This window comes from Panthera leo, chromosome D2 (assembly GCF_018350215.1).
Source record: "Panthera leo isolate Ple1 chromosome D2, P.leo_Ple1_pat1.1, whole genome shotgun sequence".
NCBI lineage: Eukaryota > Metazoa > Chordata > Mammalia > Carnivora > Felidae > Panthera > Panthera leo.
This window is the reverse complement of record NC_056689.1, coordinates 87,282,807-87,350,982: the sequence shown is the minus strand read 5'-3', so window position 1 is coordinate 87,350,982 and position 68,176 is coordinate 87,282,807. Positions and strand designations below refer to the sequence as shown.

General features: G+C 43.6%; 3 protein-coding genes and 1 long non-coding RNA gene across 7 annotated transcripts in view; 1 reads left to right on the top strand and 3 right to left on the bottom strand.

Annotated features, from left to right (window-relative positions):
• Positions 1-7,458: 7,458 nt before the first annotated feature.
• Positions 7,459-24,837, bottom strand: LOC122202368. Its single transcript, XR_006194616.1, has 3 exons — positions 24,738-24,837; positions 8,188-8,341; positions 7,459-7,494 (listed from the first exon to the last, which is right to left on the bottom strand). It is a non-coding gene; the product is annotated as an uncharacterized LOC122202368 (long non-coding RNA).
• Positions 24,838-28,940: 4,103 nt separating this feature from the next.
• SYCE1 (synaptonemal complex central element protein 1) lies at positions 28,941-37,748 on the top strand. Of its 2 annotated transcripts, none has more exons than XM_042908698.1 (13): positions 28,941-29,078; positions 32,589-32,651; positions 33,280-33,339; positions 33,688-33,762; positions 34,395-34,442; positions 34,700-34,754; positions 35,439-35,528; positions 35,795-35,858; positions 36,646-36,733; positions 36,806-36,929; positions 37,005-37,115; positions 37,271-37,358; positions 37,602-37,748. In XM_042908698.1, the coding sequence occupies exons 1-13, from the start codon at positions 29,009-29,011 to the stop codon at positions 37,680-37,682; spliced, it is 1,017 nt and encodes a 338-aa protein (XP_042764632.1). In that variant the 5' UTR covers positions 28,941-29,008; the 3' UTR covers positions 37,683-37,748. The 2 variants fall into 2 exon arrangements, with proteins under 2 accessions (XP_042764632.1, XP_042764633.1); XM_042908699.1 differs by having other exon boundaries at positions 28,944-29,078; positions 36,667-36,733.
• A 2,852-nt stretch (positions 37,749-40,600) lies between these two features.
• Positions 40,601-53,160, bottom strand: LOC122202292 (zinc finger protein 883-like). Of its 3 annotated transcripts, none has more exons than XM_042908614.1 (5): positions 53,071-53,160; positions 51,715-51,871; positions 45,118-45,244; positions 44,791-44,883; positions 40,601-42,929 (listed from the first exon to the last, which is right to left on the bottom strand). In XM_042908614.1, the coding sequence occupies exons 2-5, from the start codon at positions 51,805-51,807 to the stop codon at positions 41,131-41,133; spliced, it is 2,112 nt and encodes a 703-aa protein (XP_042764548.1). In that variant the 5' UTR covers positions 51,808-51,871; positions 53,071-53,160; the 3' UTR covers positions 40,601-41,130. The 3 variants fall into 3 exon arrangements, with proteins under 3 accessions (XP_042764548.1, XP_042764549.1, XP_042764547.1); XM_042908615.1 differs by lacking the exon at positions 53,071-53,160 and adding an exon at positions 52,669-52,814; XM_042908613.1 differs by lacking the exon at positions 53,071-53,160 and adding an exon at positions 50,484-51,451 and having other exon boundaries at positions 51,715-51,803.
• A 9,417-nt stretch (positions 53,161-62,577) lies between these two features.
• LOC122201851 (cytochrome P450 2C44-like) overlaps positions 62,578-68,176 on the bottom strand; it is a 10,868-nt gene continuing 5,269 nt past the window's right edge. Inside the window, 4 exon segments of the mRNA XM_042907814.1 lie at positions 62,578-62,619; positions 66,059-66,201; positions 66,204-66,233; positions 68,006-68,145. Of these exon segments, the coding sequence (XP_042763748.1) occupies positions 62,578-62,619; positions 66,059-66,201; positions 66,204-66,233; positions 68,006-68,145 (355 nt within the window).

Here is a 68,176-nt window from a genome sequence, read left to right as displayed (position 1 = left end):
CACCTATCAGAATGGCTAAAATTAACATCTCCGGAAACGACAGATGTTGGCAAGGATGCAGGGAAAGGGAACCCTTTTGCAATGCTGGTGGGAATGCAGAGTGGTGTAGCCACTCTGGGAAATAGTATGGAGATTCGTCACAAAAACTAAAAATAGAACTATACTAGGACCCAGCAATTGCACTACTAGGTATTTATCCAAAGGATACACTAACGCTGACTCGAAGTGGCACATGCACTCCAATGTTTAAAGCAGCATTATCAACAATAGCTAACTTATGCAAAGAGCCCAAATGACCATTGACAGATGAATGGATAAAGAAGATGTGGTATATTCATACAATGGAATATTACTCGGTGGTCAAAAAGAATTAAATCTCGCTATTTGCAACAATGTGGATGGAACCGGACTTTATTATGCTAAGCAAAATATGTCAGAGAAAGACACACATCCTATGATTTCTCTCATCTGTGGAATTTAATAAAACTGATGAACATAGTGAAAGGAACGCAAAAATAAAATACAAACAGAGAATCAAACGATAAGAGACTCTTAAATACAGAGAAGACACTCGGGGTTCCAGGAGGGTTACTGAATAGGGGTATGGGCTAAATGGGTGATGGGCATTAGGGGCAGCACTTGGGATGAGTATTGGGTATATTTTGTACTTGATGGAGCACTAAATTCTACTGCTGAAACTGTATTCCACTATAAGGTAACTAACTTGGGCTTAAATTTTAAAAAGAAGAAATATTAAAAATAAGTAAAGAAATGTACTACCAGTCAAAAGAAAAGAATATTTAAATCGGGCTCTTTGAGTGGAAATGAAAGACTAAAAGTGTTACAGACAAGAATGGATCAGAGAAAACATCAAGAAACAATGCCAAAACAACTAGTAGAATGGGACTAAATATATACCTATCAATAATCACTCTGAATGTAAATGGACTAAATGCTCCAATCAAAAGACCTTGGATAGGGTGTCAGAATGGACAAAACAAACAAACAAACAAACAAACAAACAAACACAAGACTTATCTAGATGCTGCCTACAAAGACTTATATAGACATAAGTCACCTGCAGATTTAAAGTGAGGGAATGAAGAAGCATTTATCATGCCAATAATGTCAAAAGAAAGCCAGTAACAATACTTATATCAGGCAAAATAAACTTTAAAACTGAGACTTTATTTTGGTACGCGTTGGGTAAATACCTAATAGTGACATTGCATGCACCCAATATTTATAGCAGCATTATCAACAGTAGCCAAACTATGGAGAAAGCCCAAGTATCCATCAACTGATGAAGGTATAAAGAAGTTGTGGTGTGTGTGTGTGTGTGTGTGTGTGTGTGTGTGTGTGTATTCGTGTGTGTGTGTATACGTATGTATACGCATATGTACATATGTGTATGTTCATATATACATACATATGTATATACAATGAAATATAACTCAGCTTCAAGAAGAATGAAATCTTGCCATTTCAATGATGTGGATGGAGCTAGAATGTATTATGCTAAGTGAAATATGTCAATCAGAGAAAGACAAATATATGATTTCACTCATGTGGAATTTAAGAAACAAAACAGATGAAAACATGGGAAGGGGGCAGGAAAAGAGAAGAGTGTTAACAAACCACATGAGTCTCTTAATGTTAGAGAAAAAAACTGAAGGTTGATGGAGGAAGATGGGTCAGCGCTGGGCTAGATGGGGAATGAGTATCACGGAGAGCACTTGTGATGAGCACTGGGTGTTGTATGTAAGGGATGAATCACTGAATTCTACTTCCGAATCCAAGAATGCACTGTATTTCAACTAAGACTTAAATTAAAAAAAAATAATAAAGCTATAACAAGAGAAGACGGACACTATTTCACACTAAAGGGGTCAGCCAAACAACAATATCCAATGATTGTAAATTTTGATGCACCCAACATACGATCACCAAGTATATAAAACATTTAACAACAACCATAAAGAAACTCATTTATAATAATATAACGATAGTAGAGGACTTTAACACATCACTCACATCAATGGACAGAACCTGTAAACAGAAAATCAACAAGGAAACAATGGCTTTGAATGACACACTGGACCAGATGGGTTTAACAGATATATTCAGAACACTCCATACTAAAATGGCAGAGTACACATTCTTTTCAAGCGCACATGGGGCATTCTCCAAAACTGATCACATTCTAGGTCACAAATCAGGCCTCAAGAGGTACCCAAAGAGAGAGATCAGACCAAGTATCTTTTCTGACCACAAAGCTAGGAAACTTGAAGTCAACCACAAAAAAAGGGGGGGCCACAAATAAACGGAGGTTAAATAACATGCTACTAAATGAATGGGTCAAACAGGAAATCAATGAGAAAATACACTGAAACAAATGAAAATGAAAATACACTGGTAAAAACCTTTGGAATGCGGCAAAAGCAGTCTACGATGGAAGTATATAGCATTACAAACCTACCTTAAAGAGCAAGAAAAATCTCAAACAATCCTAACTTACAACTAAAGGAATGAGAAAAAGAACAGCAGAAGGAAAGAAATAATAGAGATTAAGGCAGAAACAAGGAATATAGAAACCGAAAAGACACTAGACCAAATCAATGAAACCAGGGGCTGGTTCTTTGAAAGCAGTAATAAACTTGAAAACCTCCTAGGCAGACTTTTCACAAAGAAGAGAGAAAGGACTCAAATAAATAAAATCACAAATAAGAAAGGAGAAATTACAGTCAACACCACAAAAATACAATTAGAAGATAATATTATGAAAAACTATATGCAACAAATTGGACACTCTGAGAAAAATGGACAAATTCCTAGAAACACACAAACTACCAAAACTGAAACAGGAAGATACATAAATTCTGAAAACAGAAAGAAATCAAATCAGTAATTTAAAAAATCTCCCGCCAACAAAAGAGTTCAGGGCCAAATGGCTTCACTGATGAATTCTACCATACATTTAAGGAAGAGGTAATATGTATTCTCCTTGAATTATTACAAAAAATGAAAAAGAAGGAAAACTTACAAATTCATCTTACGAGGCCATCATTACCCTGATACCAAAACCAGATAAAGCCTCCACTAAACCCGAAAACTGCAGCGGTGCCTGTGTGGCTCGGTCGGTTTACTGTCCAACTCTTAATTTCACATTAGGACATTATCTGCGGTGCATGGGTTCGAGTCCCACGTTGGACCCTGCCATGACAGTGTGGGGCATGGCCAGGATTCCCTCTCTCCCTGTCTCTCTGCCCCTCCCTTGCTTTTATGTACTCTATCTAAGGAAAGAAAGAAACATTTAAAAAAATGTTTAAAAATTTTTAAATAAAACTGCAGACCAATAGCCTGATAACTATGTATACCGAAATTCTCATTAAAATACCTTCAAATTAAAGTCAACAATACATTAATAGAATCATTTACCATAATCAAGTGGGATATATTCCTGGGCTGCAAGGGTGGTTCCACATTCACAGATCAATCATCATGATGCACCACAGTAATAGAAGAAAGGATAAGAACAATATGATGCTTTCAACAAATGCAGGAAAACCATTTGACAAAATGTCACATCCATTCATGATAAAAACCCTCAGCAAAGTACATTGAGACTCAACCTACCTGCACATAATAAAGGTCATCTAGGGAAAACCCACAGCTAATCTCATCCTCAATGGGGAAAAATTGAAAGTTTTTCCTCCAAGGTCAGGGACAAGACAGGGATGACCCCTCTCACCACTATTATTCCACATAGTACAGGAAGCCCTAGCCACAGCACTCAGACAACAAAAAGAAATAAGAGGCATCCAAATCGGCAAGGAAGAAGTAGAGCTTTCACTATTTGGAACTGACATGATGCTCTCTATAAAAAACATGAAAGACTCCCATAAAAATTGCTAGAATTGATATATGAATTCGACAAATCACAATATACAGAAATCAATGTACATAAATGTATTGCATTTCTATAGACGAATAATGAATTAACAGAAAGAGGAAGTAAGGGATCAATCCCATTGACAGCTTCACAAATACCACAAGATACCAGGAATAAACCTAACCAAAGAGGTGAAAGACCTGTACTCTAAAGGCTATGAAACACTGATGAAAGAAATGAAAGAGGACACAAAGAAATGGACATACATTTCATGTTCATGGATGGGAAGCACAAAATACTGTTAAAATGTCTACACTCCTCAAAACAGTCTACACATGTAATGAAATCCCTATCACACTAACAAAAACATTTGTCACAGAAATAGAACAAATAATCTCAAAATTTGTATGGAATGACAAAAGTCCCCAAACAGCCAAAACAAACTTGAAGAAGAGAAGCAAAGCTGGAGACATCACAATTCCAGAATTTAGGTTATATTACAAAGCTGTACTGATCAGAACAGTATGGTACTGGCAAAACAACAACAACAACAACAACAACAACAACAACACACAAAGGCATAGATGAATAGAATGGAAACCCAGAAATGAACTCACACCTATATGGTCAATTGATTCTCAACAAAGCAGGAAAGAATATCCAATGGAAAAAAAAAAGATAGTCTTGGGACACATGGGTGGCTCAGTCACCAAAGCGTGTGATTGTGGATTCAGCTCAGGTCATGATCTCAGGGCAGTGCAGAGCATGCGTGGGATTCTCTCTCTCCATTTCTCTCTGCCCCTCTTTTGCATGCTCTCTTGCTCTCTCTCTCAAAAATACATATATAAACTTAAAAAAAAGTCTCCTCAACATATAGTTTTGTAAAAACTGGACAGCAACCTGCCAAACAAAACAAGACCAACAACGGACCACTGTCTTACAACATACACAAAAATAAATCCAACAGGGATAAAGACCTATGTGTGAAACCTGAAACCATAAAAATCCCAGAGGGTAATTAACACAGGCAGTATCTCTTTGACATTGGCTGTACAAACGTCTTTGTAGATATATCTCCTGAGGCAAGGGAAACACAAGCAAAAATAATGGGACTTCATAAAAATAAAAAGCTTCCGTCACCAAGGAAATAATCAACAAAACTAAAACACCTACAGAATGATATTTGCAAATGACATCTGGTAAAGGGTTAGTGTCCAAAATATATACAGTTATACAGCACCCAAAACAGGAGAAATCCGATTAAAAATGGGCAGAAGACACAAATAGACATTTTCCCAAGGAAGACATACACATGGCCAAGAGACACATGAAAAGATGCTCAACGATACTGATCTTCAGGGAAATACAATTCAAAAGTACAATGAGATAACACATCACATCTGCAGAATGACTAAAATCAATGAATGATGAAACAGTAGGTGTTGCCAAGGATGTGGGGAAAGAAGAACCCTCTTGCACTGTGGTAGGAATGCAAACTGGTGCAGCCACTCTGGAAAACATCATGGAGATTTGTCACACACACAAAAAAAAACTGGAAATAGAACTACCTTACGATCCAGCAATTTCACTACGAGGTATTTACACAAATAATACAAAAATAATTCTTCAAAGGGATACATGCACTGTGATGTTTACAGCAGCATTTTCTACAACAGCCAAATTACGGAAACTGCCCAAGCATCCATCAACTGATGAATAAACTGAGATGTAGTATATGGAGTGTAATATTATTTACCCATAAAAACATGAAATCTTGTCATTTGCCAGGAGGCGCATGGAGAGAGAGAATGTTATGCTGGGTGAAATAAGCCTGTCAGAGAAAGACAAATACCGGATGATTTCACTAACACTTGGAAATGAAACAAAACAAAGGGGGGCGGGGGAGGAGACAGTGACAAACAGACTCTTAACTAGGAAACAAACTGAGGGTTCCACAGCGAGGTGAGGGAATGGGTGAAACAGCTGCTGGGGATTAACAAGTGCACCTGGGATGAGCACCGGGTGACGTGTGGAAGGGTTGCTCTATATGAGACACCTGAAGGTAATATTACACTGTGTCTTCACTCACTGGAATTTAAATTAAAAGATAACATAAAGTTAATGAGACTTACCTACCAGGTTTTCTGTAGTTTTCAATCACTTCACTAGGTTGGAAAAATAACCATGAAAATTTTTTAAAAAGCATGTATGATGTGGGGGACAGTTTGTGCCCTTACCTCGGTCTCTGGTTCCAGCAGGACTCAGAAAGTGGGTCCCAGCTCATTCTTCTAGAAGGTCCTGAGATGAGCATTTCATGTATTCATGTCCTAACTGAATGCAGCTCCCGTTCTTCTGAATTTCTGTCAGGGTTTCTTCCCGGAAACAAGCCTGAATCTGGAACAAACCATCAACTGCATCTATGAGGTGATGTCGTGGGACCCCGCAATCCACGAGTCCTTTAGTAACATGCGTCGTGTTCAAATACTGTCCGGGAGAGGGAGGAATGAAACACGGGAAAAGCCCAGAAAATGCAAGGGCCTGTGCTGCTCAGCAACCAGCTTGCCCAGGGAAGCCACCCAGCGCCCCCTCCTCAGCACTCAGTACAACAAGGCAGCTTCTCTCTGGCGACTCAGCAGATGCCAAGTTGCTGCAAATCTCCCAAGGTCTCCCCTGGGTCGGGCAGCAGAACCCGCTGGAAAAGCAGTTCTGCTCTCTGTCCTGAGGCAGCAGCGGCAGAGGCCCTGCGTCCTCTGGGAGCAACAGAAGCCCTTCCTGCTCTCAGGTGTCCTGGGTCAGAAAAGCCGATGGTGCGCCCTCTGCTGGCCATCACTGCCCGGCAGAGGAACCCGCCCCTCCGGGTCTGTGGTGCTCGAGCTCTCTCTGCTGGCCACCATGGGAATTCCTTCAATGTTGAAGGTCCTGGTTGCTCAGCTGAGAGACCGAAGGTGCTCTGGGCAACTAAGCCTGTTCTCCACATTGGGAAGGGTTTTAGTGACAGGGCCTGGGACACAAAGAAATCTTTTCCTTCTCCCTTCTTGTGAGTGAAGAATGAAACCGGATTTATTAACGTAATGACATAATTTGTAATGTTTTAAGCAATGTTCACAGAAAAATAGACTGCCAATTTACACATGCTGAACAAGAGGTAATTGTGTTTACCACCAAAATACTTAGGTTAAAGAATGGACACCTTTGAGAGAGAGATACCGGCGTCCAGCTATGGAATGAATGGGTCCTAGGGATACAAGGGACAGCCAATGGAATGGAGTCAATCCTGTAGTAATACTGTTGCATGCTTTCACATGATAGCTACACTTGTGCTGAAGTACAACATAATTTATAGACATATGGAATGACTGCAATGCATGCCTAAAACTAATACAACAAATGTGTGAACAATATTTCAATTAAAAATAGACATCCTTGGGGCGCCTAGGTGGCTCAGTCGGTTGAGCGTCCGACTTCAGCTCAGGTCACGATCTCATGGTCCGTGAGTTCAAGCCCCGCGTTGGGCTCTGGACTGATGGCTCAGAGCCTGGAGCCTGCTTCCGATTCTGTCTCCCTCTCTCTCTGCCCCTCCTCTGTTCATGCTCTGTCACTCTCTGTCTCAAAAATAAATAAATGTTAAAAAAAATTTTTTTTAATTAGACATCCTTTACACTATCTTTAATTTCTCCTTCTTTGCCAATAAACTATCATTCCTGGGGCGTGTGGGTGGCTTAGTCGGTTAAGCGTTCGACTTCGACTCAAGTCATGATCTTGCAGTCCATGAGTTTGAGCCCCATGTCAGGCTGTCCTGAGAGCTCAGAGCCTGGAGCCTGCCTCAGATTCGGTGTCTCCCACTCTCTCCCCCCTCCCCAGCTCGGGCTCTCTCAAAAAAAGAAAAAAAGAAACATTAAAAATGAAAAATCATTCCTCATTTAGAATCTGTGAAATTCCATTTATACCAGATTCTCTAACATGACCATCTTGATGTGGAGAGCTTATCTGAAAAGTCACTAATAATATCTTTGATGGCACATATGTGACAAGGTCAGAATGCAACTTACAGGGAGCTACACATCTGTTGTGAATTTACAGTGTGTATCCTTGGCTAATATTTCCAACGAAATGTGCTTTAGGGATAAGGATGGGTGAAATAATGTCCATCAATCATATAGGTCAATTTCCTATAGGACCATTATGGCTTCAATTACTAATTACCATCTCTTCAGAATTAAAAGAAAGCTGCGACAAGAAAATGTCTTTGAATTTGATGTAAGAGAAGACTATGGTGTTTTAAAGGGTTCACCTACCTTCTGGAATCCTCAGATTGGTTGTGGACAGGAGGATGACAACCCACAATTTGGATGCACACCGCTAGTCCCAGAGGGAGGATATGGACCTTATTGTCAAATATTTTTTTATCAATATCAGCAGTCCACCTCTGCCAGGTCCAGACTGCAGCACCTGGGGGCAACACAATGCCTGATGCCTGGGTTCAGAACATGAGGAAGGCCAGCTGGTGGGGGGAGGGGGGGAAATCCAACAGGGCCTGGGGCAGTGAGGAAGATGGCCCCAGGACACCTCCCCACAGGGTAGGCTCTGGAGTTTACCTGCCAAAGAGGAGCACACTCTCCCTCAAGACATCCCTCCCCATGACAGAACATGAGGCTGAGCCTCACAATTCCAGAAGAAATGAGGGATACCCATCTTTTCAATTGCAATGGCCTCTGCAGAGCTTGGAGCCAGGGATGTTGGAGTCTTGGGGTCATGGAACTCTGTTGCCCATGATACAAGCCCTTTCTGCCCCAGCACTCAGAGCCACCTCATACATCCCCTCTCCCCTGGTGCATCTAACCCCATCCACATACCTGGACCAGGTCTCTACTTTCCTCCTTGTACTTCCTCTTTGTCTCTGTTTCTCTCTAACCACATCTCTTTTCTTCCTTTCACTCTCTAGGGAGTGGTGTAACATACAGTGCTAAGCTTGATTCTTATACATGTGAATATCCAATTTTCCCAGCACCAGTTATTCAAGAGACTACTCTTCTCCACTGTGTATTCTCGACTCCCTTGTCAAATACGAGGTGACTGTGCATGCATGGGTTTAGTTTGGGCTCTCAATTTCTGTTCCATTGTCTTATGTGTGTGCTTATGCCAGTGACATAACTGATTTCTTTGTGTTAGAATGAAGCCTGAAATCAAGAAGTGTGATGCCTCCTGTTTTGTTCTTTCTTGCGTTGGCTACTTGGGATCTTTTTGTGGTTCCAAATACATTTTAGGATATGATTTTCTAATTGCATAAAAATTGCATCGGAGTCTTGATAGAGATTGCACTGAATCTCTAGATGGCTTTGGATAATATGGACATTGTATCTATATTAATTCCTCCAAAAGTTGGACATGGGATGGCTTTTCACTGACTTGTGTGTTCTCCTGTTTCTTTCACCCAAATTGAATTTCTTCCATTCCTGCACACAGGTTTTATAATATTCTGTAGAGAGATCTTTCACTTCCTTGGCTAAATTTATTCCTATAAATTTTATTGTTTTTGATGCTATTGTAAATGGGATTGTTTTCTTTACTTCTTCTCAGATAATTGGGTTAGTATATAGGAATGCTACAGAATTTGATATGGTGACTTTCTATTTCAGAACTTTACTGCATTTCTTGATTAGATATTAACAGGTTCTATTACATTAAACTTTTTATTTCAGTCCTTTACATTATTTTTAAAAAACATGGTATTTGGGAATAGCTGACATACTATGTTACATTAGTTTCAGATGAACAACAGAGTGATTGGACAAATGTATACATTCTGCTATGCTAACACAGGTGTAGCTATCATCTGTCACCATGCATCACTACTCCAGTACCATTCTCTATGTCCCCTATGCTATATCTTCTATCTGTGATTTATTCATTTCATAACCAGAAGCCTGCATCACCCAATCCCCTTCACATATCTAGGGCATCCTTGTCTTGTGCCCGATTTTAGTGGAAAATCTTTCACAATTTCACTATTGAGTATGATATTAGCTGTGGGCTTCACATACATGGCCTTTCTTATGTTGAGATGCTCCTGCTACACTGAATTTTAAAGAGTTTTTTAGCACAAATGGATACCGAATTTTCTCAGAACTTTTTTTCTGTGTCTATTGACATCATCACACGAGTTTACCTTTTATTTTTTTAAATGTTATTTATTTATTTTAGTTTAAATTTATTTATGTATTTCTTTAGTGTTTATTTTTTCAAGTTTTTATTTAAATTCCAGTTGGTTAACATACAGTGTAATGTTAGTTTCAGGTATAGAATGTAGTCATCCATCACTTACATACAACACTCAGTGATCCTCACTACTAGCGCCCTCCTTAGCCCATCATCCATTTAACCCATCCCCCTGCCCACCTCCCTTCTAGTAACCCTCCGTTTGCTATTTATAGTTAAGAGTCTTGTTTCTGGTTGATTTTTCTTTCATTCAATCATGTGAGGGGTCACATTTATTAATTTGCATTTCTGAAACATCGTTCCTTTACAGGGAAAAAACCCTTCATCACGGTCAGTGATCCCTTTAATGAGCTGCTGAATTTGGTTTGCCTGTACATTATTGGGAATTATTCATCTAATTCCACCACGGAGATACTGGCCTATAGATTTCTGTTCAGGTAGTATCCTTTTCTGGCTTCCTACCAGGGTAATTCCAGTCTGATGAAATGAGTTTGGTGGTGTTCATTCCTTTTGAATCAGTGAGATGACTGCTATTAGTTCTTCTACAAACGTTTGGTCAACTTCACCAGTGAATCCACCTGTCCTGGGCTTTTCTTCCCTGGGAGAACTTCGATTACTGATTCAATTTACTTGCATTGGTTATCTTCTTGTATTGATACAGTCTTCCTTTAATGGGTCTGTGCAAACCTTCTATTTCTTCCTGGTACAGTCTTGGTAGGTTGTGTGTTTCTAAGAACCTATCCATTTCTTCTAGGCAGGCAGTTTGCTGGCATCTAATTTGGCCATAGTCGCCTCTTTGTCTCCTTTATGTTTCTTTGGTATAAGGCGTAATGTCTTCTCTTTTATTTATAATTCTTTTGAATTGGGTCTTCTCTTTGTCTTATCATAGTTTATGTATAGTCTTGACAATTTGGTTTCACTCTTCTGAAAACCCACTGTTGGTCTTCTTCATATTTTCTAGTGACTTCATGGTCTCAGTTTCATTGGTTTGCACTCTCATATGGATTACTTTCTCCCTTTTGAGAACATTGGACATAGATTGTTGTTTTTTTCTAGTTCTTTGAAGTCAAAGGTAGGTTGTTCATTTGAGTCCCAAATCTATCCTCCACGCATGCAAATCCAGTGGCTCATCAGAGAGCCTTCAATAGTTCTTTTCTGTCCTACTTCTCATTCTCAGAACTCTGAGAAATAGAACCAGAAAATTTATTTGAAGACACAATAGATGAAAACTTCCCTAATGCGGGGAAGGAAACAGATCCACAAGCAGGAAGCACAAAGAACCCCCAATATATTCAACAGAAGCAGATCCACACCAAGCCATATAGTAATTAAAACACAAAATGTCATGATAAAGAAAAATTTTCACAGCAGGAAAACAAAAGATGACATTTACCTACAAGGGAAACCCCATAAGGTTATCACTGGATGTTTTTCAGAAGAAACTTTGAAACCGTAAGTGACCAGCATGGTATGGTAAAGGTGCTGAATGGAAAACATCTGCAGCCAAAGACAGTCTATCCAGCAAACTTCATTCAAATGGGAGGAGAGATCAAGAGGTTCCCAAATAAATACTAAGAGAGTTCACAACCAACAAACCACCCCTGCAAGAAATGTTAAAGGGGACTCTTTAAGTGGAAAAGAAACACCTAAAGTGACAATATTAAAGTGAGAAACGCAAAAGCCATAAAAATGAGTATATCTGTAAAACATCAGTCAAGGTATTCACGATATGAAAGGTTTTGAAATAGGAACACTACATAGTACAACACGGGGAGGAGAGGAGTAAAGAACTGGTTCAAACTTAAACAACTATAAACTTAATATAGACTTCTATATGCAGAAGTGGTTAGGTACAAACCTAATAATAACCGCAACCAAACACTATTAATACATATGCAGAGTATAAAGACAAGCAATTTCAACTGTGAAATTGTGAAGAAACCCAGCAAACCAAAAAAAGAGAGAGAAGAAAGGATCAGAAAGATTCAGAAACAACCAACATCAAGTAATAATAGGACAAATACATGTCTATCAATTACTTTGAATGGTAACAGAATAAATGCTCAAATCAAGGCACTGGGTGACAGATAGGGGTAACTGGATGGCTCAATCGCTTGAGATTTCGACTTGATTTCAGCTCAGGCTATGATCCCAGGATCATGCGATTGAGCCCCAATTGGGCTCTTCACTGAGCATGGAACTTGGTGAGGATTCATTCTCATTTTCATTCTCTCTCTCCCTCTCTCTCTCTTTGTCTCTCTCTTCCCCCATTCCCCCCACCCCGCCCTACCATGCCTGTGCTCTCTCTCTTCATAATAAAAAGCACTGGGTGATAGAATGAATACAATATAGGACCCATCTATTTTCTACCTACAAAAGACTAGGAACACTACATAGCTACAACACGGAGAGGAGAGGAGTAAAGAACTATCAACTTAATATAGACTTCTATATGCAGAAGTGGTTAGGTACAAACCTAATAATAACCGATGCCAATATGGATATCGTCTACAAGGATATGGTCACGAAGATGCAGCAGGAGATCACTGTTCAGCAAATAATGTCTCAGATTGCTAATGTGAAAAAAAGATATGGTTATTTTGGAGAAGAGTGAATTTTCAGCCCTCAGAGCAGAAAATGAGAAAATAAACCTCGAACTACATCGGTTAAAACAACAAGTAATGGATGAAATGGTCAAAGTCCGGACAGATACCAAACTAGAGTTCAATCTAGAAAAGAGCAGAGTGAAGGAACTGTATTCGTTGAATGAAAGGAGGCTGCTGGAAATGAGGACAGAAATGGTGGCATTGCATGCCCAGCAAGATCAGTTATAGACTAGTTATAGAACTAAAGTATCAAAAAGAAAACTGCAGTAGCCATACCTATATCAGAAAAAATAGATTTAAAAATAAAACTGTAACAAGAGACAAAGAAGGACACTATACTAATAAAAGGCACAATCCAACAAAAAGATAGAACAATTATAAACACATATGCGTTCAACCTGAGAGCATCCAAAGACACAAAACAGTCCAAAACTAAAGTAAAGAATTGATAGTCATACAATCATAGTAGGACACTTTAACACCCCAATGACATCAATGGAGAGATCATTCCATCAGAAAATCAACAAGAAAGTAGTGACTTTGAATGATAGAGTAGACCAGATGGGCTTAACCGATATATTTTAGACATCCCATCCTAAAACAGCATAATACACATTATTTTCACGTGCACATGGAACATTCCCCACACTCGATAAAATATTAGGTCAGAAAACAAGCCAAAACAAAATCAAACTGATCAACGTCATACCGTGTGTCTTTTCAGACCACAATGCTATGAAAGTAGAAGACTACAACATGAAAAGAAAAATCTGGAAAAGGCACAAAAACATGGAAGTTAAATAACATGCTACCAAACAATCAATGGCTCAACCAAGAAATCAAAGAAAAAATCCAACATAACATGGAAACAAATGAAAATAACAACACAACAATACAAATTTCTGTAAAGCAGGAAAACTGGTTCTAACAGGGAAGTTTACAGCAATACCGGTCTGCCTCAAGAAAAAAAAAAAAAACCTGAAGTAAACCCCAATCCATAACCTTATAACTATAAAAGCCAGACAAAAGACAACAAACAAAACCCTTAAACAGCAGAATGAAGAAAATAATTAAAATCAGAGGAGAAATAAATGATATAAAGATTAAAACTATGCACGCCTTGGACCAAAAACGGATGAGGCAGTATGTAAAATCCTACCATACCGAGAGAGGGCAGGGTGAAGGTATGAAACACTCCAGAGCCAGCTGTAATGGGGCCAGGCAAGAAGAACCTCCAGTGCAGAGACACAGGGGCAATAAAATAAAGGCAATCCCTCCCACACAGATGGAGAGTGGTGTCCACGCATGAACATCCTCCCGCTCCAAGTGGGAGTGCAACATAACCTACTTCTTGCCCTAGCCCTAACCTTAACATTAACCCAAATCCCAAAAACTAAACCTAACAGCTAACTCTAACCATTCCCTAGTACTAAACCCTGCAACTATCCATACGTCTAAACCCAACCCTAACCCTACCGAACCATAAAAGTAAACGTAACAGGAACTAACCTTGACCCTAACCCTCTAACCCTCTAACCCTAACCCTATAACTCTAACCCTAAAACTCTAACCCTAATGTTCTAACTCTACACGCTAAACCTAAAATAATAAAACCTAAAACTAACCCTAACCCTAACAATAAAACTCTAACACTAACCCTAACACTAACCCCTAATCCAATCCCCTAACCCGTAATGCTAACCAAAGTCCTAGACCTAGACCTCACCTAATCACTAACCCTAACGCAAACCCTAACACTAATGCTAACACCTAACCCTAATCCTACAATCTAACCAGATTTTAAACACAACTTCACAGTTCTAAACACAACTTTAAACACAACCCTCACACTACACTTAACCCTATCTTTCTAACCACATATACAGCAGACACACAGTCAGGGATGTACCCTCACTACAGCCCTCCATGGAACTCACAAAACTGGTGTCGCTTCAGCCCTGGTGACATCCGTGGACCAAAACCTAATTCTAGCTAAGGCTCTCTCTCCATGGGGACCTAATGCCAAAGTCTGACAACACCATGCACCTGGGGTCCAGGAGTGGTGCAGAATCACTAGGCATAGAAATGGAACATCACCATGTTGTTACCAAGGCCCTGCTGCACCTGCCCAAGAAGATTCCTGAGGCCCACCCTACCAATGTCCCATACAGTTGTCTGATCTTCGAACACAAAGACTAATGCTGATCAGCACCCTCCTTATGCCCTCAACTCAACCCTTCAGGGAGACAACTGCACTGCTGTGGGTTCAGCGTGTGGAGCCCTCTGGGACCGAACCCTAAACTTAAACCTAAACCAAACCAGAACCCTCAACCGAAACCTAAACCTATCTCGAGCCCAAACCCTACACTTGACCCGAACCATCACATTACCCTCACTTCAGCCCTCGAGGGAGATCACGAGACTGGAGTCTCTTCGGCCCTGGCGACGTCCCTGGACAAAACCCTAACCCTAGCTAAGGCTCTCTCCCTATGGGGAACAATACAAAAATCTGACAACACCACACGCCTGTGGTCCAGAACTGGTGCAGGATCACTCGTCATAAAACCTGAAACATCACCATGTCATTACAAAGGCCTGGCTGGAGCTGCCGGAGAAGATTCCTGAGGCCTATTCAACCAGTGGCCCATAAAGTTCTGTGGCCTTGTAAACCAAATACTAATCCTGACCAGCACCTTCCCTTGTGCACTAAACTCAGCCATTCGGGGAGAGAACTGCACTGCTGTGGGTTCAGCGCCTGGAGCCTCGTAGGCCCTAACCCTAAACCTAACCCTACCCTGAACCGGCACCCTCCACTGAAACCTAAGCCGGCCTCGAACCCTAACCCTCCACTTGAGCCGCCCCGTCACATGGGCCCTCACTTCAGCCCTCAAGGGAGATCACGAGACCAGAGTCGCTTCGGCCCTGGCGACATCCCTGGACTGAACACTAACACTAGCTAACTCTCTCTCCCCATGGCGACCCAATACCAAAGTCTGACAACACCAGGCACATGGGTCTAGAAGCAGCACAGGATCACTCGACATAGAACCTGGAACATCACCATATCGTTTCCAAGGCAGGGCTGCACCTACCTGAGAGGACTCCTGAGACCTAACCGAACAGAGGCCCCTAAAATTGTCCGGCCTTGGACCCAGTACTAATCTGAAACAGCACTCTCCCTTGTGCCCTCCCTTGTGCCCTTTGGGGAGACAACTGCAGTACTGTGGGTTCACACCCGTAGCCTCCTGGGACCTAACCCTAACCCTACCCCTAACCAAAACCCTCAACGAAACCTAACCCTATCTCCAACCCTAACCCTACACTTGACCCGCATCGTCGCATGGGCCTCACTTCAGCCCTCGAAGGAGATCGCTAGACGGGAATCACTTTGGCACTGACTTCGTCCCTGGACAGAAACCTAACCCTAGCTAAGGTTCTCTCCCCATGGGGACCCCAAACCAAAGTATGACAACACCACACGCCTGGAGACCAGACGCAGTGCATATCACTAGACTTAGAACCTGGAAAATCATCATGTCCTTGCAAAAGGCCCGACTACACCTACCCGAAACGATACCTGAGGCCTAACAAACCAGTGGCACATACAGTTGTCTGGTGTTAGAACCCAAAGGCTAATCCTTACTGGCACCCTCCCCTGTGCCCTCAACTCACCATTCGGGGACAGAACTGCACTAATGCGGTTTAGTGCCTGGAGTCTTCTGAAACCTAACCTTGTCACCTGATGGGGACCCAATACCGAAGTCTGAAAACACCATGCACCTGGGGTGCAGAAGTGATGGAGGATCACTCAGCATAAAAACTGGAACATGACCATGTCGTTCCCCAGGCCTGACTGCAGCTGCCCAAGACGATCCTGAGGACTACCTGACCAGACCCCGATACAGTTGTCTGACCGGGGAAGGCGAAGACTAATTCTAACTGGCAGCCTCCCTGGTGCCCTCAACTCGGCCCTTCGGGGAGACAACTGAACTGCTGTGGGTTCAGCTCCTGGAGTCTCCTGGGACCTGACTCTAACCCTATCCCTAACCCTAATCAGAATGCTCAAGCGAAACTTAACCCTATCTTTAACCCTAAACCTACACTTGAGCCGCACCGTTGCACGAGCCCTCACTTCAGCCCTCGAGGGAGATCACGAGACCGGAGTCACTTCAGCCCTGGCGACATCCCTTGACCAAACCCTAGCCCAAGCTAAGGCTCTCTCCCCATGGGGGTCAATCCCAAAGTCTAACAAAACGAGGCACCTGGGGTGCAAAAGCGGTGCAGGCTCACTCTGCATGGATTCGAAGCTCACCATGTCATTTCCCATGCCCGGCCTCAGCTGCCCGACAGGATTCCTGAGGCCTCGCCGAAAAGGGGCCCATCGACTTGTGTGGCCTTGGCAGCCAAAGACTGATCCTGACTGGCACCCTCCCTTGTGCCCTCAACTCAGCCCTTCGGGAGACCACTGTCCTGCTGTGTGTTCAGTGCCTGGAGCCTCCTGGGACCTAACCCTACCCCTAACCCTACCCTGATCCAGAAACCTCCACGAAAACCTAGGCCGGCCTCAAAAACTAATCCTACACTTGAGCCGCACCGTCGCATGTGCCCTCACTTCAGCCCTCGAGGGATATCTCAAGACTGGAGTCGCTTTGGCCCTGGTGACATCCCTGGACTGAAACCTAACCCTAGCTAAGCTTCTCTCCCCATGGGGACAAAATACCAAAGTCTGAAACCCCACGCGCCTTGGGTCCAGAAGCGGTGCACTCTCACTCGGCATGGAACCTGGAAGCTCACCATGTCGTTTCCCAGGTCCGGCTGCAGCTGGCAGAGAGGATTCATGAGGCCTCCCCAACCAGGGGCCCATCGACTTGTGTGGCCTTGGCAGCCAAAGACTGATCCGGAACAGCACCGTCCCTTCTGCCCTCAACTGAGCCCTTCAGGGAGACCACTGCCCTGCTGTAGTTCAGCACCTCGAGCCTCCTGAGACCTAACCCTAAACCTAAACCCACCCTGAACCGGAACCCTCCACCAAAACCTAAGCCGGCCTCGAACGCTAACCCGACACTTGATCCGCCCCGTCGCATTAGCCCTCACTTCAGCCCTCGAGGGAGATCACGAGACTGGAGACGATTTGGCAGTGGCGACGTCCCTTGAACAAACCCTAACCCTAGCTAAGGCTCCCTCCCCATGGGGAGCCAATACCAACGTCTGACAACCCCACGCGCTGGGGTCCAGAAGCGGTGCAGGCTCACTCGGCATGGAACCTGGAAGCTCACCATGTCATTTCCCAGGCCAGGCTCAGCTGCCTGAGAGGATTCCTGAGGCCTCCCCGACCATTGGCCAATAGACTTGTGTGGCCTTCGCAGCCAAAGATGGATCCTGACCGGCACCCTCCCTTGTGCCCACTACTCAGTCCTTCGGGAGGACCACTGCCCTGCTATGAGTTCAGCGCCTGGAGCCTCCTGGGTCCTAAACCTAACCGTAACCCTAACCCCACCCCAAACCGGAACTTTCCACCGAAACCTACGCCAGCCTCTAACCCTAACCCTACAATTGAGCCACCCCGTCGCATAGGCCCTCACTTCAACCCTCGAAGGAGATCACGAGAGTGCAGTCACTTCATCACTGGCGACATCGCTGGACCGAACCCTAACCCTAGCTAAAGCTCTCTCCCAATGGGGACCCAAGACCAAAGTCTCACAACCCCACACGCTTGGGGTCCAGAAGCGGTGCAGGCTCACACAGCATGGAACATGGAAGCTCACCATGTCGTTTGCCAGGCCCAGCTGCAGCTGCCGAGAGGATTCCTGAAGCCTCCTTGACCAGGGGCCCATCGACTTGTGTGGCCTTGGCAGCCAAAGACTGATCCTGACAGGCACCCTCCCTTGTGCCCTCAACTCAGCCCTTCGGGGAGACCACTGCCCTACTGTGGGTTCGGCGCCTGGAGCCGCCTGGGACCTAACCCTAACCCTACCCCTAACCGGAACCCTCCCTGAAACCTAAGCTGGCATCAAACCTAAACCTACACTTAACGCACACCATCGCATGGGTCCTCACTTCAGCGCTCGATGGAAATCACGAGACTGGAGTCACATCAGCCCTGGCAACTTCCTTAAACCTAACACTAATCCTAGCTTAGGTTCTTCCCATAATGACCCAATTCCAAATTCTGTCAAAAGCACAAACACGGGTTCAGGAATTGATGCATAAATACTCAGCATGGAACTTGGAACGTAGAACTTCAACATATCATTTCCAAAGCCCGACTGCAGTGGCACTGTAACCCTAACGCTGACCCTAACCCTAACCCGTGGAAACCAAACTCTAATTCTTGCTGGCACCCTCCTTTGTTTCCTCTACTCTATGCCTAATCCTGACCCTAACCCAATCCCTAATCCTAAACCCAAACCTAACCCAACTGCTATCCCTAACCTTTACCTTAGCCCTAATACTAAACCTAACTCTAACCCCTAACCCCTAACCCTAGCCCCTAACCCTAACCCTTTTCCTAATTCTAACCACTAACCCTAACCCTAACCCTAAGCCTAACCCCTGCCAAAACCTAACCTTGTCCAGATAAGGAGAAAGGAGTATAAATTTTCAATATGTAATAAATGCAGATTTACTCTCAAAATTAAAAACTTCTGCAGGTGCATTGTGTTTAAATTTCTACAGTGTTCTCAATTTCCTTAATCTTACACAACTGTGTGCTTAAATTCTTTTACGTGATTAATATTATTTTTCCTTTTTATTTATTATTTTTTACTTATTTTAATTTTATTTGGCCAACAGTGCAATATTAGTTTCAGGAGTGGAATTCCATGATTCATCACTTCCTTACAACATCCTGTGATCCTCACAAATGCGGTGCTTAATACCCATCACTCGTCCAGTCCTTCTCACACCCACCTCCTTCTGTCAATCCTCAGTTTCTTTTCCATAGCCAAGAGTCTCCTGTGGTTTGTTTCCCTCTATCCTCTTGTTACCCCCTCCCATATATTCATCTGTTTTATTTCTTAAACTACATATATGAGTGAAATTATATGGTATTTGTCTTTCTCTGACTGACCTGTCTCGCTTAGCACAATACAGTGTATCTCCATCCACATCATGCAAATGGAAAGGTTTCATTCCTTTTGATCTCTGAGTAATATTCCATTGTACATATACACATCTTCTTTATCCATTCATCAGTCAATGACATTTGGGTTTTGTATGTTGTTTGGTTATTGGTTATAATGCTGCTATAAACATGGGGGTGTATGTAACCCCTCAAATCTGAATTTTTGTGTCCTTTGGGTAAATACCTAGTAGAGCAATTGCTGGGACATAAGGAAGTTCTATTTTTAACTTTTGGAGGAATATCCATACTGTTCCCCAGAGTGGCTGCACCAGTTTGCATTCCCACCAACAGTTCCTCTTTGGGGGAAAGAGGGATCCCCTTTCTCTACATCCTTGCCAACACCTGTCGTTTCCTGTGTTGTTAATTTCATCCATTCTGACAGGTGTGAGGTGATATCTCATGGTGGTTGTGATTTGTACTTCTTTGATGATGAGTGATGTTGAGCATCTTTTCATGTGTCTGTTAGCCATTGGGTGTCTTCTTTGGAAAAGTGACTATTCCTGTCTTTTGCCCATTTCTTCACCGGATTATTTGTTTTTTGGTGTTGCATTTGGTAAGTTCTCTATAGATTTTGGATGCTAATATCAGATATGTCTTTTGCAAACATATTTTCCCATTCCCTAGGCTGCTTTTTAGTTTTGTTGATTGTTTCCCTCACTGTGCGGGAGCTTCTTATCTTGATGAAGTCCCAATAGTTCATGTTTGCTTTTGTTTCCCTTGCCTTTAGCAACGTGTCTAGTAAGAAGTTGCTGAGGCTGAGGTCAAAGACGTTGCATCCTGTGTTCTCCTCTGGGATTTTGATGGTTTTCGGTCTCACGTTTAGTTCTTTCATCCACTTTGAATTTATTTTTGTGCATGGTGTAATAAAGCGATCCAGGTTCATTCTTCTGCACATTGCTGTCCAGTTTTCCTAACACCACTTGTTGAAGAGATTGTCGTCTGCCCATTGGATATCCTTTCCTGCTCTGACCAAGATTAGTTGACCATAGAGTTGTGCATCCATTTCTGGGTTTTCTATTCTATTCCATTGATCCATGTGTCTGTTTTTTGTTCCAGCACCCTACTGTCTTAATGTCTACCGCTTTGCAAAATAGCTTGAAATCTGGAATTGCGATGCCTCCAGTTCTGTTTTTCTTTCTCAGGATTACTTTGGCTATTCAGGGTATTCCGTAGCTCCATACAAATTTTAGGAAGCTTTGTTCCAGCTCTGCAAAAAATGCTGGTGGTATTTTGATAGGGATTGTATTAAATGTGTAGTTTGCTTTGGGTAGTATAGACATTTTAACAATATATTTTCATCCAATCCATGAGCATGGGATGCTTTTCCATTTCTTTGTGTCCTCTTCAATTTCTTTCATAAATGTTCTATCGTTTTCAGGTACACATCTTTTACTTCCTTGGTTAGGTTTATTCCTTATTATCTTACAGTTTTTGGTGCAATTGTAAATGAAATCAATTCCTTGACTTCTCTTTCTCCTGCTTCGCTATTGGTGCAGAGAAATGCAACGGATTTCTGCATGTCCATTTTATATCCTAATACTTTGTTGAATTCATGTATTACTTCTGGCAATTTTTTTTTTGTGGTCTTTCAGGTTTTACACAGAGTATCACGCCCTCTGCAAATAGTGGAAGTTTGACCTCTTCCTTGCAAACATGGACGCCTTTTATTTTTGTTGTTGTTGTTGTCTCATTAGTGAGGCCAACTCCCAGTACCGTGCTAAATAGTAATGGTGAGAGGGCACATCCTTTTCTTGTTCCTGACCATAATGGAAAGGCTCTCATTTTTCCCCACTGGAAATGATATTAGCTGTGGGTCCTTCCTATATGGCCTTTATGATGTTCAGGTATGTTCCACCTATCCCTACTTTGTTGAGGGTTTTTTATCAAGAAACAATGCTGTATTTTGTCAAATGCTTTTTCTGCATCTACTGACAGGATCATATGGTGCTCATCTTTTCTCTTATTGTGGTGGATAATGTTGATTAAGTTGCTACTATTGAATCAGCCCTGCATCCCAGGAATAAATCCTACTTGATTATGGTGAATAATTGTTTTAACGTACTGTTGAATTCAATCTGATAGTATCTTGTTGAGAATTTTTGCATCCATGTTCATCAGGGAAACTGGCCTGCAATTCTCCTCAAGGTAATGCTAGCTTCATAGAATGAGTTTGGAAGTTTTCCTCCCATTTCTATTTTTTGGAACAGTTTGAGAAGAATAGATACTAACTCTTCTTTAAATGTCTGGTAGAATTCCCCCTGGGAATCCAACTGGCTCTGGACTCATCCGTTTGTTGAGAGATTTTTGATTACTGATCAATTTCTTTGTTGATTATGGGTCTTTTCAAATTTTCTATTTCTTCCTGTTTCATTTTGGGTAGTGTATGTGTTTCTAGGAATTGGTCCATTTCTTCCAGATTGCACAGTTTGTTACCATATAATTTTCATAGTATTCTCTTATAATTGTTTGCACTTCTGTGGTCTTGGTTGTGATCTCTCCTCTTTTATACATGATTTTATCTATTTGGGTCCTTGGTTGTGGTCTCTTTTCTTTCATTCATTTTTTTCAAATCTATGTGGGTCCCCTCTCTCTTCTTTACGATAAGTCTGCATAAGTCTGCATAGGAGCTTAACAATTTTGTTAATTATTTCAAAGAATCAGCTCTTAGTTTCACAGATCCATTTTACAGCTCTTAGTTTCACAGATCCATTTTGTCTGTGTGTGTGTGTGTGTGTGTGTGTGTGTGTGTGTGTGTGTATGTGTGTATTTCTATATCATTTATTCCAGCTCTAATCTTTGTTCCAGCTCCCTTCTTCTGCGGACTTTAGGCTTTGTTTGTTTTGTTGTTGTTGTTGTTGTTGTTGTTGTTGTTACGCTTTATTTCTTGCTCCTTTTCTAGCTCCTTTAGGTGTAAGGTTAAGTTGTGTACTTGGGGCCTGTTTTGCTTCTTGAGGTAGAGCTGTATTGCAATAGATTTCCCTCCTAGGACAGCCCTCACTGCATCCCAAAGGTTTTGGACTGTCATGTTTTCATTTTCATTTGCTTCCATGTACCTTTTTATTTCTTCTTTAATTTTCTGGCTAACCCATTCATTCTTTACTAGGATATTCTTTAAGCTCCATGTATTTGAGGGTTTTCCAAATTTTTTCTTGTGGTTGACCTCAAGTGCCATAGCGTTGTGATCTGAAAATATACACGGTATGATCACAATCTTTTTGTACTTGTTGAGAGCAGATTTGTGACCCGGTATGTGATCTATTCTGGAGAACGTTTCCCGGGCACTCAAAAAGAATTGTATTCTGCTGCTTTAGGATGATATGTTCTCAATATATCTGTTAAGTCCATCTGATTCAGTGTCATTTAGAACTCTTGTTTCCTTGTTGAGTTTCTGTTTAGATGATCTGTCCACTGCTGTATGTGGCATGCTAAAGTCCCCTACTATTATTGCATTATCGTCAATGAGTTTCTTTATGCTTGTTAGTAATTAATTTATATATTTGGGTGCTTTCATATTGGGGAATAAATATTTACAATTGGTACATTTTCTTTTTTTTATTTTTTAAAGTTTATTTATTTATTTTCAGAGAGAGACACAATCTCAAGCAGGCTCTGCACTGTGAGATCATGAGCCAAGCTGAAACCAAGAGTAGGACGCTTGACCAACTGAGCCACCCAGGTGCCCCATCCATCCCCTCACTTTCAATCTGCAGGTGTCTTTAGGTCTCAATGAGTCACTTGTAGGCAGCATAGATGGATCTTGCTTTTCTCATCCATTCTGATACCCTATGCCTTTTGCTTGGAGCATTTAGTCCACTTACATTTAGATTGATTATTAATAGATATGAATTTAATGCAATGTTGTTGCCTGTACAGTTGGTGTTTCTAGTGATATTCTCTGGTCTTTTCTAGTCTTTGTTGCTTTGGTCATTTTTTACCTCCACTCAAAGAGTCCCCATGAAAATCTCTTGCAGGGCTAGTTCAGTGGTCACGAACTCCTTTAGTTTTTCTTTGTCTGGGAAACTCTTTATCTCTCCTTATTTTCATGCTGGATAAAGGATTCTTGGTGCCTATTTTTCCCATTCAGCATGTTGGCTATATCCTGCCACTCTTCTCTGGTCTGCCATGTTTCTGTGGACAGATCTGCTGCAAACCTGATGTCATCCCTTGTAGGTTAAGGACTTTATTCCTTTGCTGCTTTCAGGATTCTTTCCTTGTCTGCACATTTTGGGAATTTGACTATGATATACCGTGGCAATGATTGGCTTTTGTTGAATTTAATGGGAGTTCTCTGCTTCTCGGACTTGGATGTCTATGTCTTTCCGCATATTAGGGACGTTTTCAGATATAATTTGTGCACATAAACCTTTTAGCCCTCTTTCTCTCTTCATTCTGGGACTCCTATGATATGAATATTATTCTGTTTTAATATGCCACTGAGTTCCCCAAGTCAGCCTTCATGGTCCATGACCTTTCTTTCCCTCTTCTTTTCAGCTTCATCATTTTCCATAATTTTATCTTCTGTATCACTGATTTACTACACTGATTTACTGATTTCATCCATCCTTGTTTTTATGGCCTCCATTTGGGATTGCATTTCAGTTATAGCATTTTTAATTTTGGCCTCGCTAGATTTTAGTTATTTTATCTCTGCAGTAAGGGATTCTCTAGTGTCTTCTATGCTTTTTTCAAGCCCAGCTAATATCCTTATAATTGTGGTTTCAAATTCTAGTTCAGGGTGCCTGGGTACCTCAGTTGGTTAAGTGACTCCAGCTCAGCTCATGATCTCACAGTTCATGAGTTTGAGCCCCACATTGGGCTATGCACTGTCAGTGCAGAGCCTTCTTGGGGTTCTCTCTCTCTCCCTGTCTCTCTCTCAGAATAAACATACATACATACATACATCAATTTAGTTCAGACATCTTATTTATATCCGCATTGATTAAATCTCTGGCCATGATTTATTCCTGTTCTTTCTTTAAGGTGAATTCCTCCGTTTTGTCATTTTGGAGAGAAAGAAAAACAAGCAACATTAAACAAAATTAAAATATAAAAATCAAAGAAAATAATTTAAAAAATAAAATAAAGTACCTACAGGAACTTAGATCTTAGGTGTGTTTTGGCCTGCTTGTTACAAGAAGCTTCCATGGGTTGCTTTTCTGGTTTGTAGATGTGTAGCTTTGTTCTCTAAGACTTCTGATGGATTTCTTGGGTGTTTCAAATGATTTTATATTTATCTAGTTATATTCAAGTGATGAGACAAGCTTAGGGTCGCCCTACTCTTCCCACTAAATGGCTGATAGTATGTTATGTATTTGAAGCACAATGAATGTCAACTGAAATATATTACAACATGAATGAAAACTGAAAACATACCAAGTTAAAGAGGCCATACAGAAAAGGCCACCCAGATTTCAGTCCCCTGTGATCTTTCAATCCACTAAGGTTATCAAAATGAGGGAAAGTCTTAAGAAAAGTACAGAAAAAAAGAAACCTGGTCATATTGGAAGAAGACTCTTTCACACTTTTTGAACAGGTGGTGACAGCTGAAGTGGCCTGTGGATTCAATGATACGAGGAAACCATAATGATTTCCTCATTTGGAAATTACGACATAGTTCTCAGGGAGAGTTTTCCTCTTTGGGGGTAAAACATACAAGCTTTTTGTGTGAACTGTCAGAGATAGTAAAACAATGACAGCTGGTGAAGTTGAGTGTCAAGTTATGAGTATTTCCACTGCTACAGCAGTTTTCTAGTACATTTCAAAATAATGCAAACTAAATTATGTCTCAAAACAATGACATCAGTACCACACCAGAAAATAAGGAAAAAACATGAAACTTCATGATAGGGGACAAGGCCTGCCAACATGCCATTCACCCAAAGTGAAATTAAGGACCCTTGTAAGAGGATATGTGTTACTAAAGGCCATAGAGTGAGGCTTACATTAGTGTCCCCTATGTTTTGGTTATTGAGGATGACCTGAGTAGAAACAGTACCATTTTCTAAATTCCCAATGTTACATATCACCCCAGCAGCAGCAACAATGACACACTTTTTACATGACTTCAGGGAAATTGCAGGACACAAAATCAAGATACTGAAATCACTTGTGATTATATATACTTGTAGGGTCCAAAGGCAGATCCCAAGGTGAGTCACTTTGGCATGAAGACTATTTTCACTTAAAAAGCAATCAAGGGGCACCTGGGTGGCTCAGAAGCATCTGACTCTTGATGTCAACTCAGGTCAAAAACTCACAGTTGTGACATCGAGCCCCACATCAGTCTCCATGCTTACTTAGTGTGGAGCCTGCTTAAGATTCTCTCTCTCTCTCTCTCTCTCTCTCTCTCTCTGACTCCTCCTCCTCCTCCTCTCCCCCACTCTCTCTCAAAAATAAGTTAATCAAAACCAAGCAGAATCAGAAAAAGCTCTTTACCTCCCACACAGCTGCCTAAAAGAATTTAGATAGAGGACCTGCTCCAGGAACAGAGTTATTCACCATGATATGAACCAGGTATGGTAGACAGGGAAGAACCTAGCAAGGTCTGTTTGGTTAAAGTCCTCTATGTCTCATTCCGTCTGAGAGGACAGGAAAACATTTTTTACCAAACACTTACTCTTTTTCATCTTCCTGTGAACTGCATTCCTTCCCTTTGAGGTACCTGACCCATACCTCCTTGTCTTTAGCTCAGGATGACATATATGCTTCATTCTGCCCAAGTGACTTCAGAATTCCCATGTCTCTCTGGATTCCCCATATACACAAAATTAAATTTTATCTTCTCTCGTTAATCTGTGTCATATCAATTTGACTGCTAATCCAGTAGAAGGACCTTGAGGGGACAGGACATTCTTAATCCTTACATACTCATGACAAACCTTCACCAAGAAAAATTAAGAAAACTAACAGTTTCCTCCAAAATAATAAAATATCTAGGGAAAAATTTAACAAAGAGGTGAAAATCCTATAGCATCAAAACGATATGATGTTGATAAAGAAATTGAAGAAGAGACCAGTAAATGGAAAGTTATTTCACCTTCGTAGATTGTAAATTTTTTTTTAAATTGTTCATTCAACCTAAAGCAATCTAGATTCAGTGTAATCATGACCAAAATTCTAAAGGCATTTTTCAAAACAAACAAACAAACAAACAAGAAAAAAACAATCCTGAAATGTGTATGAAACCACGGAGGGCCCTGAATAGCCAAACCCATCTTGAGAAAGAACAAAGCTGTACAAAGCTATAGTAAACAAAACAGTCTTGACAGTGTTGAGATGAAACCAGGTACAAGGATCATTGCAGCAGAATATGGTCAATTACACAGAGAGGACAGTCTCCTCAACAAATACTGCTGAGAAAATGAGTCACAAGCAACAGAAGGCAGTATGTTACACCATACACAAAATCTTGTGCCACACACACTAAAATAAACAGAAACTCAGGTTTCCACATCAAGCCTTTCCTCCACCAGCTCCTCCGAAGACCACACTCTTCACCATTCACTACACATAGGAAGCCTCTGCTCCATCTTACTCACTTTTCCCTCCCACAGCTCCACCTCATCCTGAAGCTGAGGACTCAGCACCACCTTCCAGGAGGGTCCTGTCCATGAGGATGCAAAGCCAACTCCACAGGAGGAGGAGTGAGCACGGCTCTTTGGGATAAGCATTGTTCGAGCCTGGGAAAATTAATAATAAGAAACCTCACTGAAATTAAGTCCTAAGGTTTGGAAGGGGGCACTCTTAAGACTCTAGCAACAGGAAAAGAGACACCTTGCAGGTAGATACACTTCACTGTCCCAGCAGGAGGAAAGAAGGCCTCTTCCTCCCCCAGCAACAGCCCAGCCAATGAGACACTCACTGCCCAGCCAATGAGAAGCCACTACTCTTCCAGCGCCCCCCCCCGCCCCCCAGTTTATGCCAACAGACTTTTAGTTTACAACAGCCCCCCTTCCCGACGCCCTGCCTCCTCTATAAAAGAACCTCCTCTCCTTCCTTCCTTCTCAGGACTCACGGGTGCTTTTGCGGTAGTTTGCTTGTCACAGTGGCAATTCTCTACTGTTCCCAAATAAACCTGTCTTTTGCCGGTAAAATAAACGGTAGCTTTATTTTTAAGGTTGACAGGTGTGATTAATTTTAACGAACAGCAGACGCAAAAGGACTTCTGAGGACTGAGTAGAAGTTGTCTTTAGGTAAGGAACATTTACATTTAAAAGGAAAATCGCCATTTGTGCTAGGAAGAGAAGGAGGACTCTAAATTTGTAGAAACTTTTATCAATGGGAAAGACACCGTTACCACCATACCCTCATTTCCCTTGTTTGCTCCTCAAAACAGAGTATCTTTAGCCCATAATAGCAGGTAAGGTGGTGGTAAGCCATTTCAGGGAACTACTCAGTTTCCCTGGGTTTCTTCCATGTATACAGGAGGAATCCGTGTTATTAAACTTCTGTTTCTCCTCCATTTCACTTGTCCCTTATTATGGGGAGGTGTTAACAAAAGTAAATTTAAGTATCTAATTGGCTTTACTAACTGATTCACAAATCACGCAGCACCCCGTGTAGCAAATAGAGGACAGCTCCGCAGAACTAAACAAAGGACAGCTTTTTACAGGCACAGAGAGTGAATAAGACGAAAAACAAGAAACTTATTGACAAATGCAGTGTTGAGACAAGCTCGCTCTCCCGAGGATCTAGGAGTAAATTTCCTACTCTAGACTCCAAGAAATTCCATGCTGCCTAGTTAGAGGTTACATTCCTGTGGTTACACCCCCAGGTGTGCAGCAAGGAATACCAGCAGAGACAAGAATCGAAACCTGGGCCCAACACACGGCAAAGGTGCTCTCCACCTAACCTCCGCAAGCTCGGTCAAGTCGAGGAGGCCCCGCTGGAGGTGTCTGCACATGCGCAGTCACCGACTCCTCAACTGCCAAACGCCAGCGTGGAAGACCGCGTACCCCCACCCGCACCTCCCCTGCTCTGAGTTTGCGGCCCCAGAGACTTTAAACATGCGCACTAGCACCTGTGTTCAGCCTTTGAGCCCCGCCTCAGCTCGAGGCTCACCGCGCCTGGAGCGCACTGCGCAGGCGTGCCGCGGGCGCCCCGCCCCCCCGCGCAGGTTTGGCCCAATCCCAACCGAGGCGCCAACACGGAGAGAGTCTGCGAGCGGAGGGAATGGCGGGGCGGCTGGGGCCTCCGAGCGCCGAGCGGGTGGGAGCCACGGACCCGGCTGAGAAGGCAGGAGGTAGTGCTGGGCCCCGACGCCCCTGGCAAGGGCGGCCGTGGGAGGTGGGGCGGGGACACGCGGCGGCTCCCCAGCCCCCGCTCCTCCCGCCGCCGAGGAAACGCAGGGTCACCGCCGGCAGGTCGGCCTCGGCTGTGTGAAGTAGCCCCGGGGACACCCTTTCTGTTGGGCCGGGCGGCTCTCTGCGCGCAGCTCCTGAGTGAGCCCCCTTCCTCTGTCCTCGCAGCCACGTCTGGGCGTCCCTGCTGCCCCAGAACGGTTCTTACCCGGGCATTCTTTTCCGAGGCTGGGCCCAGGCCGGCGGCACGCAGCGTCCGCGTTTTTTTTCTCCCTGACGCCGACCTGAGTGAGCTCCCAGCTCCGGGGGCAGGGGTGGCGCCACCCGGCCGCGCGGTGCGCTCCTGGAACACTCCCCTCCCTCGAGGGGCTGAGCCTGCCCTCGCTCCCTTCAGACCCACCTACACTGGTGCAGCCTTGGGACCCGGCGCGGCTCCGGGGTGTCTGTCCCGCAGAGGAGAGGAGTGAGTAGCGAACCTTCGCACGCAAGGCTCGCCTGGAGCAGAGCGTGGCAGCCAGGCATGAGGAGGAAAGTGGGACGGATGCATATGCACCCCTTGTATTAAACGCCTCCGATGGCCGAGGCTGCGCCAAAGGAGCCTTCCGGTGTGGCTGTTTCAGGTGCCTCCCATAAGCTAGTCCACGTGGGTGGTTTAGTCACTTCACCAGTGGCTGAGTTTGCGCTGCTATAATGCAGTACCCTAACCTGGATCGCCCCGTGACCACTGAACTTTGCTTCTCGTGACTCCGGAGGCTGGAAGTCTGGGACCAAGGCATCGGCAGATAGGGCGTCTGGTGAGGACCAGCTCCCGGTGCCTGCGTGACCATCCTCTGGCTGCATCCCCCCGGGGGGAGGGGGCAGGGCCGGGGAGTTGTCTGGGGTCGCTTTTATAAAGGCACTGCTCCCATTCGTCAGGACTCCGCCATCATGACCCAATCACCTCCCCAAAGCCCCATCTCCTGGCACCATCACATCAGACCAGAGTATTTCAACATGCGTTGTACGGTGCTTACTACATAGGAGAGTGTCCTTGCCCTTTGCGCTTCACACCGGGGACTTCTGGTCCTTGTGTCTGAGGTCTTGTGTCTGCAACTCAGTCTCAAGGTTCAGAAATGTTAGCAAATGGGGGATCGGATTTTTCGTTAATTCAACAGGTATTTCTTGCCAGGCTGTGCTTTGCCTTATGGCGGGCACTACATAGGCAATAGAGGGTAAAAACAGTGCAGCTCACTGCCTAGGCTATTAATAATACCTGGGGAATTGGTTGTCCAAACAAACTGTAAAAATCAGTTTGGGGTCACTTGGGCCAGTTAGCTTTAAAAAATACAGCCATATGCAGAAGTGTGTATGGTGAAAGACAAACCTCCTCCTTCCTAGTCCTACCCTCCAGAGGTAACTACTGCTGAAAATACTTTGGTGATTCTGGCCACAAATTATCTGGACGTGGTATGCATATGTTTGTAGACTGGCATATATTTCGCCTCTTTTTGTAGCCAATTGGGAGTCTATATGCACAATTTTTTACTGACTTTTCATCTGTCTAGGGTCTCCTTCCATGTTTAATGCATAATGAATCTACCTCCTTTTCAATGGCTGCACAGTATTTTGTTGTGCGGATGGATCGTACTTTTCGGCTGATGGGCATCCAAGTCGTTTCCCACTTTTGACATGACAAATACTGCTTCCGTGTCTTTTAACATGCCTTTTGCATACTTAGATGAGCATGTCTCATACATAAATTCTTAGAACTGGAATTAGGCCTTCAAAATGCTGATGTACTAAAACTGTCCTCTGAAAGGTCACATCAGTTTCCAGCCTATATGTGAATTTCCCCACATCATCTCACTGGCCATTGTCAGACTTACTCATCTTTACCAACCAGATAGGTACGATGTGCTGTTTTCATCTCATTAATCATGACTGATATCGTATATCTTGTCAAATATTTATGGGCCATTTGTAAAATTTTTGCTTAACTGTCCCCTCCTTTCTTCCACTCTTTGAAAGCAGTGATTGTTTACCTTCTTTATATTGACTCATTGTTTTTTTTTAAAGATTTTATTCTAAGTACTCTCTGCACCCAACATGGGGCTCAAAATTGTAACCCTGAGAGCAAGAGTCACATGCTCTATGTGCCAGCCAGGCACCCCTGACTGGTTGCTTTTTAAAAACTTTTTATTATGGAAAAATTTAAGCATACACAAAAGGCAAAAACAAAGTATAAAATTACCCCCATGAGCCCATCTTTTCCACTTTGACAGTTATAAGCTTTTGGCCAACCTTGTTTCCTTTTTATCCTCACCCACTCCACTATTTCATTTTGAAGCAGCACAGGCATCATAGCATATCATCCATAAATATTTCCATATGTATCTCTAACATCTCTAAAATATAGTACTGTTTCCAGAAAACTAACCACAGTAGTACTGTCCTATCTGAATAACAGCTACAATAGTTCCTGTGTCACCAAAAACCCAGTTTTCAAATTTCTCTGATTATGTCACCAATATTTTTTAAAGTGCACTTGTCGAATCAGGATCTAAATACAGTCCGTTTTTGAGTATTGAGTATATGTCTTTTTAATCCCCTTTCATCTGTAAGGATCTTCCTTTTTTCCTCCCCCCCCCCAAAATTTGTTAAAAATCCTGATTTTTTCCTGTAAAGTTCCCAGTCTGGATGTTGCTAATTGCATCCCCATGTGTCCTGTGTTCCTGTATTTTCCCTAAATTAGTATTTAGATTAAGACAATTAAAAGGCATTACTCTGACTTCGTTTTTGGCAAGAATCCTATATTGTATTTTTACATCAAGTGGCTCATAATGTCCATTTATCTCTCTTGTGACGTTAGTACCATTAATAATCGCCAACATCTAGTTCATTAAGGAATTAAAAATAAGTGCCTATATTGGTTATAAACAAGTGAATATGAAATATTCTACTGACAAGCTTCAGAGTAATTGATTATGTATATAAAATAGCTCGTATTTATGTGCAAATGACATGGTGTCTTATTAAATTTTCTTACTATTCATTGTGGTTTTTTTTTAATAAGACTCTAGAACTTTCTAGTTAATTAGCCATCTGCCAGTTACAGTGACTTTTGACCCCTTGTTTCCAGTTTTGTTTTGTTTTTTGCCCCTCCTTTCTTTTCCTTTCATTATTACATCATGAGGTTTGACCCAGTCTTGAATAGTACAGGCAGGGAAAGTTCACCCCTCCCCTTGCCCTGAGTTTTATTAAGGGAAACTCTGTGGTATGATTTCACACTTTAGGAAAAGTTGACCGTGAAATAGCCTGACTCCTCTCGAATTCAGTGTCTACCTCAAGACAAGGGGCAAGAGCACCACTCTGGCTGGAGATCTGAGCCCCCCTCAGCCCCATACCAAAGTTATTGGACCCTTCCTTGGGCCCTCTCCTTTGGGATTATGAAGCGTTTGGTTGTGTCTCCACAGGGCAGGCCAAGTCCTCACAGAAAATTGAAGACTTGATGGAAATGATGAAGAAGTTGCAGAAAGGTCACATGTCTTCTCTGTAACTGAGGCACAGCCTGAGCTTTGGGAAAAGGCGGAAGTGGATTAAGTTCCAGGACTCACAATTCACAACCTTTGGAAATTAACCCATTGGCTCTTTCCTACTTTTTAAAACTTCTTTGAAGTAAAAATATAGCCCAAGGATTTGAAATTAAAGTATAAGGGGATAGAAGGCAAAACGTTTCCCCCAAGCCCCCTTGCTAGCCACCCATGTGGTCCCCACCACACTCAGTTAAATCCAGGTTTTCACCTTCACCTCCTTTCCCTCCACCTTACCTCTGCTGCTCTCTGCTTGCTCACATGGCTTCTTCTAGCCATGTTCCCACTTCAGGGAAGGCCTTTTCACTGACTACCTACCACCCCACCCAGGAACTGCCCTCCCCTTGATTTAAGGCCTTCAAGAGGTCTTCCCATATCTGAAGAGCATGCCCCACTCCTTCGTGCTTTAATTAATTCCTTGCCCCTCTATTTTTCTTGATTGCGATGACTAAGCCTGACTCAGTATCTCTGTTTTTTCCCTTGTATCCTCTATCCAGAATGAGAGTCCCTGTAGGGCCCCCAACTCCCTCTGCCTGCCCTGTCATCTCCATTCAACCTCCTTTCCTCCCTACAGCGGGAAGCCTAGAGCCCAGGGTTGAGGCCCTGATTAATCGGATTAATGAGGTTCAGCAAGGTGAGCTCAGGGACAAGCTACATGATTTGCAGGGCCCCTGGTTACAGGATTACTAAGTATGTATTTCAGGACCACAGCAGCAGGTCAAACCAAGGGTGGGTTTTTCTAAAGGCAACTGCTGTAGTCACATGTCCATGAACCTGGCCCTGCTGCCAACTGAGACCAACAAGAAGGGCTGGGCTCTGGAAGCCTCATTTCTTGCCCTGTAAAATGTGTCCTCCCCACCCCCTGCCCAGTTTGCTTGAAGACAAATGTGAAATGTCACTATTTGCAAGGAATGGTGTAGTTGGATGTTGCCCTTACACGTTGTCTGGTTTCTTGTTTTGTTTTGGTTTTTTTTTGGCACAGCAAAAAAGAAAGCCAGTGAGGAGCTGGGAGAGGCCCGGACTGTTTGGGAGGCCCTGCAGAAGGAAATGGACTCATGTAAGCATGCAGGGGGTCGATTACCCAGAGGTCCCCAGTGTCATGCCTTCCTGAACTCAATATTCTGGACCCTTAGCATTCTTGCTTCGGCCAAGGGCTCCTGCCCCCTCTGCGGCATCAGGTCCTACCAGTCTCCCACTCTGTACTGTCCAAGCATACTCCCACCTCAGGGCCTTTGCTAGACTCTTCTGCCCCAGATACCACTGGTTTCTATTGCCATACATCATCACCATCAACTCTTAGCTTGAATGTCCCCTTCTTAGAGAAACCTACCCTGGTCATCCCATCTAAAGACAGCACCTTGTCCCCACCTGATCACATTCCCCTTACTGCTTGATGTGTTTCTTCATAGCCCATATCCCAGTTCATATGATGTGTCTTTCTCTCCCGTCCATGTAAAGTGCACTGGCATTCTGCAGGACCCTCACATTCAACCCTTTATCAACATCAGGGCCCTTTGCTGCCACATCCGGGAGTGTGGGCACAAGATGGGAGGGGGCTCAACTCAAGGGGTCCACAGTTGGGATTGGGGTACAGTTGTACCAAACCGCCTGTGTGACTGTGGGCAGGTATGCTCTCTGAGGGTGCAGTGGGTGGTACCTGATGCCTGAACATGTTACTGTGTTTTCCAGTGAGTGGAGAGGAAGTACGTCTGAAAGAGACCTTGAACAAAAAGCAAGGTAATTGTAGTTATTCTGTGTCCAGGCTTTTGCCTTTGTCACCCTGCAGAGGCAGTATGACAGTCTGTCCACAGCAGCTGAATCCTTTTGAAACCTGAATCCGCTCGCATCCCTCCTGTGGCTTCCACCAGACCTGAAGCAAATTACAAAGCCCAATCCGGTGCCCACGAGACTCCACGTGATCTGACCATATTAACTATGCCCAGGCCTGATGCTTTAATGGGTTCTCCTGGGGCCCTTCGTTCCTATCCCTGCAGAGACCCTAAGGATCCTCAGACTCCACTGCCAAGAGAAGGAAAGTGAGGCACAGAGGTAAGACCTTCCAGCTGGGCCTTGCTCTTCTTTCCCCTTCATTGTGGGGGAGGAGAGAAAGAGGGAAACTCAGTCATGGACCCAGAGCTCTCATTTCCTCCGTTTTTAAAACGGAGAGGTCGGACCCAACAGTAGGCAGTAGTGTTAAGAACACTCTCACTCACTGGGATAATCATTCGTTTGCTAGAATACCAAATTCCTTTGGCTGTTTTTTCTTCTGTGCCTGTCACTCTTCCCAAAATAGACCCTTGGCTGTCTGTCCACTCATCTGTGCCTTCATTGAGGCATCAAGCCATTGCGTCTCTCTCTATTCATCGGGACCCTTCATCCACCTCAGTATTTGTGAATCCATCTCTCCACTTCCTGAACATTGGTTTAGCTTATTTTGTGACCAGAGTCACTGAGCCCTGGCATACCAAGACTGGAACTGTGTGGGGAAATTGGGATGAGGTGTGTGTGTGTGTGTGTGTGTGTGTGTGTGTGTGTGTTCGCAGTTGACCATGCCCCGGTGACTACACTATTCCCAGGGGGCACATGCTCATGCCCCAACCCATGAAGTTACCGGAGAAGGACCTCAATTTAGAAGGCTACAACACACCCCAAGAGGAGGCAGAAGCTCCACCCAGCCCCATCCTGGGGAGACATTCAGAGAACATGACTGAGGGCTGCTTTGCCTCTTCGCAGGAAGCAGACCATGCTGCAGGAGTGCAAGGAGCGAATTTCTGCCCTGAACTCCCAGATCGAGGACGAGAAGAACAAACAGAGGCAACTGAGGTGAATCCCAGTGCTCCGGGCCAGGTGGGGGCTGAGGGGGCAGTGTGCGAGGATGGGTTGTAGGTGCAGGTAATATCAGGGATGGGGGTTAGAAGAGGAGCTGGCTGACCTGAGGTTTGGAAGGTCAAGGTGGGGAAGGTGCTCCCTGCCAAGCAAAGAACATGGGCAAGCCTCCCGTGGTGTGTACATGAAGACCCCTGGCCTGGGCCTGGCTGGGGAGGGGTGTCTCAGCCAATGGCCCCTCATCTTGTGTGGCCGGCCCCCAGGTTGGATTTTGAGGAACAGCTGGAGGATCTGATGGGCCAGCACAAGGACCTCTGGGAGTTCCACGTGAGTCACTCACAGCCATTCCTCCCACCTCACACATCTTCCCTAAGAGTCCCAGGCCCCAAACTGAAGGTCACGCCTCAGGCCTCCTTCCTCTCGCCGGCTTTTGAGCCAGCCTTGGTGGCCTAACGTCAAAATGGCCCTCAACTCAGTGCCTCATCCCCACCCTCACTGCCACCCGGTGTCATCCTCTTCACTGGTCCTGCCCGCCCTCTCTGCTGCTCCCCCAGGGCCCTGCGGTGACCAGGAGGAGCCCTGATGAAGTCAGGAAAGGTTATCCATAGAGAAGATCCATGGATGTGTTTGCAGCCATGACTGCCACAGGGCAGACAGCGGGGAACCAAGCAGACTGGTGTTTGCCCCCTGGGGATCCTAGATACCAAGTGAAAGGGGCAGAGAGAACAGACGTTGGGATAGAGAGAGAGGTTCATTGAAGAGGCCACGTAAGGGGAAGAGAAACGGCAATGCAGGGCTAGTAAATGATTCTCCAGGGAACACTTCTGGTTAGTGATGCTTTTAGGATCCCCTGTAATAAATGCTTGCCTCACATCAAAGCTTCCAAGATTACCGAACGTTAACCACCTGGTGAGCCTCTCAAGCACAGCATCACAGGTATCTGGGGTGAGACAGTTCCAGGTGGAGAGGATGGCCAGTACAAAGGCCCTGAGGCTGGAACGTGCCCTGTGTGCCCAGAGGGCCCGAGTAGTAGGAAGGGAGGCAGGCTGAGTAAAGACCAGATCCAGGTAGGCTTGTCTGAGGTGCATGGGGGTAGGCTGAAACACATGCACAGGCCTCCTTTCTACCTACTCAGAGACCAGAGCAGATGGCCCAGGAGATTGGCGCCCTGGACAGCAGCAAGGAGCAATTGCTCAGGGAAGGTGAGGCCTGGAGATTGGGGAGGCCCTGATTTGCCTTGCACTGCCCTGCTTATCTGTCCCTTCCTGCCGCAGAGAAGCTCGTGGAGGCAAAGCTGGAGGACGTGAAGCATCGTCTGTGTTCCCAGTTTGGGGCTGACGGTTGCTCGACCACTGCTGAGGGGCTCTTTCTCCGCAGCCAGGAGGCAGCAGCTGCAGTGTAAGACGAGCAGGACAGGGACAGGGACTGGGGTGGAGGGAGGGAGATGCCAGTGCTGATGCCCACCCCCCTCAGACATATGTTTGAAGAGGAGAACAGGAAGGCCCAGGAGCTCCTAGAGGCTGCTGCCCAGCGCCATGAACAGCTGCAGCAGAAGTGCCAGCAGCTACAGCAAAAGAGGCAGAGGTGCGTGTGGAGGCCCTCCCCCCAGTCCTCTAGGGGAAGGTGGCTGAGGCATCTCTGCTCCCTTTTCAGCCTGTCTCCTGGTCTCTTCACAGCCTCTTGTCCTTTCTCCTCCCCTTCCCCCTCCCCACACTCCTACCCTACCTCTGTCTGTCCAGGCTTAAGGAAGAGCTGGAAACGCTTGGGGTGCAGATCGCTGCTCAAGCCCAAAGCACACAAGATGAAGGGGCTGGCCCAGGAGAACTTGTGAGCCCTGGGTTGGGTGGCAGGGAGCAGAAACAGCTCATGCAAGGAGCTGGGTGCAGGAAGGCAAAGAAGGGGATCGAGAGTCCTCAGAGGATGGTCTTTGGGGAAGGGTGCTCCCACAGGGCACAAAGAAGACAAAAATGCAGGGGCTGGCAGTGTGGAGTGGGAAGAGGCAGGTCCCAGGGAGGGTGTGGGCACAGGGCTACATGGACATTTCCCTCCTCAGACTCTGACCTCCCACAGGCCAATCCTAAACTCCTAGGAGTCAGCAAGGAGAAAGACCCAGGGCTGCCCACCAAGCAAGGCCGTAGTATGCCCTCCTAGGCAAGGACTCTCTTTGCCTTGGAGCATATTCCATGAACTTCGGGAAATAAAGGCACTATTTCAGTACAACTGCCTCAGCTGAGTTTATGCAGAGGGGGTAGGGCTTGTCTGGCCCCTGACACTGTGTCAAGCCTTGGCCTCAGCCAGAGGGCCACAGCAGGCCTCCCTACCCTCATAGTCTCTGGTCTGCTCCTTTCTAGGACTTAACACGCTGTTCTGGGTTCCCAGGCAGAAGGATGCAGGTCTGCAAAGCCACAGTGTGATTGTTTCTTTAATTCCTTATTCAGGCCTGAAGTAAACCGAATCCCAGAAATCTCAACAGCGGGGATGGAGTCAGTCAGTCCCTTGCCCACAGTCTCCACTGATTAGCTGAGAAAAAAAAAAACATAATTGGAGGCCAAGTGTAGTTTGTGCCTTCCTGGGCACAAAATATGTAACTGACACCTGTCACAAGAACATGGTGTCTTAGAAATCCTGTGTGCTGGGAGTCAATCACCTAAGACTCCATGAAAATGCACTCACCCAATAAAGGGCAGCAGTGCTCCTGAGCCAAAATACAGTGACTGAAGTAGGAAGAGATTCCTGGTCTTGAAAGACTCCCACATCCAGGTAGGACACTAACATGGTGGGATTGCAGAGATCCAAACAGGCTGCCTGGAGAGCACTGTTTCTGTGGAAGAACGGGGGAATGTGACATGGTGGGAAATTACTCCGTCAGTTAGAGACACCAGGCATAAATCTCCCAGTTTTCTGACATGGAGTTAAACAGACCTGTGTCATAAATGAATTGGTTACACCTTATCAGAACAACTCCTGCATTGCCTGGAAATTAGTACATTCCCCTGAGTAGCAATGGAAATAATCACCTTGAATAGCAGCAGTTCAGCTAATTTTGCAGCTTCAGGTGATTCACAATAAAAAAAGACACATGAGAGGCGCCTGGATGGCTCAGTCGGTTAAGTGTCCAGCTTTGGTTCAGGTCATGATCTCATGGTTCGTGGGCTCGAGGCCTACGTCGGGCTCTGTGCTGACGGCTCAGAGTCTGGAGCCTGCTTTGGATTTGGGGTCTCCCTCTCTCTCTGTTCCTCCCCTGCTCTCCTTTTGTCTCTCTCACTCTCTCAGAAATAAAGATTAAAATTTTTTTTTTAATTAAATAAAAAGACACATGCTTACTTCAACAGAAGCACAGAAGGCCTTTGACAAAATCCAACACCTATTTAAATAAAAAAAAAATGTAAAATCTAGGAATAGAAGGTACCTTCTTTAATACTTACCAGTGAAATGTTTAAAGCACTTTAGGGTATGTTCAAATACTATTCACTGTACTAAAGTTCTAGACAGAGAAACAGGACCAGGACCTTCCCCACCCCTGCTCACAACCACATGGATAGCTGCCAAGGAAAAAGATCCTCCTTCCTGCTGTCTTGCAGTCGCCCTCCACGCCCTTTCTTTGGAAACCCAGAGATTGTGTCAGCTGGAATAAGAGAAATGTAGCCCCAGCATCACACAGTAGAGCAACCAAGGGTGGGTTTCTAGCTGAGACAAAAAGAAAAAAATCCATAGCTGGTAGAGTCACTTACCATAGGTATAGGTAGAGACAGAGGAGCTAAAAGAAATCGTTCAGTTTTAGAGAACAATCTAGACAAAACACCGAGGAGCCAGGACTACCTAGGTGTGAAAATAAAACTGTTCCTCCTTCCCAGCGTCTCCAGTCAGGAACAAAGATCCCTGAAGTATGAAATGAATGCAGGCTACAGGTCACAATCGGGATGCTACCGGCAAAATGGAGCCTCAGAGCGAAACTCAGACCAAGGGTGTTGCTCTAAGACCCTTTTCTTGAGACTCTAAAGAGTGTGCCTTGTAAACCCTTACGAGAGATGATAAATAGTAGCACTGTCCCCACATCTCTCAGTTCGAGGTGGAGTGGATCCTGTTCCAGAAATATAGGGGTGGCTTTCACCTAGTGGACTACATTATAATTTATCAGAAATCGAAAAACTTTCTTAAAGGCATGAGATCAATTTGAATCACAAGTTTAGAAACAGTTCAAATGAGAAGAGCCCTCTGGGCAGGAACCAGAACTGAAGAAACTAGACAGCAAAATGAATAAATCAGGCCTAGGTCATGCAGAAGAGAGGTGACGGAGTGCAGAATCCAGAGCCCTAACGTCATTCCCAGAACCGCTGCATCCTAATTAAGGAACTGATGGTGTGCCCTGCCAGATTTCAGTTTCTGTGTATGGGAGGCTAAGTGCCTCCCAGTTCCTCTCCCTCGAATGGACCATCGGTGAATCCCTCATCTCTGTGCTACCATTGTGTGTTGAGTGTGTGCAGGGCACATAACTAGTCACATCAGGTCCTAGGTTTTCAGACTAAGTCACAGACAAGGGACTGTGTCCAAAAAGACTATGTGCATGTAGACCAGACACAGATGATGAGGTCCTACATTTTGAGCTAAACAGCTCTATAAATTGAGGTCCTTTAATTTTATAGTACAGGTTACATGTGTGAGCAATGTGAACTCGGTGGTCATAAAGTGGACAGTGTCCTATTGCATTTTCTAAAGATGGCCACACTACTATGTCTCATCCCACATACTATTTAAGGTGCTCTTACATCGAAGGTGGAGCCTATTTCTCTACCCCTTAGAATTTTCATGGGCCCTATAACTACCTTGTATAGAAAAAGGCAGAATTGACACCATGCTAGTACCATTAGTGTTGCCAAATATCCCCTTGTACGCAAAATCACCCGCAGCAGAGAACCAATGGTCGTCTAGTTCAAAAATTTTTTTCAATACAGTACCATTTCTATCTGAAATTTTCATCCACATTACCTAACCTGATAGTTTTCCCTTAATGAGAAATTCTCTGATAGACACAAAGTCAGACATTCAGTTGAAAATTTGGACACAATAGGTATTTATAAGTTTTACTTTATTCTCACTGTTCAATGAGCTATCTCTGACCAATAAAGGTATTCCTACATTTACTGCATTATTTCTTCCTATGATTTCTGACTTAGGGTTGAAAGATGAAAACACAGGTTCTTTCCTCTGTGAGTTTCCTACACAAGGACTGGTAACTTCAACAGAAGCCTGCCACAAATTCACAAATTCATAAAGTGAACTGGCTACAATGGACTGGTAGTGCTGTAGTCAGGTCACACATAGAAGGGTTCTCACTCAGGTAAAGTACAAGTGAGGATTTCTGAGGTAGAGATGGAAAGATTTCTGCCCTCCACAATCAATTCTTTCTGCCTGAGGTCATGGTTGCAATCTTCACTCTATGGCTTTGAAGACAAACCTGTGTGTCATCTGCACTTCAGGAGCACAGGGAATAAAAAAACTCAGCAAATGCATGTTGTTTTTTTGGTTTTTGGTTTTTTTGTGGCCAGGCTTAGAAGTAATGTTCATCATGTGTGTTCATATTCTCTTGGCCAGAACTCAGTTACATGGTCCCACCCACAACAAAGGGAGGCTGAGAAATGTAGGCTAACTGTGTGCCCAACACAAAGAGAAAGTGAGTTTTGGTATACATACAGCCAGTCTCTGCCACACATGACTTCTCCCCTGTGTGAGTTCTCAAATGTTTGCTGAGGTGTGATTTCTGACAGAAGGTTTTTCCACAATCATTACATTCATAGGGTTTCTCTCCTGTGTGAGTTCTCTGATGAACAGTGAGGGCTGATTTCTGGTAGAAAGTTTTCCTACATTCTTTACATCCATAAGGTTTCTCTCCCCTGTGAGTTCTCTGATGCCTATTGAGGGTTGACTTCTCACAAAAGGTTTTCCGACATTCATTACATTCATAAGGTTTCTCACCAGTGTGAGTTCTCTGGTGTACAGTGAGTTTTGACTTCTGGTAGAAAGTTTTCCCACACTCCTGACATTCAAAGGGCTTCTCACCTGTGTGAAGTCTCAGATGCACAGTGAGTTTTGGCTTCACACAAAAGGATTTCCCACATTCGTTACATTTATAAGGTTTGTCTCTTGTGTGAGTTCTCTGATGTACAGTGAGAGCTGGGCGATGGCCAAAGCATTTCCCACATTGTTTACATTCATAAGGTCTCTCTCCTGTATGAGTTCTCTGATGTGCAGTGAGAACTGACTTCTTATGGAATGTCTTACCACAGTCGTTGCATTCATGATGTGTCTCCCTATTGTGAATCTTCTGATGTATGGTGAGGGCTGACTTCTGGTAAAAGGATTTCCTACATTCATTACATTCATAGGGCTTCTCCCCTGTGTGTGTTCTCAGATGTACGGTGAGTTTTGTCTTCACAGGGAAGGATTTCCCACATTCATAACATTCATACGGTTTTTCCCCTGTGTGGATTCTCTGATGAACAGTCAGGTGTGACTTATGGCAGAAAGATTTCTCACATTCGACACATGCATAGGGCTTCTCCCCTGTATGAGTTCTCCGATGTACTTTAAGAACTGTTTTACTAATGAAGGTCTTCTCACACTCGCTACATTTATAGGGTTTCTCTCCTGTGTGTATTTTCCGATGTTTACTGAGATTAGACCTCTTGTAGAAAGTTTTAGCACATACATCACATTCAAAAGTTTTCTCTTCTAACGGAGTTCTCGAAAGCTGAGCGAGGTGTGATTTCTTGCTGAAATTACCCCCACTTTGATCATGTTTATGGTGTTGCTCCTCGAAATCGGCTAGACCAAGATGCAACTGTGTTGGTTTCTCACAAAAAGTGTTCCTCCATTTGTTACATCCACAGTGATTCTCCCCTATGTGAGTTCTCTCTTGGGCAGTGACAGCTGACTTACCACAGGCTTCCCGATGTTCATTATACCTACAGGCAGTCTCTCCCATGTGAGCTCTCCTATAGGTACAGAGTGTTGTCCCCTTGTTGAAGTCTTTCCCTTGCCCACTAAATTCGAGAGGCTGCCGCAAAGTCTGATTCCTCGGATGACAACCAGGACAGTCGGCACACCTGAGGGGGCTCCCCGTTGTATGACATTCCTCGGCATTCTCTCCAACACGCATCCCACCAGGCTCACCAGGGAGAAACGTGTTCTGACACACATTAAACAACTCTGGCTTCACTCCTGAGTAGCTTCCGTTATTTATAATCAGTTTAGAAACGTCGGCTGCACTCAAATTAAGTGTTTTTCCCAAACTGGTTCTCTCCTTCGTTGACGTTTCATAGTTGGCCAATCCAACTTGCCACAAAAGTCTGCTCTGATACTCCTGGCCAGTCTCCATCAGGTCACCTGCAGTCTGGACATCTAAAATGAGACAAAGTAACCATATGTATGAACCACACCTAAACATTTCTTACGGAATGTTCATGTAAAAATGGAGAAGTTTCTTTCCATCATGTAGGATAAGAATTTTACAGAGTTAAAATGGGTATGATTATGATAAGTATATGATTTTTCTTTCTAATGAAATAATGTAACAAGTTACACCAACAGATTCTCTAATGTCAGATCATGGTTTTATTTATTTGTTGGTTTTGCTTTATCTTTTTTTTTTCCTTTTTGAATCCATGAGGAAACCATTGGTCACGATATTCACCTATTCCCTAGTCTTAGTGTTCAGCTGACTTCTCTTCATCTGCCATTTGTGTTCCTGTTCCATTTCCCGCTTTCTCTCACAATGACTGTAGGTCACTCGTGCTGGGCCTTTTCTCATCACTCAGCTTTGAAGATGACAAGGTCTTCCTGGATCCACCACTTTAGGGTGCAGTACAGAGCCATTCTTCTGCCATCTCAGCAGGGATGTTGCTTAGGAACAAGGATTTGTTCCCACATTTCTTTACTTTTTCACCTTTCCCTGGGCATCTGTGGGGTTTTTCAAAGGCATCATCTCTCCTTCTCCATGCCAGCCAGAGACCGCTTTTGGCTAATTCCTAATTAAACCCTGCATACTTCGCTTCTCACAACCATAACCGGTACAGAGAGCTCCAACCCTCCACACTGGGCTACCTCTCCCTGCTGGTCTAAAGGGTTTAAGCTCTGCAACCCAGGCTGTGCCCACCATCATTGGAAAACCTCTTTCTGGCTCCTTCTTAGATCAAAAACCCTGGCATCCCCACCCCACTTCCTGGTATATGCAGCCCTACTTGACAATGTGCAGTTTCTAAAGGCTTGTGTTTTGCACTCTGGAGTTTTGCATGTGTCCTAGTTTCAGCGAAAATGCAGTCCGTGTATGGGTCATTGTTTCAGAATGATTTAGCGTAAGCAACTGCACCCTGAAACCCCGGGCTCTACTGGCCTCGAGGACACACGTTCTCCAGATTCTCCTCCCATGCCATGGACTGCCCCTTTCCACACTGTGCGTGGTTCTCCACACCTTCCTGCCACCTGTGATGCCGTGGCTGACAACGCTTGGTCCTGGGCTCCCCTTCTTTTCTTAACAACTCCCTGGGCAACCTCCTCTAATCCTGTGCCTTTAACAATATTTCTAACTTGTACCTTGTAATAGTGATGTCCAATTTCTACTCCAGATATTATATCCACCTATATGTTATACTGTCAAATTTGGTAAATCGCCACCTTAAACTTAAGCTATCCCAAAGTACAGTCTTAATAATTAATCACCCCAAAACCACTTTCCCTGGGCTTCCTTACTAAAATGGCACACCCCATGTTCTGTCACGGTGACATCTGTGCTGGTTATCCCACTACTTCACAGGTACTTCGTGTGTCGTATATGTGTTTCATGCTGACTCAATAACTGGTAACCACCTAGAAAGGAGTGCATTTGTTTGATTACTGTCGTTATCCCCATAATTACAAAATGACTAGTGCTTGCTTAACACCTTTGAAAGAATAACGAGTATATAAATAAATGTCTGAAAAAAACTAGTGCGTGAGGATGGAGGAAAGGAGGGCATCTTACAACCTACAGACAGTGGCTAACAAAGGAAAACATTCTAAGAGGAGGCAGGTAAAGACTGGATTTTGGGTAAGACTAAGAAAATAGAAAAAAAGACGGGGGTGGTTTATACATAAGAAGCATCTTTGGAGACTAAATAGAGCATGTCTGAGCCTAGGAAAAGCACGGGTAAAAAACAACCCAGCACGCCCAACATCTGCTATGCTCTCCCCTTCCCAGACCCCTGCCCAGTATGCACTGACAGACCTGGGAGGCTCTGCTCTAGGGGTTCCTCTACTGTCCATGGCTCTGCTCCTTGCTCCAACTTGACGATCACCTCAGGTTTGGGAATGCAGTGCCCTGTTGATCAGAAATAAAGGGGGGGCTTTTACCAAACCGTTTGAAAGAATGACAGGAGCACAGCGTCAAGAGTCGTGCAATGAAGGGCCGATCTGAACCTCTGATTAGAGAGGTGAACACCCACGGTCTTCTGGGCCTCGAATCTTAAACCTAAGCAGCATTTAACCTCATAAACAGTTTGCACGTTTACCAATGAAGAAAGCAGTGCTAGGACACTAAGACACTTTCACTCACCCAGTGACACCAGGCTACTGTAGGTCTCCAGCATCACGACCCTGTACAGGGTCCGCTGGGCATCATCCAGGTCCTGCCACTCCTCCCAGGTGAAGTTCACAGCCACATCCTCAAACGACACCAACCCCTGTAATGAATGACATGTGTCTCAATTCAAGGGATCAGCTGGGATCAGAAGAACAAGTCTGGGAGTTCATTCTTTTTTGTGTGTTTTGTCTTACACAGGATACACCATGCTTTGTACTCTATACCGTGGGCTAAAACGAATCCACAGTAGAACTATCCTACCCATGTTAACTCTTTAATCCCTAAAAGTACAATCATAAAGTTTCCCTTGTCAATCTGGAACCGTCCTTGCTACTAGAGACGAAAAGATAACTGTGCTCCTCAAAGGTGTGTGTGACCTGGTATGGAGGCCTTAGTGTAAACATACACCTGCAGTAATGCACTAGATAAACTAGGTTAGACGTGTTTAAAGTAGACAAGAGTAAGAAAGAAGAAAACAGCTGCCCTTGTGCCATCCAATCACACTTCCCTGAAGAGCCAAACACATTAGCTGTTTAATGTCAACAACATATTCTCATAATTATGAGACTACAGTAGAAGTCACGAGGGCAACAGGTACACATGCTACATTAATGGAAGTACAAACAGCACCATGTCCAAATGGTTGCTCCTAGGCTGTGACGAGACATAAAGGCAGTAAAGGTATTTAAGGAACAGATTATAGTTTGCATTTAAAAAAAAAATTGTTTTTGAGAGAGAGAGGGAGACAGAGTGCAAGTGGGGGAGGGGCTGAGAGAGAGGGAGACACAGAATCCAAAGCAGGCTCCAGGCTCTGAGCTGTCAGCACAGAGCCTGACGCAGGGCTCGAACTCACAGACTGCGAGATCATGACCTGAGCTGAAGTCAGACACTTAACCAGCAAGCCACCCAGGCACCCCTATAGTTCTGCATTTAAATATCTGACCTAATTCCAACACAACAAATTTGATGCACTCACCGTTGTTTTGAATATTTCAATATTCAAATATTTGAATATTTGAATATTTCCTCCTTATCCCAAAGGGTTGCTTCTGTCCTCCCCAGTGTGAGTACCTCCTACTTCCTAAACCACAGGGTGTCAATAATGAGGGGCCAGTAAGAAGAGATAAGTTACACGGCCAGATTTTCTTTTTAACAGTCCTCCCCTAGAAGCAGGATGGGAAAGAGCTTAGAAGAGAGTGACAGAGGACAAACTTGGGGTTACAGGATACAGAGCAATAAAATTACAGAATAGGGTACTAATCCTACAAAGCAAAAACGAAAAGAAAGCAGGAACACAAGTTGGTTCTAATTTGTTCTGAGAAGGGTGAAGACAGAACCCGGCTGTCTGCATGACCAGCTAGATACATACTGGTGCTATAAGATGAAATAAAATAGGGCACAGAGTGTGCACAAGAGACATAGATTTTGGACACAGCTTGTCTGAAGTCTGTGCGTACGCAGGGATGTCATACTGGCAACTGGATACATGATCTAGAGCTCAGGAGAGATCCAAGCTGAAAATAAACATTGGGGAAGCAGCAGAATTTTAGTAGTAGCTGAAGCCATCAGAGTGAATGGAACGGCTCACAGAGAACCTGAGACTTTGAAAGGAGAAAGGAACAGGTGCCGTGTCTTAGGACACACCAATGCTGACTGTCAGAGAAAAAGAGAGACACCACGACACAGAGAAAATTTCTAGAGATTATTCCAGGAATAGAAATAACCTCCATACTAAGGACTCTATTAATACACGTCATCATATTCACGTTTCTGAAAAGTCCTATGATGATTCAAATAGACACTAAGCAGGTATCTACAAAATATTCTCCCATTTGTAATAATAACCATTAACCAAAGGGGATTTAGAGGATTCTTCCTTAAAATGATTAAATGTGTATGTCTTACCCCAGAGGCAGCATCACACTTCATGAGGAAATACTGGAGTATAAAGGTGCTCTCCCACCACAATTATTCAACAATTTACAAGTGGTAACAGTCAATGCAATTGAAAAGAGATAAATAGTTGTAAAAACGGTCATAATTTAAATATAATTTATACGTAGAAAACTCAAAAGAATCCTATGAGAACTATTCTATAGAAAGAAAATAATTTTCTGTTTTAAGTTTGAGACAGAGAAAGAGAGAGTGAAAGTGCACACACAATCAGGAGGGGGCAGAGAGAGACAGAGAGAGAGACAGACACACAGAGAGACAGAAAGACAGACAGTGAGACAAGGAGAGCACACCAGCAGGCCCGACTCTATCCCACCAACTGTGAGATCATGACCTGAGCCAAAATCAAGAACTGGACACTTAATCACCACCAGGCGTCACAAAGACAAGAATTTTCTATAAGAAAATTCTATAAACTGTAGGTTATAAAAATAATGTCTTCATACCTACAAAAACATTCATACTATAACAACAACAAAAAGCAGAATACATATCAATACATTAACAGAAAACATACAAAGCTATGCGAGAAAAAAATATGAAGGCTACAAGAACTAATAAATGAAAGACACCATATTCACAAGTAGGAAGATCTACATCAAAAAGATATCAATTCTCAGTAAGTTAATAATCAGGAAATTCATGTAATATTATCCTAATAAACAACACATCCTTAGATACAGACAAGCTAATTTAAAAGTTCATAGAGAAGATTAAGTAAGAATAGACAGAGACCGTGGTAGGTTATACTTCTGTTCACCAAAATGTAGTGTCTCTCCCTTATCAGTCAGCTCTGGCTGACATAACAAATACCCTAGACTAGATGGATTCAAAAGCAAATTTCTTGGGGCAACTGGGTGGCTCAGTTGGTTAAGCTTCCAACTTCGGCTCAGGTCACGATCTCATGGCTCGTGCGTTCGGGCCCCACGTTGGTCCCTGTGCTGACAGCTCCGAGCCTGGAGTCTGCTTCGGATTCTGTGACTCCCTCTCTCTCTCTCTTAGCCCCCCGCCCCGCTCACACTCTGTCTCTTTCAAAAATAAATAAACATTAAAAAAAATTTTTTTGTAAGCAAATTTTTCTCAGATTTCTGGAGGCTGAGACATCCAAGATCAGGCGTCAGCCAGTTCTGTGCCTGGTATAGACCATCTTCCTGGCTTGCAGATGGTCACTCTCCTGCTGTGTTTTCTCATGGTGGAGGAATAAAAATCTCTCCTCTTCCTCTTTTCGTAAGGCCACCAATCCTATCAGATTAGGGCCCCAACATTAGGACCTCATTTAACAATAATTACTTTCTAAAGGCTTGATCTCCAAATGCAGTCACATTGGCAGTTAGGGCTGGCCTTGAATATACAAATTCTGGGAGAATACAATACAGTCCACAGTACTCCCTGTGGTGCCCTTCTCTGCAAAAGGATTAATATCCCTTGGAGGTGGAACTCACATAAATAGATCTATATTCTTCCATTTACCTGGCACTGAACAAGAACAAGTGAATGGAAGTGACACATGTCACTTCCAAGCAGAAGCTGGAAGAGCCATGCATAGATCACCATGTCCTCCCTCTGTCACAGGACCAACAATGTTACAGTAAAAAAAATTGCTCCTCTGTCTGGGATACTGAATGAGACAAAAAGGATAAAAAGCAAAACTGATCCGTGATGGACAGGTAGCATAAGAAAGAATGAAACCTTTGTTGTGGACCTAACTGGTAATGAATCGGCATAACCACCAAACAGAAACAAGCAGTGCAAAGAAACTGGGACGAAGGTGATCCATGATACCAGGGGCTAAATAGCAGATCAGTGTTACTTATGATCACCGGTACTTATGTACCTAATGTTACTGAAGTAACATGAGGGATGATTACCATATGGATTTAAAGCTTTAGAAAAAGAGGTGGGAAAACAGAGTATTAGTAGTAAGTATCAGGCACTAGTCGCTGCCTTTAGTTAAATACTATAGGAAAAGTGATAAGCTCAGGTGGAAAAAAAGACTTCAGTGTGCAAACAGGAATGAAAGAAAATTGGGAGATACTATAAATTTGGGAACCTGTAGAACTGAAAAACTTTCAAAGGATTTCTCATTTTATCTGTTACTGTTTAAGGCTGAAGAAGTTGCCTCTTCCAATTTTTACAGAAAAAAATGTAAGAAATGCTTGGAGAGTCAAGACTAATTAAACTCAACCTCAAGGGAGTAACAAACATGTTATAACCATGGCATCCTGTGACACAACTGAACCCTGAAGACAATACACTAAGTAAAATGAGTCAGTCATGAAAAGATGAATATTGCCTGACTTCACCTATAGAAGCTCCCTAGAATAGTCAACTTCATGGACATAGAAAATAAAATCATGGTTGCCAAGGGCTGAATTAGAGGGGACAGGTACTTGGTATTTAATGAGCAGAGCTTCATTTGGGAAACATGAAAAAATTCTGGAGACAGTTGCACAAGATGATTAAAACTAATGCCACTGAACTGACATTTTTAATTAAAATGGCCAATACGGCCAATTCGAGGTGAGATATATATATATATATATATATATATATATATATATATATATATATATATTTTTTTTTTTTTTTTTTTTTTTTTATTGTTTATTTATTTTGAGAGAGGGAGTGAGCACGAGCAGGGGAGGGGCACAGAGGGAGGGAAGGAGAGAATCCTAAACAGGCTCCATGCTGTCAGTGCAGAGCCTGACATGGGGCTCGAACCCATGAACTGTGAGATCATGACCTGTGAGATCATGACCTGAGCCAAAATCAAGAGTCAGATGCCTAACCGACTGAGCCACTCAGGTGCTCCAGGTTATGTATATGTTATCAAAATAAAAAAAGTTAACCAACTTTTCACCAAATTGTAGTCCAAAATTCTATTTATGGTTGATGCAAACATCCATTTTTCCTTACTCATTTCTTTTAAATGATTAGCTGGAACAGAAAAATTAAATATCCTTTAACAGGGTTGAAAACATGACAGTTCATTTTTGAACTAGCAATTTCAATTATACGATAATAAAAAATACAGATAGAATCACTGACAAATTTATAAAAATAAAAGGTAAAAATTGTAAAAATCTGAGCTCCTTGTTTCATACTTTGCCTATCTTCATCTTAACACTTGTTTGAACGTATATCACTGATTCCTGAATACGTTCTCCAACCGGACTCCTGAAGCTGTCACCACACATGTTGGCTAGTAGCACAGCTCAAGAGGGACCCAACCCAATCACCAGGCATATACATCCTTCAGATTTTTCCAAGAAGGACAATTCCAATGTAAAACAGACAGTTACTACATTTGTCTGTGAGCACCAATGCAGATTTTGGATAAACTAACAAAACAAACACATGGGTCTTCATGTAAGAGGAGATTATACCTGAGAGAGGAGGAGGCATCCAGGAGAAATCGCATTAGAGTCACTGGTGAATGGACGGTATATCACACGTAAGGGAAGAAAAGACGACACGGATTTCAGGTGGGACTCGCTCCGTGTGAGGTGCCTTCTGGACAGCCACAAAAAACGCATTCACGGGGGAGTTGGACCTATGGTCTAAAGGATGGGGAAGAGGTCCAAGCTGGAGGGAAATGCTCAAGACTATCAAACCACAGAGGGCCAGACAAGTCGAGGAAAACCGCATCGTGTGAATATGGGGGCCAGATTTGAACACTTGGAGAGCGATGTTCAGGAGAAGAAACACACAGAAGAATTCAGGGAAGCAGAAGAAATCATCAGGCAGGCCGCCACAGGAGCTAACAGACAAGAATGTCCAGGAGAAGATCCTGGAGAGCAGTGTCACCACGGCAGAAGGTTCACGTGAGGCGACGCCCACAGTACACTGAGTCTAACTATAATCTAGGTGGATAATGCAGGTTGTAGGTTATTTCCTCACTTAGAAGACGTGAACTGGGACCACACTGAGTAGGTTAAGATGCAGACCAGCAGTGGAAATATTTGTCAGAAAAATACAACTGTGAACAGTCGGCCCCACAACCTACACAGACAGACTAGCTGACAGAAACGTGGGGAGACTTATTTGAAGGACCCGCAGTCAATTCAGTCCCCCAGACATCCCAAGTTTTAGCCGAGGATCAAGTAGGGCCTTCCAAAAGCTGTCTGGGACGCTACTTTCGCAACGCCAGAAAACCCTTAGTGAGCACGCCGTGTTCCAGCCCCAGGTGACCGACACCGCTGCAGAATGCTGGACGTGTTGATTTCCAGGTTGCCAGTGAAACGCTGTCCACGACACCATCTCCGTGACTGACAAAGGCACCGTTTCGGACTTCCGTGCCTGCAAGCTTTCGTGTCCCATGAGAATGCGGCACACTTTCCTCTAAGGGGCCATTCTGAAAAGATAACAAATGTGCCTATCTTTTCTCCACGACATCAGAAAGAGAAATCAGGGACGAACCTGCACTCACCTTGGAGGACTCTCAGGTCATAGAACCCGTCCATACCTACATGCCACCATTTCCACGTTTAGGTATTTTTCCCAGAAGCTGAGTTTCACTTATTTCTACTTTTCTATTTTAATTTATGAACTGCCCTTCGTAAAGCTCACGAAGCACGATGTAACACAAGCTGAGGAGCAAGCAAACAACCCACTCACCAGAGATGAATTCTGCATGTTCTGCTGCTCTTGGAAACGCACCGAGGACTGTGGGAGGACAGCTGGGAGAGAGGGCCAATGGACCAGAGTCATGACAGGACTGCTGTGACTTGCTCCTAGGTCCTGGATTCTCTTGTGTGAGGCTCTCTACACACAGCTAGAAAAGACAATTAACAAGGGGGGGGGGGGGTCACCTGCTGTGAGACAACAGAACCTCACACCTTGAGAAACAGCAGGAAACACCCTATTGCAGGGGAACCCCCAAGCCCATTAACTGCACATGCAGTTTATCCTTGGTTACTGAAAACACCCATGTCCTACTGATTTTATCAACAGTTACTAGTAAGAATTAACTTAAAATTCTGAAGATGCTTATTTATTTAAACCACGGCGGTTTAACTACGCTCCTATTAATAGAAACATACACACAGGGCTTCATATTTGCGTTTCCACGGGGACACCTGTAGCTTAAACACCTTATCTTCACGGAAAGTATACATCTTGCAACTCAACATTTTTGGCCTGTGATTTTATAGGAAAAGAACCTAAGGTACATTTCTTGTGTGGCACACTGTTCCCGTAATGGTTCTCAATGACCTGCTTCCCTGTAACCATTTCCTCAACACTGGCGTGGGCTTTGCCATTCGACTTGCTTTGGTCAAAGGGAGCTCAGCTCAGCACCTGTGACCCAGACACAGGATGAAGAGGACTTTTCCACTAGCGGTTACCCTCCGGGAACACTATCATCTTGTGAAGACACCTGGGGCTAGCCTGCTAGGGACGCACGGCTTAGCCGGCAACCAACACAAATCACCAAAAAGGTCAGGCTACACAGTGCAGGGCGGGGGCGGGGGGGGGGGGGGGGAACTGACCCCTGCCACCGCCTGCTGTGGAGACGCCAAGAAACCCCGCAAATACAACAACTGCCTCACCCTTAGACCCGGGTGCGCACACCTTTCACGATGATCTCTCCGGGAATCGCGGACATCTCACTGCTCATCAATACGCTCACGTGACAGGTGAGCAAACCGAACGCCACCACGGTTGGGGACACCGCTGGAACGAGGACGCCGACCGCAGCCCCCGACGCTCGCTGACCGTCTGCAGACCCACCCCCGCCCTCGCTGCCTCTTGGACTCGACCACCCAGTTCGCCAAGCTCCCGGAGGCACACGCCGCGCCTTCTACAGCGCGCCTTCTCCTGACCAAGCAACCACTGAAAGCACAGCCCGAGCCGGATCCCGCCTCGCCGTCGGTCACCAACCCACCTTCCCGCTCCCACCAAGGGGACGACCCCTCCCCCTCGCCCGCCCAGTCCCCGAGTGGCGCAGGGCTCCCCTTTCACCCTCGCACCAACCTTCAGGGACCGACACAGACCCCAGCCTAGGGCCCTCGGGGAGGCCGCGAAAGAGGAGCCAGGAGCGGAAGTTCCTGGCGGAAGGGGGCGGGGGCCGCACGTGCGCAGAGGGAGCCCGGAAGACTCCCAGAGTCCCCTGCGGGAAGACGTCTGTGCAACGGAGAGACTACATTTCCCACAAACCTCTGCGCTCTGTCCATTAGGAGCTTTGGGAGGTGAGGTGATGGATGAGAGTTGGGGTCCACCCACGTGGCCAAACGTGGGATTCTCGTCCCTTATTAATTCCTGACTTTTTTTTAACTCCTTTGAAAGACATTTAAAAAAAGGTTTTTTTTTTAATGTTTACTTGTTTTTCAGAGAGAGAGAGAGAGAGAGAGAGAGAGTGAGCGGGAGAGGAGCAGAGAGAGAAGAGACACAGAATTCGAAACAGGTTCCAGGCTGCAAGCTGTCAGCACACAGACACACCATGAGATCTTGACCTGAGCTGAAGTCAGACTCTTAACCAACTGAGCCACCCAGGTGCCCCACATCCTGATTTTACCAAATGATAGAGATGTCGTCTCTAAAAAGGAAAAGTCTAATGTGGAGGAAACATTACATCACATGAAATGTTAGCTTTAATTGCTAGCTATGTTATGGTAATGGTTATAGAAGCCACTGGGTTTTTTTTTCCCACAAGCATACTAAAGCATGAATAGTGAACTACCACAATATCTGCATTTTATTAAAGTACTTAACAAACAGATATGGCAAGTGTTAAATTAATATTTGTAAAGTAGATCCTGGAGTTTGGGATTGAGTCAGTCTTCAACGAAAGACCACGGGGGAAAGGGAAATGGAGAAGTTTATTGCGCACAGGTTCAGGAGGAACTATACCTCATGCTTCAAGGGGCCACAAGGCGAGAGGTCAAGACAGGGTGCAGGCAGAGTGAGTGCAGCGGAACCTGGACCGCATCTTCATTATGGTCCCCCTTTGATGTGCTTTGGGGTTCCAAGGATAAGGCCAAATGGGTCAATTCAAACCAGAAAGAGTACAGTTTTGCTATGGTCCATGGGGGTCTTACCTAAGGGATGTACAAGGTGAAGGTCGTGGGAGGGAGGGGAACTGTTGCTCACAAGGGGTACTGGGGAAGATTATATGAGGAATTTGCATTTGTTCCTGACTCTGCAGACTGTTATCTAGGGAAGGGCTACTGTCAGTCTGAGGTTCCAGCATGCCCCTCGGGCACACAAAATGGATGCAGAGGCAGAAATATCACGGGGTAGTTATGTAAACATGTACCTGCAACTCTCAATGAACATATTAAATAGATGCTAGTTCAAATGCCTTCTTTTTAAATTTTAAGTGTGTTTATTTATTTTGAGAGAGACAAAGTCAGCACAAGTGGGGGATAGACAGAGAGAGGGGGAGACAGAGAATCCCAAGCAGGCTCCACACTGTCAGCACGGAGGCCAACATGGGGCTCAAACTCATGAAACTGTAAGATCATGACCTGAGCCGAAATCAAGAGTCAGACATTCAACCGACTGAGCCACCCAGGCGCCCCTAGTTCAAATGCCCTCTTAGCGCAGAAGGCATGTACCAGTTTCATCAATAGATGCTATTCTCACCCATTAAAATAACTTCTAAGCCATCAAAGGATGATATTGCACTATTGGGAAACCTGCTCTAGTGTATATACAAGAATGAAATCATTGGGTCATAGAGTGGATCCCCTCCAAAACAGTGCAGATTTACACTTCCAGTGTCTGGTAATTACTTGCTCAGAGACTCCAACGATTTTTCCATTCATGAATCTACTCATCAAAATCTTATTTATTTTCCTGAGGGTTGGGCTTCAACATGGGCTTCCCTTCCCTGGTTTCTGTCACGCTATAAACAAATTCAACACTCGGCTTTCTGCTGTCGATGCAGCATCTGTAGAAACAGGGATAAAACTGGCTTTTGTAATTGGGTTGATGTGTACTTTAGAGGTAGGGGTGGGGGTTGACTGTCTGGCCCATGACCTATCTGACCTATCTGTGGTTTTCCCTTTTCCTAAAATATGACCTCATCTTTTCAAATTTATGTATCTTTTTCTCATCCTGCAATTGCCCCTCATCGGCTGTACTGTGTAGACCCAGGAACCTCAGTCTTTATTTCCTATTCTCTTCTTTTCTCAGATTCTGGGATCCCTCACCTCCCTTCCTCAGTCCCCTGGATCCCATATTCCTCTATTTAACACCTATGCGTGTGATAGTTGGAGATCCTTTAAATCCCTGCCAAACATTCAAATGTTTGTTCCTTCATCAGTGAAGTTCTGGACCTGGGCTTTTCTTGATGTGAACTTTTAAGTTACTAATTCAATCTCTTCACTTGTTCACATTTTTTTCTTGAGTCAGTTTTGGTATTTTAGGAATTTATCCATGTCATCTAAATTATCTAATGTATGTACAGTCGTTCATATAATTCCTTTTAAAACTGTTTAATTTCTGTAAGGTCTGTAGTAATGTCCAATCTTTCATTTCAGATTTTAGCAATTTGACTCTTATCTATTTCTTGGTCAATTTACTTAATGTTCGTAAGTTTTGTTGACCTTTTCAAAGAACCTGATTTTGATTTCACTGATTTTTCTCTTTTGTTTTTCTATTCTCTGTTTCATTTCTTTCTGTTCCAATCTTTATTTCCTTCCCTTACTTGCTTTAGGTCACTTTCTCTCTCTTTTTTTTTCCCCTCTCCTACCCCTGTTTTTTTCTTCTTTTTCAAGAGTCTTAAGGTGGAAGTTTCCATTATTGATTCAGAATCTCTTTTCTTTTGTCATAGAGACATTTGTGGAATAAATTGACCCCCAAGCACTGCTTTACTTGCCTCCCATGAGTTTTGGTAAGTTGTGTGTTAATTGTCAATTATTTCAGTGTACTTTCTAATTTCCCTTTTGATTTCTTCTTTGACAAATGTAATTTTGGGGGTTGTTCATTTTCAACATATTTGTGAGTTTCCCTAACTACGTTCTGTTTTTAATTATGAAAACCACTCGATCGTGATTTTGTTTTGTATTATTTGTGATTGTGATTGTATTTGTGATTATGTTTTGTATTATTTCCATCATTTTACATGTATTCTAGTTTGTTTTATGGATTAGTATATGGGTTTTCTTGAAGAATGTTTATGGGAAGTTGAGAAGCATGCATATTTGGCTGTTGATGAATGGATTGTTCCAGATATGATGGTTAAGTCTAATTGGTTTATACTGTTATTTGAATCTTCTAGTTTTTAGTTTTTCTTTTGCTTAGTTGTTCTATCCATTATTAACATGAGGTATTGAAGTCTTTAACTATTGTCATTTTATTGTCTATTTCTCCCTTTATTACTGTCAGGTTTTCTTACATGTATTTTGGTATTCTGTCATTAGGTGCATATATGTTTATAACTGCTCTATCTTCTTGATGAATTGACAGTTTTCCATTAAAAAATGTCCCTCTTTAGCTCTAATAACTAGTTTTTGTTTTAAAGTCAATTTTGTCTAGCAGCGGCATAACCACTTTAGTATAGCATTCTTGTATATTTTTGTTTGAATTTCATTTATTTTCCCATCCTTCTATTTTTAATCCATTTTTATCTTTGAATCTCAAGTCTGGCTCTTGTATACAACACAGATATGAGATTTTGTTCTTTATCCAGTCTGATACGCTCTATTTTATGATTGATTATTTAATCCATTCACATTTAATGTATTATTGATATACTTGGACTTTTTTTTGCAATTTTAGTTTTTTTCTATGTTTCACATCTTTTCATTTCTCTATCCCTCCTTACTGCTTTCTTTTGCAAAAGTTAATATTTTATATGTAACATTTAAGTTTCATTTATGATTTTTTTTTCCTTATATATTTGTTATTTCCTTAGTGATTGCTCTTTGGCTTACTATATACTTCTCAAATTATCAGGATCAGATCTAGATTCATACTTAGTTGTAGTTACATATAAAAGCATGATTTCTATATATCTCTATATGCACCTCACCCTTTCTTAAAGTATTATTTAATACATGTTACATCTAAAAATTCTACAAACTAAACAAAATTTATTATAATTCTTCTATTACATAATTTGATGTTTTTTTAAAGAAGTTGAGAAAAGAAGAGCAAGGATATACTTAATACACTTTTAGGTATTAAACTTATTTATCACTCATGGTTCTCTTCATTTATTCTTATAGTCTCAAGTTACCATCTGGAGTTATTTGTTATCATAATACATATCCTCTCCCACTCACCTCCATTGTACTATTATAAGCAAAGATATTTTCATATATTACAGGCCCAATAAGACATTATATACCTACTTTTTTATACAGTTCTTTCAAATCAGATAAAAGAAGAAAGTAAAAAAATTTTCATTTATACTCTCTTTTATAGTTATCTAATTACCTTTCTTGGTACCTCCCCCTACTTTTGGAGGGCATATATTCAAATTACTCTCTGGGGTCATTTACTTTCATCTTGAATAGCTTCTCTTAATATTTCTTGTCAGGCAAGTCGGATAGCAACAAATTTCCTCAGTTTTGTTTATCTAGGCATGTCTTTTTTTCATCTTCATTTTTTAAAAATAGTTTTGATGGATATAGGCTTTTTGGTTGACAGTGTTTTCCTTTGGGCAATTTGAATACGTTATTTCCATTCCTTCGGACTTCTCTTGTTTCTGCTGAGAAGTACATTGTTAATCTTACTGGGTTTTCTTCACGTGATAAAAAGTTTCCTTTTTAAGTAAAAAGGTCTTCATTTGTCTATCCTCCTCCTCTTAAGATTTCTTCCCTGCCATTCATGTTCAGCATTTTTACTGGATTTCTTTGTGTTTATCTTAATTGTAGTTCACTGAGTTCCTAGCCAGTTAACATTTCTTCATTTGCCATATATCCTTGGAACTGATTCCTCAGATTTCAAATGGTTATTGTTTTCTTTTGTTTTGTTTTATAATTTTCAGTTTGGCTGGGGAGCAGATCAATGGTCCCCCTATAGTGCTGGAAGTCCCTCTAAGAATCACATAATTTTCAAACCTGGATGTTCAGTCACTTGTGAACTTTGCAGTTGTCACAGAGTAATGACACATAGTTTAACAAACAAAACTAAGCTCAAACAATTGTCAGTATTATGTGAATGAGTCATTATTATTTATGTGCTTTGGAAGTTTTGCAGATACTATCATGACCGGGGTATTATACTTAAAAAAATTTTTTTAATTGTATAATAGCAATACACATGTTCACGAAGTGGGTAAAATTATAGCAAATGCTGAAAAATACACCTGACAATAACTTAGAAGTTCTGTTTATATTACAGAATTCATCAAGCAATTGAAAAAATCCCACCATGATACATTACACAATTTAGTAGATAATACAGAGAAAATAAAAAGAAATATTACATAAACTTTTTGCTACAGTATTGGTAAATACATGCCTTCTGGGACTATATTTCTCTTGAATGTCATATAGTCCCAAATGTGAGCTTTTAGAGACATTAATTTAAAATTTACAAGGTCTGTAGAGGACATAATAAAAGTCAGTTAGAGCCTGGAGCTACTTGAACCAGAAGGAACTGTGGCTTTTTACACTATGATGTTGTATTTTAGATTTTGCTGCCAGCCGCTGCCTTGAAAATTTAAGCAAGAGGGGACTCCATGAAGTACAGGAGATCCATTGGTGTCCTTGGCTACATCCTTCAGCCCAGCTATGGAGGTGGAGGATAGTCCCTCTCACACAGATAGAGCCCTAGCCCGTCTCCACCTTGTCTCTCCATGATTCAGCCTTGGGAATTTTCCCAAAGCTAAGGGAGATCAGTCACTCCATTCGTGGGGAGTTCAAGGAGTTCATGGCCAACTTTCAAGCCATAGCTTCTCATGACTCAGTGGGTCAGCTGAGACACATATGACCTAGCTTTTTACAGAGTACCCAACAGGATGAATGTCAGCTTGTTCACAGCGGTCAGCAGCTCAGCAGGATACCCTTAACTGTCTTTCCCTCCACTCCTCTCTTATTTTCTGCACTTCCTCATTGTTGCTTTTTGCAATCATTTCCCAAATAAACGGTGTACACAAGCTAGTATCTCAGCTCTTCTGGGGATAGAGGGGAATACAAAACAAAGACAGCAAGAAACCCAAGCAAGACAACAACTGCTACTCAAGTCAAGTCAAAACAAATACGGGAACCCTAGCCAGAACACTGACCTCTTCTCAGCAAAGAGTGGTCCCCAAGCCAACAATCCTAACGCAATCACCCACCAGAATCAATAACATCACCAGGAGGGTAGCACTTCCCGTGTGTTTCTCAGAAGACCCAATTGCCCCACTGAAAACTACCACTTATGTTTGAGTACATCTCTGCTTGATAGAGCCTGAGTCACATACGGGATATAAACTGCAAGGAAGTCTGGTTTCTCCTGTGACACCTGCAGGACATCAGAGTCCCCCACCTGCCCCCATCCTCTGCAGGACTCTGCCCCACATGTCCGAAGCCTCCTCTCTTGGATCACGCTTCTGCCATTTCACCGCCACGGGTCTCCATGTGCCCTCACTGTGGTCTGGAAAGCTAAGGCAGTCATTAGGCCCACCTGGTCTGATGGTGTTGTGTCTCATTTATCTCCGTGACTGGATGGAACAGAACTTATTTCTCGCTCACTGTCCTTCCTGTGCTGATCGATGCAGTGTGGCATGTGAGATGCTGCAGGTGACTCAGACGGGGGGGTGGTGCCGCCACCGCATCCCACCTGGAGCCCGTTCCAGGTGGGCACCGGCTCTCCCACGCAGGACGTGGAAGGAATGCATTGACCTAAAGTAGTGCTCTGGGTAGGATGTGTGGGCACGGGATGTTTAGCAGCTCTGTTTCAGCACACTTAGCATGGACTCAGCCTGGAGAAGGAGAGGTCTATATTCCCAAAGCAAGCAAAGGGGTCCCTTTTCCATCCTCTAACACAGGTGGCAAAGGAAGACTTACAGAAGAAAACGTATAAATATTTTGTGTTTCCAAAGCGGCAGCAAAAACACATATCTGAGGCACAAATACACAATCTGCCGGGAAAGTGCCTGCTCCAGACTTGTTAAAGTAAAAGGGTCAGCTCCTACTCCTACTTTATCATCATTTCCTCTGCATCCCGTTGGTAGCCCCTTTGCTCTGAGCTCTTTCTCCAAGGACCTCCTGAGTCATGGAAAGAGCAGGCTTCAGGAGAAGCTGATCTGTCAATGAAGCAGGGAAGAGAGAGTACAAGAGCCAAAAGAGAGGAGGAAGAGACAGTCATGGAGCAAGACAGCAATGAAGACTTTGGGAGGTTTCTGATCATAGCCTGGAATTTTTGGAATCCCAATACTCCCTTTCAACCACATGCACGAGGATGAGACAGGGAGGAGAGAAGGGTTTAGGTATCATGGAGAGAAGCATTGAGAGAGTTGAGGTGACGTGATGGAAGAAAGAGTTCTGGAAAGAAGAGAATAGGAAGGTACTGTTAAGGGTGGAGCCTGCACTTTCAGTTGGGCATCTTAATCGGCTCTGGTGGCCCCTGCACTCCAGGCACCTGAGGCTCCAGGCTCTGTCACGGAGAAGTGGGCAGCAGTAATACAACATGCACACACACACACACACACACACACACACATGCACTTAACGGGATTCATCAAGGCAGCACCTTCTCTCTAGCAGGCAGATGTGTAACTACAACATACAGGAGGCAACTTGCGGAACACCTTCCAAGGCGAGATGAGTGAATAAGAGTAACTTGTGGTTTTCAGACTTTTTGAGAATTCAGCCCATAATAGGACATACATTTTACTTCCAACCCAGTAAATCCCTATATACCCTCACACAACTGAAACAAAAAGTTCACAAAGTGAATCTTACCCTTTACTAATTGTGGTATGTTCTAATGTTTTCTTTTCTATTCTACCCCAGTTTTAAAAAATAAGTTCATCAGGCTCCTCAGAATTGATTCTGCTGCAACTTCAAAAACAGTTAGATGAATGAACTATTTAATGTCCTGGCAGTGCCTCTTCTACATTGACCTCCCACGGCACTGGATGCAGGAGTCACGGAGCAAGGCCTTACTCTCCTATGGAATGTGTTGAGATTCACAGTATGACCATTTCCTCTGAGAAGGATCCCTGTGTGAGTAACTCATCATCAATTGTGTAATGCTGAGAAGCACACTTAGCTCTTGGAACCTCATGTTCTGGATTTTTCTAAGTTGGAAAGGAGAACATACACTATACAAGGGTGCCTGGGTGGCTCAGGCAGTTCAGCATCTGACTTCGGCTCAGGTCACGACCTCAGAGCTTGTGGGTTTGAGCCTTGCAGCGGGCTTTGTGCTGACAGCTCAGAGCCTGGACCCTGCTTCACAGTCTGTGTCTCCCTCTCTCTCTGCCCCTCCCCTGCTCACACTCTGTCGCTCTCTTTCTCAAGAATAAAAAAACATTAAAAATTTTTTATAAATAAATATTTAAATATATATATATGTATGTATATATATATATATATATAAAGAATGTATACTGTACAAAATTGTGAAGACAGAAGCTGTGTACATATCACTCCTGGCATATGGAAGATGATCCACATACAGGCCCACCTTAGATATATTGTGGGTTCTGTTCCCAACCACTCAATAAAGTGAGTATCACAATAAAGTGAGTCAGATGAATTTTTTGTCTCCCAGTGCATGTAGAAGTTATGTTTACACTACACAATATTAAGCGTGCAATAGCATTATCTCAGAAAAGCAATGTACATACTTAATTGTAAAATATTTTACTGCTAAAAAATGCTAAGCATCATCTGAATGTTAATCAGGTTGTAATCTTTTCACGGGTGGAGGGTCATGCCTCAGTGTTTTTGGCTCATCAGGGTGGTGGCTGCTGAAGGTTGAGGTGGCCATGGCAATTTCTTAAAAATCAGTTAATGCTGCACTGATTAACTCTTCCTTTCCTGAATGACTTCTCTGTGGCATGTGATGCTTTTTGACAGCATTTTACCCACAGAACTTCTTTTAAAATGGGAGTCAGTCCTCTCAAGTCCTGCTGCTGCTTTATCAACTACATTGATGTTAACGTCTCGCGTACCATACTGGACTCAGTTGGACGCATTCCCCATTACTACCAACACTCAGCGGAAGAGCGGTCCAGACCGCTTTGACTTGGGCACTCCGCATGGTCCTTGGCTACTGTGGCCTGACTCACCCCTTCGTTCCCCTGAGTCTGCTCTGGCAAAGACGTGTCACTGCCACCATGTGCTGGAAGCAGCCTCTTGTCAGCTCTCTCCTGCCTTGATGAGCCTGCTGCATCTGACACTGTCCGTGGGAATGCTCCTTCCCTGGCTCTTCCAGTCTGCCCCAACTCTCCATCACCATTGCTGTGCTCCTTCATCTGCTCGCCCCTGGAGGAAACATCTCATTACCAGTGAGATCTTGGGTGGGAAGAGAGGTGTTCCTGAGTCAGTGAGGGACGCCAAAGAGGAACAGGGAAGGCAGGACAGCAGAAGGCATGGGTCATGTCCATGCCAAGTCCTGCCCTGACGAGTATTTTTGGCCCTAGAGGAGAGAGGAGTTAGGGCAGAAGCTGAGAGTCAGAACATGAGCATTGCTGCCTGGCACCTGGGCCTCGTGACCAAGGTGGACACACAGCGGAGTGGGTCAACTTCCTGCTTCAACAGCAGAGCACGGGGCTGGCATCTGGTGTGCTGTGCAGAGCTGGTGACCCGCACCAGGTATCCCTGTGTCCCCAGAGCACTGGGGAAGCAGCTCGCACTGAGGGCATTTTCACAGGGAGACAGGGCAGGGCAGCCTTCTTCAGCACGTGTGAGGCTCTGTGAGGTCTCCCAGCTCCGAGCTCGGGACAGAGACTAGCCAGTTGTCCACCAATTATGTTCGCTCTTGTTCCTTGGATTTCAGTCGGATGTTTCCCAGAGGACTTCCTTGGGGTTTGGTGTGTCCACTTACAGAGAAGGGAAAATGAATAGAAGGCACGGCTGCCAACCCCTGTGGTTCTCAATGCTGCTCTCTCATCCGCTAGCTGGATTCAAGTGAGCGTGGCGATAATGTGTTGAGACCGGACGTGGGGCAGACTCAGTCGGCATGTGAGATGGGACAGGAGAAGAGCTCTGGGCAGCATGGAGGGGTAAGAACACTCTTGTTCTTCAATAGGCTTGGCAACTGGAAAACTGTGTAACTGGGCTATCTGTTTTCACTCTCTGAGACACTTTTATTAAGCAGAAAATATGCCTGTTTCCTTCCTTGTGCTGGCCCCCGGGAGAACATGCCATGAGATGATGCCAAAGCAGTAGGTGAATATTTTTGCACATTTAACAGGAGTAACGGATGGAAGGGAGGCGTGACAAGGTTGAAGTCATACACTCATCAGGCCCATATAAGGGCATTTTCTCAGTTTGTCCTTGTAAACCACCTTATGTGAGTCAGTGCTCAGTCAGCTCACACTGTGAGTCTGCTGTGAACGAGGGTTTCCTAACTTGGCTACACAGCAGGGAGTCTGGGTCCTGGAGAAACATGGCTTCAAAGAGCACCTCTTGAGAGCAAGTGTGGGAAGAAACCCTAGCTCTTAATGTGCACTCTAGATCCTTAAAACTGGACCTTAATCTTATCCTCAACCCTATACTCTGACCCTCACCTATGACCCTAATTTAACCCCTGACCCTGAACTCAAAATCCTGCCCTGACCTTTCAACTCTGATTCTGGTTCTGGCCATATGTAAGGGCCCGGTGTCACAGCGCTGGGACAGACAGGCTACAGTGACGCCGGTGGCATCCAGGAAAGCCTGCACTTGGTTCTCAGATTCCCTGTGCAGGTAAACACACTCACGTTTACAGAAATTAGGGTTCATGTTCTCACCCTTTTGGGGGCATGTTTCCATTCTTTATGAATCTAAGACCTTCTGGTTGTGCCCCATGGAAACACAGTTCAAAATCTTATTTGAATTGAAATGAATTTATAGATTAATATGGGGAAAATGTCATCCTGGTGTTGGTTTTTCTCTACTAACATGTTCAGAATGTCTCCATTTACTTAGGTCTTCTTTGTGCCCTTCAATACCTTGTTAATTTTCTCCAAAATTGTCTTGCATAGCTTTTGTTAGATTAATTCCTAGGGATGTATTTCTTATAATTTTTGAGTACATTTTAAATGGGCCTTCTTTAAAGTGCATTTTGTGTTTGACCATTGCTGATGTACCTAGCCCATCTTTTCTGTCATATGCCTTTAGAACCATAAATTTTCTCACTAAAACATTACATCTGTTCCTAATCATAAAAAGATAAGGAATTCCACAGCATACATTTTCTTTCTAATTCTCTTCTTGCTGCCCATGCGATTTTCCTTTTATATCTTAGTGTTGTTTAAATGCAAATATGTTCCAATTTCTATAAGAATTTCTATTTTGGGGAGGCACCTGGGTGGTTCAGCCGGTTGGGCGTCCAACTTTGGCTCAGGTCACAATCTCACTGTTTGTGAATTCGAGCCCTGTGTCAGGCTCTGTGCTAACAGCTCAGAGCCTGGAGCCTGCTTTGGATTCTGTCTGTCTGTCTGTCTGTCTCTCTTTCTCTCAAAAATAAATAAGCATTAAAAAATTTGTTTAAATTTCTCGTTTTTTAGTTGATTATTTAATTTATTCCCTCAAACTCTTTTTTTCTTAATCAGTCTCTCTAGAGGTTTGCTATTTTGATAGTTTTCCCCAAAACCTAGATCTTATTTTTTTCTATCATTAGTTTCTGCTTTTGGTATTATGACCTCTTTATGCCCTTTTAGAATTTGCACTCTTACTCTTTCTCTACCTTCTAATTTAATCACTTGTTAGACTTCAGTCTTTCCTTCCTCTTTTCCAAGATTCCTTTTAGGTCTATCTCACAAGTATTTCTAGTAGGGTTTTATTTAACGACTGCTTAAAGTGCAAATTATAATGGAAATTATGAATCTCTGGAATAAAAACTGTCCTAAATATTTTTTCTCCTACCTTTCTTAAGGTATAAAGGTTTATTTTTTTACCATGATTACTAAAATGCCTTTTTTTAATTTAAAAAAATTTAGGTTTTTTCATTATTTTTGAGAGTGAGAGAGAGAGAGAGAGAGAGCGAGCGAGCGAGCATGAGTGGGAGAGGGGCAGAGAGAGAGAGGGAGACACAGACTCTGAAACAGGCTCCAGGCTCTGAGCTGTCAGCACAGAGCCCAACGCAGGGCTTGAACTCATGAACTGTGAGATCAAAACCTGAACCGAAGTCAGAGGCTTAACCAACTGAGCCACCCAGGAGCCCCCTAAAATGCCTCTTAAGGGAACAAACAGGGGTGCTTGGGTAGCTCTGTCCATTAAGTATCCGACTCTTGATTTCAGCTCAAGTCATGATCTCACGGTTCGTGGGATAGAGCCCTGCATCAGCTTCATGTGCTGATGGTGTGGAGCCTGCTTGGAATTCTCTCTCTCCCTCTCTCTCTGCCTTTCCCCTGCTCATATGCATGCACTGCTTTCTCTCTCCCTTTCTCAAAATAAATAAATAAACTTTAATATAAAAAAAAAGAAAACAAATGACTTTTTGGTAAAAATTTTACTTACCCAGAGTTAGCCAATGGGGTTAATAGACATATACTTCCCTTAAAATTAAACACTCAGGCACTTATGTGGCAGAGCCCCTCCCTAAGGAATGTGGTGAAAAACCTCAAGACAAGGGAAGGCAACCTGGCTATATGCCCGCACGTGACATCCCTCATGACTCTGTAACAAGACCGCCCATTCAGAGTGTACCTTACCATATATGGGAGGCAAAGGAGCAAAAATTGTACAAAAGGCCACACCCCGCTGCAGTCGGGGCTCAGTTTTTGGGGTATGAACTCACTGAACCCCTGCCGGCACGATGAATAAAGGTGCTTCCTGGAAAGGAAAGTCTCGGTGACCTGTCTCTTTGTGCGAGAACGCTGCTACACTTAACTGTCATAATTTAAACTTTTTAAAGGAAAAAGATGACTGACCTTACGAGTGAAACACTGTCTGAACTGGGTGTCCTGAGTCACGGCATGAGGCAGATTAGACGGGATGAGATTAATGTATCTCTGGACCTCACGCACCACGGAGTCTGTGTAGAGCATCCGGGCACTGTCGCTCATGCAGGGGAAACCACTCTGTCGATATCCTTGTGGACTCTACCTGCATGAGAAACAGTGGCACTTGTGAGCCATCCAGAAATGTCAACCCAAACTGGGCTGTTGGGGACAGAAACTGGATCCTACAAACTCGCAAAGGAAAGCATCCCTTCAGTATGTTGTGCTGTGTCTGCAGCTGTGGTTTGACCGAAATGGCCTGTAGTGCACATGTGCTGTAAGTTCTCCACACAGCGGTTCCGTTAGCGTCTGGATCTTTCCGTGTTGTTCACAAGAACTAAGAGGGCAGTTACAACCCTTCAGTCCCACACAGATCTTTGCACGATGATAATGCAGAGAAGTCTGACTCCAGAGACCATCTAAGATGTCTCCAGCAACCATTTTTCTGAACACTTACAAGAAATGGAGGGAAATGCTTGCAAAGTGCCTCTTTGTACCAGACAGCCAGCTAGAAACCTTCCTTACCCATGTCTAGGGCAGGTTTTGTTGTTGTTGTTGTTGTTGTTGTTGTTGTTGTTAATTTTTTAAAGGTTCATTTGTTTTTGAGAGAGAGGCAAAGAGAGAGGGAGACACAGAATCCAAAGCAGGCTCCAGGCTCCGAGCTGTCAGCACAGAGTCCAATGTGGGGCTCACATCCACAAACCACGAGATCATGACCTGAGCCAAAGTCGGAGGCCCAGCCGACTGAGCCATACAGGTGTCTAAGGCAGGGCTTAATGTTCCTGTTTTTTAGAGGAAACAACTACAATTCAGAGACATCGAGTTTCCGGATGGAAGCTATCTGATTGTGGAGCCAGGATTGCAACCAAGACTGTTTTACTATAACCACACACTGCTTTTTGGAACAAAACTTCCTAAGTCAATAAAGTGTTGATTACCTAAGTCTTTCAAGTGACAACTATGTCATTTCATGAACTAGCTCCACAGAACCACAGAAGTGCTGCAGATAGGCCCTCAGCTTTTGCTTGGTGTTGCTTTGTACCAAGGGGGAAGGGAACTGAACTGAGAGCACACCTGCTTGTCCTGAGCCACACAGCCAGTGTGCAACACATGTATGCGGGCTCTGTCACAAGCCTCCCTCGTGTGTGAGATTCAGAAACCAATCCCTTCCTCTTTCACTGTTCAAAAACTTACTTGTGATATTTCATCTCCGTTGTCATGAAACATCCCAGTTTATTTGTTGCCTGCTTGTGTAGGACAGTATGTGCAGGGGTCTCCAAAGACACGTCAAAGTTTGGGAACAATGATCAAAACTTATTTAAGTTATTCTTTGCTGTTAACATAGCAAGTCAGTTTCTTAAAATTTAACCTAAATCCACAATCAAGTGCACTTATAAATTTTTGGTACAATGATCTTTTTCAAATTATGTGTGATAGCAAAAAATGTAAAACAATTAAAACTCTCAAAATAATAAATAAATTATGGTACCCCTCAGTATAAAAAATTGCATGCTAATTTGAAATAATATTTTGTAAGAACACCTAATAATGTGTAAACGAGTCCATAATTTACTACTAGGTGGAAAAATAAAGTTCAGTGCTGTGAAATTCCAATTGTGTGCAACATGTGCATACACACACAGAAAGAGGGGAGGCAGGAGACCATGCAAATGGAAGTGTAAACTTTTATCTGAATGATAGGACTACTAGTGAATTTTTAAAATTTGTCTTCATCATTTTCTATACTTTCCAATTTTCATAGGATAGGCCTGTGTTAGTTACCTTGGAAATCAGGGAAAGCCAGAACATGAGAAGAACTAGCTGTGCTGAAGCACCAGGAGGGCTGTGTCCGCCCCCACCCAGGAGCGCCTCACTCACCTTCCACCTCTGGGTGCTTCCGCCGGATTGGCAAGGCCAGCCACAGTGTGCTGCTGACCGTCTCCGGGCCAGCACTGAACAGGTTAGAGCCAACAGCTGCTAGGTTCTCAACATTAAATTCAGAATATGGGTTGGTTTCCCTGTAGATAATGGAGTAATCAGTTACATGAT

Coding starts and splice junctions, on each gene's coding strand:
- SYCE1 (XM_042908698.1), top strand. CDS start 29,009: ATGGCGGGGCGGCTGGGGCCTCCGAGCGCCGAGCGGGTGGGAGCCACG. Junction 35,529..35,794: donor AACAAACAGAGGCAACTGAG/GTGAATCCCAGT, acceptor GCCGGCCCCCAG/GTTGGATTTTGAGGAACAGC. Junction 37,116..37,270: donor CTACAGCAAAAGAGGCAGAG/GTGCGTGTGGAG, acceptor CTGTCTGTCCAG/GCTTAAGGAAGAGCTGGAAA.
- LOC122202292 (XM_042908613.1), bottom strand. CDS start 50,633: ATGCGTTTTTTGTGGCTGTCCAGAAGGCACCTCACACGGAGCGAGTCC. Junction 45,245..50,483: donor GATGCCTCCTCCTCTCTCAG/GTATAATCTCCT, acceptor CATTCATTACAG/GGGTTGGTGTCGTTTGAGGA. Junction 44,884..45,117: donor CAGTAGCCTGGTGTCACTGG/GTGAGTGAAAGT, acceptor TCTGATCAACAG/GGCACTGCATTCCCAAACCT.